The sequence below is a fragment of the Dermacentor silvarum genome, chromosome 9 (genome assembly GCF_013339745.2).
Source record: "Dermacentor silvarum isolate Dsil-2018 chromosome 9, BIME_Dsil_1.4, whole genome shotgun sequence".
Classification (NCBI taxonomy): domain Eukaryota; kingdom Metazoa; phylum Arthropoda; class Arachnida; order Ixodida; family Ixodidae; genus Dermacentor; species Dermacentor silvarum.
Genome location: NC_051162.1, coordinates 67,437,217 through 67,492,245, shown reverse-complemented (window position 1 = coordinate 67,492,245; position 55,029 = coordinate 67,437,217). Strand labels below are relative to the sequence as shown.

General features: G+C 45.4%; 1 protein-coding gene across 1 annotated transcript; it reads right to left on the bottom strand.

Moving 5' to 3' along the window:
• Positions 1-9,222: 9,222 nt before the first annotated feature.
• LOC119463646 (histone-lysine N-methyltransferase PRDM7-like) lies at positions 9,223-54,040 on the bottom strand. The gene is made up of 9 exons (XM_037724470.2): positions 53,880-54,040; positions 46,678-46,752; positions 35,233-35,361; positions 33,697-33,798; positions 30,721-30,819; positions 25,820-25,890; positions 24,992-25,177; positions 18,445-18,695; positions 9,223-9,755 (listed from the first exon to the last, which is right to left on the bottom strand). Exons 1-8 carry the CDS (start codon positions 54,007-54,009, stop codon positions 18,471-18,473), a joined length of 1,017 nt encoding a protein of 338 aa, XP_037580398.2. The 5' UTR covers positions 54,010-54,040; the 3' UTR covers positions 9,223-9,755; positions 18,445-18,470.
• Between the last annotated feature and the right edge of the window lie 989 nt (positions 54,041-55,029).

The following is a 55,029-nucleotide window of genomic DNA, read 5'->3' as shown; positions in this document are numbered from 1 at the left end:
GGCATTCCTGAAATTTTTCCTTTCCTTCCGGTCATGATAAACTGTTGGTTTTCTCAGAGTGCGCGTTTAAGAATTTATGTATAGCGAATTCTGCCATTTTAAACTGAAACAATGTAACTTTTGTGTAACTTCCAAGAACCTATCTAGAAAGCACTTTGTTTTAGTGAGCATTCATGCCAACATATGTCGCTTCAAGTTATCATTATTTTATCCTTCCTCTCCTAATACGAATGGACCTTTAACTCTACTTGCTGGATATCGGGGTTAAATGCCGTATACACTGAATACCAATCTATCGCCGCATGCATATTGCACATTTTCATCAAATGAGGTATATGCTGATCGTGTTTATTCGTGGAAGCCGATGTACGCGTATCTGCAAGGGCAATAACATTATTTAACGCCTGCACTATACATCCTGCGCCGGTGCACGCTGCATGCAGCGAGACATTGCCGATAGCTTCTTCATCTTCTTCCTGGGGTTTTACGTGCCAAAACCAGTTCTGATTATGAGGCACGCCGTAGTGGAGGGCTCCGGATTAATTTTGACCACCGGGGTTCTTTAACGTACACTACAACGCAAGCACACGGGCGTTTTTGCATTTCGCCTCCATCGAAATGCGGTCGCCGGGGCCGGGCCCGGATTCGATCCCGCGACCTCGTGCTCAGCAGCGCAACGCCTTAGCTGACTGAGCCACCCCGGCAGTATAGCATTGCCGACAGTGCACATCATACTTCAATTGCTTTTACGCAAACAAAAACAAATGCTTCTTTCTAGATAATTTCTTCACCACGTCTTATGTGGTGAGGCATTTCATCTAGCCACCTGAGGTTGTTGATTCTTCAGCACATGATTTTACTGAAGTGTACTACAGTTACATTCACCTTTTGAGCAAGCTTATCCCGTTGGCGTAATCTTTAAGGTCCTACCCAGCTTCTTTATGGTCGTATCCAACATGCACAACTGAGTAAGGGTAACGTTCTCAATTATAAGGCAGAAATCTAGCTAGTTTCGCAAAGAGAAAAAAAGATCTAGTATGCTGATTCTATGAGGTCGTCACCGCTGTATTCACAAATTACGTGCAGATCACTTATTTCGTTGTGCTTTGTACAAACCACGACGTTCATCGTTCTTACAATAGATAGCGTATTCCCTGCATTTAACACCGATATAGACTTCAGAAGAGCAAACTTCAATTTGAAGAGGAGAGAAGTTACCACTAAGACGCAAGTTGATTACCAGTAGTTGGACAAAGCATATCTCAAGAACCAAGGTACAGACAAGGATAATTCTCATTGTCAGGACAACATATTTGTACCCTAGTGCAAACGTTGTCCACCGACCCATTTATTATTGTCCCACGGTTTGACGCCGTAATTATGAACATTTTGGTAGTTCGTTGTTTGCCACGCTTATCCCCTTCATATACTATTTTTACCATTTCTGTGCATTGGCTAACAAGAAATAGAGCCCTAAACACTAAGCTCAGGGTAAATGGAACATTCTGTTAAACTATATTTAGTTCCATTCTACTTCTGAGTTATATGTATCGTTACAGAGTACCGCTTTGGTGAAGGCAATACCGTGTTTTACTTGACGTTTGACGCGAGGCATGTCGGTAGCAGCCTCGAAATATTTTTTTTTTGCTGAACTGCTTGTGGCATATAAATTACTCCTGCATTTGATTCGAGCGGTTGATTCAATCCTTTTTATAAAGAAACTTAGCATGACTGGCTTTACAGTATTCAAATATTTACTTACTTTGTAATTGTAGTGACTCGTCATAAAATGCACGAATACTCATTCTACCTGCTTGATTTGCTTTCAGTGGTGTCTCAAGCACCCTGGCATAAAATTATCTATGTTTCACACATATATCGACAGTCGACCATAATTCGTGTCTCAAGGGGTTAAGACCTGTTTCTTTTTTCTGTTTTTTTTTTATATACCTAGCTTTTTTTGCCTACCACCTCACGACCTGGTGTGTCGTCTTCGTCGTCGTGTACGGATGTCTCGTAGATTAGCAGATGTCGAGGTCGGGGACATGATCACTGTCCCGTGACTCAGCGCCGGACGCCGTTGGCTGGTGGCGTTTCCGGCGCTGTTCCACGCTCGCAACCTTCCCACAGTGCCAGGAACGCTTTTGGCAGTCTACTTTGATGGCGTCTGGTGCAGATTCACAGAAAATCCGGCCAAGGTGATAGCTTCGCCGAAAGTGATCGATCGACACATATTTCCCCTTGAATAAAACTGTACGGCACACCCCAATTGCTCAAGACCGTTGTCGAACGCATTCGCCGAAGAAATCCGCTGGGAATTTGTAATTGTTATGCGCCGTTTTGTCTTTCTGGCTCGCTGTGTTTATGTGCCATTCTTCTTTTTTGCGTGTCTAGTCTTTGCGTTTACTGCACGTAGCAGATCGTGAATCACTAACTCGCCTGAGGCACCACTTGCAGCTTGCAGATTTGGTCAAATCGCTGCAGGCTTGACGTATTATTTTTTTCTTTGTGAGCTTGGGTTTGAATAGGCAAATAATTAAGTTGTTCATTACTTTGCCAAAAACAGCCTGCTTTCCTTATAAATTCAGTTACAAACATAAAGGTTTAAGAAGTGTAGCCCTGTATTCTAACAGAGCACTTTTTTTGCAACACAGGCATGTGGCAAGAACCTGCCGGAGGGGCCGTTCCATGATTCGAAGGGGGAGTTCATGTATGCTGGTTCACCGACGGAGAATATTTTGATAACGTATGATACTCGCGAAACCATGCTAAAAAAGGTACGCAGTTCCCTTATAGGCTATGAACAACGGCTTCTCTTAAGACAGCTTAAAGTGCCAAGCGCTGAAGCCAGATGCTTTATTATCGTGACTCACGTACACTTCTTGCGGTATTTATAAACTCTCTAGTCTATTCATTAACGTGCTAGCGGGAAACTACCACGCAAGAGTGCACCCTTAAGCAGCATATTGCTTTCGCAGAACGTCTCAAATAACTGCAGCCGGCCGTTTAGCTATGAATCAATCATTCAATATTAACACGTCGGGAGCTTTGTACGGAACCTTTGAAGCTGATATATTTAAACTAAATTCAATTTTTAACGTTCTGAAACGGCACAGTGGGATATAGCAGCACAGTAGGCAAGAGAACAGTTACATTTATACATACGTACGTACATAGATACATAAGTACACCCATGAGCAAAAGTATACGGACCAGGGATTACGCGATAAAGCCGATTTTTTCAACTGCCTGCGAATGCAACTTGAAATTGAGGACTGTAGTTCAAAGATGGCATTGCGAACATTCCAGTGTACTCATCAATTTAAGTTTACGCATGTTAATTACGTATAAATTATTTTTTTTCGGCATCCCTGTGGTCAGTATACTTTTGCTCACGGGTGTACGTACGTACGTACATACACACACACAACATACATACATACATACATACATCATACATACATACATACATACATACATTCATACATACATACATACATACATACATACACACAGGCACACATAGACACATACATACATACATACATACATATGTACATACATACATACATACATACATACATACATACATACATACATACATACATACATACATACATACATACATACACATACATACATACATACATACATACATACATACATACATACATACATACATACATACATACATTGCCCCGGAAATGCAAGAAGATACCTGAAGAATGCTAACGGCTAAGAATATGAGTTGCTCATTCACCGCAATGTCTGTATTTAAAATGCGTTATCATTCTTAGGGGTACTTCACGAACTTTCTGGGGTCAATCTATCTATCTATATACCTAAGTTTGTGTCTAACCGTTTTCCGGTCAACCTGGGTCACTGTGTAAAACGGTTAGAGCATAGCCCTGTTGTGCTGAATTATCAGTGTTCAAAACCAACGGTCGGAATCAATACGAGTCATTGAGTACGGCAATGTGTAGTGCACATGTGCCGCTTTTCAACGAACCTCTTTTCTGCCGGCATGGCTTACTGAAGAACTGGCTATATATCGCTCTTCAATGAAACTCTTTCACGTAGTCTTAGAGCACCGGGGATGTGACAATCGGCCAGTGCTGATCTCTTTGGCACCAACTTGGGTCACAGGGTATGTGCCATTAGATGTGTGCTGCTCTACAGTGACAAAAAAAAGATCCTTTAAATGTCTCCGATGCCGAACCGAATCGAACCCACGTCACAGGCGTTCCTCGCGAGAGAAACCTGACGCTTCAGCAAACTGCTCCCCAAATTCACTCACGTGCTGCATTACAATGAACGCATTTTACGCCAACGCTTTAGCGAGCTGCGCCATGAATGCACTGGGTATGTGCCGCTCTTCAAGGAATCTCTCGCCCACTTGGGTTACTCAGCATCTGCCACTGAGTATGCGGCAAGAGAGGTAACAATCCTGAGAGCAAGCAGGCACCGGTGCGCCATGTTTCTCGTCTCGGAGTCCACACGCAGACATCTGGGCAGTGTCACTAGATGGCACAACGTGTTCAGAAAGAAGCGCAAGAGACAATCTCGGTTGCCGCCTAACTCGTATCTCAGCATTCGAGATGAGTAAGACACATTTGGAGTATTGGTGGCAACAAAGCAAGGAAGAGATTGATACGACCGGATCGGTTACAAGCATGAGTACAAGGTAAATAGAGAAGGTTTGAAAAAGAGAAAAAAAATTAAGGAGATGTATACGGAAATGCTAAAATGAAAAGCATCTGTAACATACGTGAAAAGCTCAAGCAGGCTAGGTGAATTTTGGCACCGCCCTTTTGAAAGGGGATGCCAATAAAGTATCATCGTCATCATCGAAGTGTGCTGGAGTCTTGCTGGAGTGCATGCGTCAAGCAGGACTCGTTTCGGCAGTGACATTACGTTGTGTCGCTAGGTTGATTCAATGCTAAACGCATTACCGTGTTCTGTCATCCTAAGTTCTGCTGAATGTTTTCTGGTTTCTTTTGTTGCGATAGCAATTATATGGAGACTGCAGGCGGATTTCAACCGTAGTGAGCCCCGTGATGTTACGGAAAGAGCGATAACATCGTCGTGCCACGCCGTATGCTGTATCTGCGAGTGAAAGCGTGCGAGGGTGAGCTGGCGATAGTGGCTCAATCTCGCGCGCGCAAAGGAGCAAAGCCAGGAGGAAGCGCGCCGTCTTCCGTCGTGCGCAAGGCACCAGGGGGGAGGGGGTTCTATTTCGGCGGCGGGTGCGTATGGCGTGCCGCGCGTGGCCTATCTTTAAAGCGATCTGCGATGGTGACAGGGCGCCCCGAGTGCTGATAGCATCGTGTGCGCTCTGCTCTCGTCGCTTAGTTCGCGTTGAAGCGAGAGGCAGCAGGAAGGTCAATGCACTCGCTGCTGCCACCACGCTTTCTCACTCCAGCGTTTTGTCAGCGAGTGTGACGCCATGCTACGCCTTTGAGGCGTAACTGCGATTTTTTTACGTAAAATTGCACTTATCAACCACACCAGTTATTTATAAACCTTGTTTATTTTTATTTACTCAGATCCAGCTGTTTTTCGGCACACTGGGTACCCTTCCCTTCAATTACGGTTGGGCTCTCTACGACGTGGACATGGACGACCATTTCAACAACTGCTCGTTGGGATCTGCCTTTCCGCGCCTGGTGGCTGTCAGCAACTACCTGCGACAGTGAAAACCCGGAATTACTGCTGGTTAAAGCTTCGGTTGCAATGCGTTGGCAGCGAACAGCAAGCACTCTACTGTTATTTTGTTGAAATATTTGAAGAATACAATAACGACTCGTTCAAGAAAGCTGAAATACGGAATTTCGAAGTTTTTATTTTATTTTTTTAGGTCATCCGTTATCAATAAATACTCAAATTTAGATAGAAATATTTCGATTTGACTGCATTCAATGTCCCGAATTGCATTATATTGCAGGGATTTCTATAGTGGAGACGCAGACGCTTTAGATTTCTCGGCAAATATTTCCGCAAACTGTTGGTTCTCTAATCTCCCCACAATTACACGAGCATTTGTAGCAGCCTGTAATCAATATAGGCTATTGAAGCTGTCAATCATATGTACATAGTTAACTTGACAAAAAATTTTGCCAAATTTTGTATATAAAAGTCAACTTTGTTTTATCTATCATTTCGCCTAAGAGTGAAATAGCGCGCACGGTTGCCTGCAGTGTTTAATAAATGTTGCTTGTGATTGCCTTGGTTTAACTGATCATCAAACTCTATGTCATGCCTTCATTGGGGTATTGCAATTTCATATTAGTTACATTTTATTTAAAAGGCGATTCCTTCATCTATGTGTTTTCCCATGGCACGAAATTTCACCAAATAAAGTAATTAGTATCCTCGCGTCTCGAAAGCATTGTAACAACGCGTCTAGAGCTTGAACATTCATTTAGCGCCATTCGACTGTCTTTTTATACCCTGTTTGCGTGTCGTGCTGTCACGAGCAAAACTTTGTATTGCAATTGGTGGCGCAAATCTTTAGATGCGTCAGCATTTCTGCGGTTGCCCAACGACAAAATCCGTCCTTCCGTCACGTAAGACGATCGCTTTCAAGATAGGGCCCACAGCTGCGACCATTTTGACCTTCGTACTGCCTCTCGCTTCTACGGGAATTAAGCGGCGAGAACACACCACACTCGAAGCTATCAGCACTCTGTGCTCTCTGTCCCCACCGCAAATCGCTTTCTAGATAGGGCCGGCGCGGCTACGCCATACGCAGCCGGGGATGGTGTACTGTTGTTCACAGTTCATAATGGTGCGACGTGGATAGTTAAGGTGCTAAAGAACGATAACGGATTTTGATGATCGGAACGTCATCAGTGACCCTGGCGCCGCCAACTGCAGTAGTTTGCTTAAGTTATCATATTACCTTGCGCCGCCGTCCGGCGCAGCGCTGTCGTTTATACTGGTCGGATCAAGTTTCCTAACATTGATTATGACACCAGGCTGCGGGGAGATAAACAAGTGGCGCAATGAATACAAAGACAACTCCCAGAGTTGTTACTGTGAGAATTTTATTTTATTGCAATAGCAATTATATGGACACTCAAACGCAGATTTCTGCCGTCGCCGTGAGGTTCCGTATGACGTCAATGGAGATGAAATCGTCGCCGCGCGCCGAACGCTGCATGTGCGAGTGAAAGGGCGCGAGGGGCGCGCGATTTCACGGGGAGTGAATGCACGGCGGAGAACAAACGCGCGTTCTGCGCCGTGCTCGCTTAAGGGATGATGATAAGTGGTTCTTGAGGGAAAGGGAAAGGCAGGCGCTATCTTCTGCAGCCCTTGAGGGAGCACGGCTCAGCGCCAATCACTTAAGGGCTGCAGAAGTAAGCGTCTCTTTCCTCCTTTACAATCACCATATATGTAGAGCAAACGCGCCTTCTTCCGACGCGTGAGAGGCCGTGGGGGAGGGGGAAGGAAGGGAAGGGAGGCGACGTTTAGCTGCGCCACCAAGTGCCTATTTATATCAGAGGTTCCGGCAACAGTCACCAACGCCGCACGCATTATGAGCGAACGCGGGCAAAACGCCGACGGCGTCGACAATAGTTCTGCGTGTTGCCGGTGCTGCTGCATGTCCAAGTTTATACAGCTGATAAAGCTACTATCATTACTCCGTATAGCTCTCTACAAATTTGCTATCGCAATTGATGCTTCGCCTTTCAGGTGAAACTGCGACAATTTTTTTCTTCATTGCCGGACGGCACGCCGGCTGAAAGCATGTGGTAGAGGCTAAATGCAACTGTTAAATCAATGGAATGTATTGAAGCAATCCCACGCTGTGGAGATGTAATAGAAGAAGCTATTTTTTTCCCTTATGCCGTGGTCTCCATGGGCATTGCCTCGCGAGTGTACAAAACTCTAGAAAACAAAGATAGTAAGCTTTATTTAAAACAAACATGTGCGTGAAACAAAAAAGTCAGGGTAGATTGCACTAGTGGCGCATGGCTAAAGACACAGCGGAGCTGATCGGTATCATTCGTTCTCGGCTTCTTTCACGCCGGGATCTTCTCGGAGCCGACTCTTTCTCTCCCGTTCCCTAGCATTCTCTCGCTGGACGTACTCGGGGTCTCCGGCTCGCCGTCGTAGTTTCGCAGCGGCGTCTTCGGCTAATGGTGGTGGGCCCAATCGGCGTCGACGCTGGCGGTCTCGCTTAGCAGCGCGCCGCGATTCTTGATAAGCGGCATTCTTCCTCGGCAGTGCGAACCTTCCTTGGTCTCCCCATGTCTACGTCTACGCGCGATTGAGCATGTGCAGTCTTTGCGCTCACAAGCAAGAGTATTTGAAAAAATTATATGGCAGACGTTTTGTTTTATTTGTCATTCATTGTGAGCCGAGTCAAATGGTGGCGTGCTGCAGCGATGTCTTCTCGCGCGCACACAAGAGCAAGGCAGGGAAGGTGCGCGTCGACGTTTTTGCCCACGCAAGGGGCGGGGAGTCTACGGAGAGGATAGCGCGCGCCTCTTATCTTGAAGGTAATCTGCCATGTGGTCGAAGGCGTCTTGTGCGCTGTGTTTTAGGACGCCTAATTAGCGTTGAAGCGAGAGGCAGCACGAAGGAGAATTTGCTCGCTCGCCACTACTGCCGCTCTTCATCATGCCAGCGTTCTTCGAGTGAGATGTGTTCATGTTTGCCCTCGCGCACGTGACACCACGCTTGTTGATTTAGTATGTAAGCAAATGTCCACAGTAATTTATGCAGAAGATAAAACTACTAACCTTTCCGCGTATAGCTGTCTAAGAATTTGCTATCACAATCAGTGCTTCGCCTTTCAGACAAAACTGCAGTTTGTTTAATTAAAACAAAAACAACAGCACACGCCATTTTAGGCTCGACTGTAGTCTTTCTCTAGTATTTTACAGGGCTAAGCGAAGAACGTGGTGCATTCTCGGCAAGATGAGACATGAGCTTTGCTCTATCTTTCACACGCCAAACTAAGAATGCGATACTGGTTTCACAGTCCGGTGGCAGCGTAAATCAATCGGGAGAGCAGCAACTTGTGCTACCTAGCCAATTTCGTCACTCGCCACCTTGTCACCGCACGCTGTCTTCATATTTCCAGCGCATCAGGCATAATAATATGCTAGAGAGATGATGGCTTCTGTGTCTGCCATTCTGAGTGGCTGGCTAAAACGTGCTCAACAGTGACACTGCACTTCACCATCGAAGAAAAGCCCCGACATAAGCATTTTCTTTATTCGTACGTTCAATTTGGATCGGCTGCAATTTCGTTTGAGTCACTAAGCGCCAACTGTACGGCGTTTCCTACTTGTACTCGGGAATTGCGATTTGCAATGGACTTCCTCGACGCTGGGACTTGCACCTGCTGAAGTGCAAGGCACAAATCTCATCGTTTGCCATGCATTGTGAGCTCGTGCCTGAGGCAGTGGCACTTTCTGGCGAACGCCCTCTTGCACACTCTGCAGGAGTACGGCTTCGATTGCGAGTGGGAGAGGACATGACACTTGAAGTGTGAGACCATGCTGAACTGCCTGCCGCACTCGGAACACTTGTACATCAGTTCGCCCGTGTGGATCTTCCGGTGGCGCTTCAGGAGCACTGCCTTATTGAAGCCTTCACTGCACTTTTCACATTTGAAGGGTTTCACTGTCACGTGGGATCTAATGTGATGATCGAGCCCCACTTGTGTAGCGAACCCTGCGCCGCAGACATCGCATAAGAAGGACTTCTCAGGTTTTCGGCTTTTTTCGTTCATTCCGTCGTACCTGCGGGGGCGAGAAACGAACAATACGCGAATCGTTCGACTAGAGCATACAGAACTTTCGAATGGGTATCTTCACTGGATTTGTAACACTTTTAGCTTCTAACAAGTTCACGGTTCAACTAAAGCTTTCTAACTGATTGTTTCTCCCAAATGCACCCCATAGTCACAAAATGAGAACCCATCAAATTCAGAACGCTGCTCTTTACCGTCGTCAATAATTTTCAAGTGTTAACGAACATTTCATTTTGCGTAGGGCGTCCATCTCTAGGCTGCAGTGTGTTCCAGAATCCGAGCATGTTTCTATTTGTCGCCCAATACAAAGAATCAGAATGTAGCCGCTGTTGTATCTTGTGTTTTTTTTTAAGTTTGTTTACTAAGGGTATATTACGCAACGGACCTTCTAGGCAAAGTATTGATGACGACGCTTTTGGTAAATGTGATAGTAGTATAACTGGTGATTTCATGTACGCGTATGATACTGGGGATAGCTTGTTAGTCGGACACTCAAATGTAAACTTTAGAAATGTCGGGTAAACATGCAAGCAAAAGATTCCAACATTCACGCAGCTGGTAGCGTTCATACACGAATATTTTTTTACCGTAACACCTAAGGGCAAGTGTGGCGCCGATATCTATGCGAGCTTAACAGCGGGTGCTATACCACCATGAAAAGGTAGAAATATAGCTCGTTCGGCTTGTGACAAACATCACTTGGCTTAAACAGTGTATCATTGCATAAACAAACGTTCCTTGGAATGAAATCTCTATGAAAAATGGCTTTGTTTATCCTAATATACTTTCGTCAATGTTTATTCCCGTGCAGCAAGCTAAGTGAAGAACACGAGAATATACTATTGAAGCCGACCACAGCGATGGCAGACCTTGTCAACTTTCCTCGAGCTACGCGTATACAGCAGCCAATCGGTACTCGTACCGTTCGACATAACTACGTTGTATAACACATGCGTATCTTCATAAAATAGTGTTCCAATATAATACACGGAAAAAAATTATGAATATCCAACGCATGTCATGAAATCTATTTGGGACGAAACTTAAAATAAATATGGGGTTTTACATGCCAAAACCGCGATCAGATTATAAGGCACGCCGTAGTGAGGAACTCCGGAATAATTTGGACCACCTGGAGGTCGTTGCCATGTACCTAAATCAAGTACACGGGCATTTCTGCATGTGGTCCCCATCTAAATGTGGCCGCCATGGCCGGGATTCGATCCCGCGACCTGATGCTTAGCAGCGCAACACTATAGCCACTAAGCAACCACGGCAGGTTGAAGTGAATCTTTCGTGTCACGGTTATTTCTTATTTGACAGCATAGAGATTAGAACGCGGAGACCATCCAAGACGTGACACACGGGACCGCAGACTAGACTGTCTCTGCAATCAGCCCAGTTTTCACTGCACATCTTGCGGGAAAGGCATGTCTCCAGGATGGACCCACCTAGCCCGGCGGAAAAGTGAAGGTGCCGAACCACCGAAACGGTGGCATATATGGAAGGCATTGATTCGTTACAAAGATATTGCTTTTTATGGCGTATATTTGTGGTTGTAAGGATAATTAGCTGACAAGTGCGGCGAGCCTGGCAGGTTGGTAAAGTTGCATAATGGCGGATTGCCAGCGTAAGAAAGACGTGCACTAAGAAACGTAACCAACGTAAGGTGCTTTATTAAGAAGGTAAGAGTTGCCGACTTCAAACTAAAGTTTATTCGGAGGCGTCCAGTGATTATATAGGCGTCTCATGAAGTGATCTGTTATATTGATGTTCTATTTTCTTTCGCTTTTTTGTTTTCATTTCGATAATTGCACACAGAACAGAGCCTGCCACCGGTGCGTCTGTTGGGTTAGTACAGATTAGTTTATATAAAACTACTTGACATAGCATGCTTGCGTGTGAGCATTTTGACAAAACCGCAGCAGTACCCATAAACTGCTGCAGTGAGGAAACGATGCACTTTGAAATACCTTCAAAGACGTATCGGCAAAGTGTTGCGAGTCCATGAGGCAGATGCCCACCTCAAGCTCACACTTTGCGTCATTCGCATGTATAACGCAGCACGGCAGCACCACTTCCATTGAAGGTAATTGAGCTCCACTTCCATTGAGCTCTGGTTTCCGACGTACCGAGCCTCCTGTTGATAGGATGGCTCGTCAACCCCGTGGAAAAAAATAACGTTGTACAATGCATGCGCGGTAGCACTCGCATTGAGTCGATTTTTTAGGTTGGTTCACTAAACAGGTAATCCTATCAAACAAGCTGCTATTGAAAGAAAAAAAATCACTCAACGAGCGCGCTCGTTTTCAGTTAAATTTTTTTATTTATTGCACATACAAAACCATCCTAAACATACAAGTTACGACGCAGTACGCCTCGTAATAATAAAGAAATGACTTCAATAAGGACTGACTTTCGGTCCCAACGAGTGTCGCAGTGCAGTTCTTTTCCTTGTGCCGATTCGCTCAACATGTCTTTCTTCACTCGAACGACGTTACTTAGTTCGTACATAGGATTACATTTTACGTGACGGACTGACGGGTTCATTGATTCTGAGGTTTAAAAGAAAACAACGACGCTTTCATTTTAGTAGACATATCACGATTGCTGTAGTGTATCCCAAATTTACAGACAGGGCCACATCTGTATACACGTGCATTTCTCATTCACCTCCTGTGCTTTATGTAAAAATGTCAGTTGCTAGTCATCCATGTGTGGCATGGCCTTTTTCGTTCTCTCTATAAATATCGGCTGATCGCTACAGTTATTTAGGTATGAGTTTGCCTCAGCAGCTCCTAGCGAAATACACGGGAACGGGAAAACGTTTGTGTGCATTCACAGCGTCAAATTTTAGGAAATTTATGACACGGAAAAAATGGAAATTACCGACTGTAGAGAGCAGGCTTTTATTCAAGCCATACTTTTTGGTAAACTTTATTGAAAACATAACAAAAACTCCAGAATCAGGTTAGCCAATCTTTAACTAAGAAAAAGGAAGTAGTAACAATTTATAAAGCTCACTTATTCAGATAGCAAAAAGAATAAAAGTGATGAGATATATGTTGCTTTAAATTATAGGATTTATGCAATACCCTCATAAACATTGCAAGAACTGTGTATTAGCTGTAAACGCATACATCCATATTTTGCCGCTTCACATGCTCTTACAGGTGAAATTTTATCAACTGCAATATCTGTGCTGGTCCAGAGTTACGGGTTTACAAACAGGGTGCATGGATTTTTTTACACCTAACAAATTTCAGCAATCTCAATTAAAAGACTGAGGCCGTAAATGCAAATTCTGCTTTGTTCAGTTAGTCCTACATAGATTTCTCTCTTTATTTCAATACATATTTACTTTTTATTACCGTTACCAAGAATGGCACCCGTGATACGAAAGGTTCTGTAGGCCTGCTCCAGTCAACTTCCAATAATTTCAGCACAGTACCGGGACTTCACATTCAAAATGGAAAAATCACATAAAATAAACGAGCGTGACAAAAAAAACTATAAAAGAACTTCCCTGAATGCCTGCTTTTGTGCCGTGCCAGCGTCCTTATGGCGCTGGCAACGAATGGTACGTCTTCGAATATATCCATTGTCCTAGTTGGTAAGGAGGGAGTTCTTTTACATCTGTATCGATCAGTATTCTTTCGAGCGTTCATTATGGATAAATTTGCTTTAGCTTGGTCGGGTACATTTTGGTTCCACATTCATTTACTGATGGCTTCTTACGTTAACATCACGCATTATTTCAGACAATGAAAAAGTACTGGCCGAGAAGTTGTATAGTATGCGGGACCTTTATTTCCTGCAATATGGATGACAGAAACAGTGTTACTTCGCTTACTGTGTCGAAGGGTGCGTTGTTTCACGGTGCCTGTCCAACTGCCATTTCGATGAGCAAGAGTAGCCGCAGGTAACGCAGTTAAATGCCGCCCTCCAACTTGATAGCGCGCCCTGCGGCCCTTCGAACAAAGAACGTCCACGGGAAGCCGCAATGAGCCAGCACACGTGACCATCATTATTGAATGTGCAATACACCTTGCCACAAAGCGGTCACAGTTTACCGTATAGACTTGCCTACGGGCCGCACCCCCAACTTGGCAGCCAGCTTGACCACTGATGAAATGTACATCCGGAGCAAGGTCGATCCACATAGGTCGCGAAGCTTCGGGCGAAAAGCGGTTCAGAACCAATTGTCACCGAGATCAGCAAGTGGTTATGGGAGCAGCGATTGAAGCGCGACTATGTTTGGAGGGAATAAACAATGGGAAAGAAAAAAAGCGTTTTTTTTAATTAAAGCGAGACGCAGTTAGATTCATTCAACTAAAATAAAATTCCTAATCCATTTTATATACGCATGGCGAGAAAAGAAGATACCACTCTGTTTTACTTGATCATTATCAATAAATACCTTGTTTCAGCGCCCACCGTGAGAGCGCCCATCGATAGCGGCGGGCGTTGACGCCGCTATCAGTTGCAATGCAATGCAGCTCTTGGAGTGCGTGGAAAGGCGCGCTCGTAAAGTTCACCTGTTACAATAATCCCCCCTCCCATCTGTTGTGTTGCATGTCGACGTTTGTCTGAATTAGGTTACGCGGGTAGTTTTATTGTTTCTTAACCTGTGCAGTCAAAAGTAGTGAGTTGCGACGGTCAGATACTTGTTTACTTTAGTTGCTTTCGTGCAACAGCGCGGGTCGACGGGCTTGGCGTCCGACGAAAGGACGAGCTGTCTACGCAATCTACGCCCAAAGCTTTCGTCGGCCTCCAAAGAAAGTATGTTCTGTGCAGCGATGCGATTTCGACACCCGTACGGCTGATCTTTTCCGGCATCGCTTTTCGCGCTTAAAACTCGGAACGCCCATGAAGTCGAATGGCGGGGCATTTGAATACACAGCTCAATGGCAGGCCTGCGGAAACAAATTTCGCGCCTATGAGAACAAAATGACGTCACTTTTGGTTTTGACGAATATGACGTCAAATTATTTTTTCTTCCGCCGGAAGTGTTCCCTCCTCACAGCCCCATGAACCGCCGGTAAGCAACCATGTTTTGAACGTATGGGCTTCTATGGAAGCTTCGCTACCAGATGTATTTACCTTGTCCGGAGTGTGCACAATTTCGACCAAATGGTTTGGTCCCGCGTAAAGGCCGCACCGCGTCAAAACTGAGAAAAATGTGCGGCCCTTACACGAGTCTATACGGTAAGATAACTCATATGGCACAAGGCTTAACAATGAAATATTCAATCTCTAATTACAGCTAAGAAAGTATAAAAGTTGAGAGGAAAATATTAGAGAAATCCAAGATAACATGCAGTCTACAAGGCAAGAACTAACAAATCTTCGTTGTCCAATGCCATAAATTGCGCGCCACTTTGTCACTAGAACCTAGACGAAGACTCGATTTGACGAGAGTGTGCTCTTCTGTAATTTCGGTGACGCTATGCGCGTCGGAGCACTGTAATGGAGCAATCACGCCTCACTCCGTTTTCTGATGACAGAGAAACAACGAAATCAATGACATTGTATTTTGATCTTAGGCTCCCACGATCCGCGACTGTGATATACTGCGTGCATGCTTCTAAATGCGCGAGTGCTAATAATGCATTTCCTGGGCACAAGCGCCACTGCTGCAAGAGCTGGTGCTGTCGGCGTTCTTGCGTGCAAAGTTGAATCACGTGACAGCACTTCGCCTCCGTCAGTGCTGGGCTGTATCGAAGATGCATGTATCTCAGATACTATCTCAGATACGCTTTCGGTATCTTGTATCTGTATCATGATACGTCTGGCAAGACGTGTATCAGTATCTGTATTTGCGATACATAAATATTGTATCGTGTATCTAAAGATACAAGATGCAAGTATTTGCGCCATCGTACAGAGGCTTCTTCTTTAAGTTCTTTTAACTAGATAGCGACCCGCTAGCTGGTCGGCAAGCAGAGCAGCCCCTCACATCAGTTGCAAAAGCGACAAGCAAAAACCGCTGACAGCGCAACGTATAAAGAGCCTTGATGTTAAGCAGCTAAAGCAACCCCAATAAATTGTTTCGGCATGAAAATGTAAACTTTGAGCAAGAAAGACAAAATGTTTAGATAGTAACAGACATTTCATTAAAATAAAACAAGGTTGGTTGGAGTTAGGAAATTTCCTAGCAGACCTTTTTCTGCGCACGCGTTTACTGCTACAATATATAGATCTATAACGAGAAATTTAGTATTGCGTCGAATAATCTTAAGATACAAATGAAAGTATCGTAATCAAATACAATAATAGCGGTAGTATCTTGTCTATGAATTTCAAATACTTCTTGCCCGAGTATCTTGCATCGTATCATGTTCCAATAGCAAAGTTTATTCGCCCAGCCCAGTGGAGCACGCACAGCTCCAGCTGAGCCGTCCTTATCGCTTGGTGTATGAAGTATCTTTTAGCCTTTTTTTATCCGGGAACGTTGTCCTTTGTTGTTGGCAATCACCACCTCCTTTATTTTCAGCAACAGAGTGGCAGTTTAAACGAAGGAACGCTGCTTTTTACTGCTAGTGTACATCAAGGCAGCTCATCATCCCTGAGCTCCTGAGATATCCCGAGAAGCGCGTTTATTCTGGCCACTGTATCGTGGCGGAAAAAAGCACCGTGTAGTACTAATTATAACCACCATGAAGTTTAACTATGTAGGAGCCACGTATTCACGGTGGCAAACGTTAACGTTTTGTGAAACATTTGCGCTCACTATGCGTGGTCTTTGGAAGTTTTTCGAGGATGTTTGCAGTTGCGAATGAAAACAAATCAATTGACATGATTTCTTTTTTTCTTTTTGAATAGCCACTTGCATAACGAGTACTTCCAGCGCCAGTTACAAGCATTGTATAAAATTATGTCGTTTCTACGACACTACGCAAATAAAAAAACATTACCTACCTATCACAATTTACCTATATATAATTTACTTCATGATGGCTGTAATAAATGCATAAAACTAGATCGAGTTACGCTCACTAGGTCAATCGAGGCTCAAAACATTAACAGCAGACGATTATCAGCTGCCGTTAATTGCCTATCAACAAAAACTGGGCACTCATTTCGAAGGCCAATATAACTTTGCACTATATGACCTCCCTAACATTTGTTGAATTACTTTTGGTGTATCGCTTGGTACCTAACGGTAAGGCTAGTAAAAAGCTGGACGCGTTCATCAATTGGTTATACGGGTAAAAAAGGGCAGTTATTAGTACTCTTCTTAATAGTAGTATACGTCTTGACCGATACTGCCAGACAGTCATGTTCGTGTGGTCAGCGGAAAAATATACCACTGTTGTAATCATTGATGTTGTAATGAATGTAGTACTGCGTACACAGTAAAAACACGCAATGGTTGCTGCACTAAAGTGGCCTGTTGTGTTGCTTTGTTGATTGGTTCGCCAAAAGGTCATGCTTTTTAGTGGATGTAGGAAATTTCAAACGTAGGGCCATTTCAGAACTACGTTTCTGACCACGTTCAAAACAACAGTAAAATAATTGCACTGAAAATAAGACTGCAAAGTGGCCAGTAAGAGCAACGTTCTGATATGCAGAATTTCAAGATAATAATGGCTTGTTTTGAGATAGAATTATTTAGTTACATAGCTACACAAAAAATGTGTCGACATGCATTTACTACTGGGCCCGTGGCGTAGGCAAAATGAAATATAAATCTCTACAATTTATATTCGCCCCTGCAATTCAAATGGTCCGCAGTGGAATTCGGCGAAACGCATGCTCTATACGTTAAATAATCACGGTTATTTAACCACCTCACGCATCTAACTTTTTGGACAAATGGGCACTTCCAAGACTGCATGATTTAGTGCATAATAAATTCTTATCTATATTGAACGCCGCACCCCTCAGTACTCTAGCAATGCTGGCTATTATCCTGCTCTGCTCACTTGAGCGGCGATTGCTTTACACAAGCCTAATTCACATTGGCATTAACGAAGACGAACTAAATGAAGAGCAATCATTTTTATCTTTGCAACGTATAATGTCGTTTGTTATTTTTCAGTCATAAGCAAACGTGCTTTTGAGTGTCCGTCTGTTCGTCTAAATCACCAATTTAATATTTTCACTGTTATTTCGCTCTACGAAGTGACTGTCCTCATAATACAAGGGGTATTTTTTTTACAGCGACAATGCTACTATTGTATATGAGAGTGAATACTTGCCTCTTCTGAATCTGTCTTTTCTACGGATTTTTTTCTTTGCCCCTTACTCTCATATCCAAACTTGCCTTCTGCTGCCACCATTTACGTGTCAGCCTCACGAACTATAGGTGTAGTCGAGAGTTTGTCATATTAGCGTTGGGTCAGGTAACATCACATCTTAGAATGTAGCAAATCTTTGGCAAAATTTGAATTCGAACATTGTTTAGAGATTCGTAGGAACGCATTTTTCACATTCTTGTGGGCCATGCTGATAATCTTGTGCGTAGATCAACATTGTCGATCAAGATAATTCGATAAAATTGTTTGTAGATCAGTCTTGCAAATAGTGAACGAGAGATGCGTGTGAATCTCGAAACGGACTTTTTACTTCGGTCGGTGACCTGCTTCATTCTCAACAAGAAACTAGACAGTCATTCCAGAGCCTGTGGCCATTTCTTTCCACTTTATACATTTTACAAACAAACAACCACTTACCGCGAGTGAAGCCATTCGCTGTATTGCTATCCTTCCCGAATTCCCGAAGCGGTCGGTGGCACGCCGCACCATAACAAGAGCTCCTCGGATGGTTCCACGGGCTGGCACGTCTGGTAGTAGAGGCACCCGGATTCTTCTAGCAGAACGAGGTTACGCCGGGGCTCACTGGGTGCGCAGTTGACGTAGCGAATCCATCTTGCTATTTGAGGGCCGGTCTCGTCAGGCTGCGCAGTTTCCTCCTCACCCAGTTCCTGCGCGATGAAGGCACCAATCAACCTATTTCCTCATATAAGGGAAGATGGCTCTGGTGAAATAAAAGGTCAATTAAACGAAGTGCTCAGCTGAAAAATTTTGTTCGATTCTGCATCCTCTTAAGACTCCTTGAAGAATATACTCTACGTCGCCTTATATCATTTTTAATATGAGGTGATTTATTATGAATTTATGTGTAACTGTATGGAAGACGTATCATTGTATATTTGTCCCCAAGTTTCCGGAAAGCTTACCCTTATCTCATGTAGACCATCATCCGTGGTGTAGTACGACGAAAAGCAACCATGAGGTGCATATGAATACCGAGAGATGACATGGAAATTCCTCATGCAACATCAACGTGGTAACCAATCAAACGGTGGTACATCCTCTTCTTTGAGTTTAGGCAAATGAAAGCAAGCATTTACCAAGACGCGCCTACTATGTTTACGTACATAGAGATACTGCCATTGGCATTTAACTTTCGCATATATGAACAAAAACATACTTTTTTGCGGTTACAGCATACCATTTGACAATTAGCGAAGTTTTGAAAAATTAATGTAATTCCTCAACTGTCTTCGGGTCTCACAAGAATATGCAGAAATTTGCATGTTTAGTCTGAAAGCGGTAGGGCTGATGTTTGCAGACTTGGTGAAAAACACTGTCTTCGTTCACACTGCTGATTTGCTGACTTTACAACCGATTGTATTAAGCAGTATTTTTCACGTAAAAATACTTACCATACAAGTACGGCATGTTCCACATTTGCATACGTCATCTGTCCGCACACAAAAACCCTTCTGTGGTTTGACTTACATCCCCCCAATACTCTGAAGAAAACGAGTAACAACGCTGAGCAACGGCACGTGGCTGAGACAGACAAAGCGCTGACTTTGAAACAATATCTGAGTGTGCACACGGCAATTTGCAAAGGGGCTTGAATAGGCAGGACGAAGAGGAGAACCTATATAGTAGGAATACATTGTCAGGAAGATAGCCACGATGGAGAATGCGAAAACAGCACAACTAAATGGTCGTCATCATCCACGTGCAAGATACGCGAGTTCCTTATGAATCTCGAAACGGAGAACACCCCCGCCCCCCGTACCTTCCCCCCGGGGCCGTTCGCGCGACGGCAGACGGCATGCTTCCTCCCCGCTTTCGTCCATTGCGTGCGCGAGATTGAGCCGCAAGCGCCAGTATACACACTCGCACGCTTTCACTCGCACATAGAGCCTACGGCGCGCGGCGATGATTTTATCGCCCCTGATTTTTTACGGAACCTCACGGTGACGGCGACGGCAGAAATGCGCCTGTAGTGTCCATATAATGGCTAGTTTCTACGAATGAAACAAATAGATGGCGCTTTGACCTATTGTTCACTAGGGTGCCTCGATGCCAGCACCGCCGTTCAGGGTGGTGCCATTCTTTGACCGCACCCGCGCCGCCGCCTTCTCGCTGCGACGCCATCTTGAGTCACAGCGAGCGGTTGCGAGTGCTTGGTGCGGGTGCTTAGTTCGAGACACAGTGCGCGCGGATGCTTCGCTGACGCTTCTACTTCCTGGACAGTGTTCAGCCGCATGAATGACAAGCTTGTCAAGTGCATCGAGTCCACATGACGGGCTGTTGTGTTCCCAAGTGCACCGGATCGACGCGTAAAGGGCTTCGTTGTTTACGCTTCCCCCGGGGCCCAGAGCGAAGGAAGAGATGGGAAGCCCAAGTAAAGCGGTATCACTGGAAGGCAACGGATAGCTCCTACATTTGCGAGGTAAGTGTCAAGAAAGTTTAGACTATCCCATCGTGTTTTTCATTTAAATAAGAAAGCATTCTCTGATCCTCGCTCACCTACCTACGTTCGCTCACGAACTAAGCACTGCACCGATGCTGAGTAGCCTATGGTTTGCGAGCGCGCGTCGCATAGGCTTTTGCCGTTTTGATCGGCGCAGTCTATGCGAGTAGTACCCTTATTTTAAGGACTGACGAAAACGCTTCGCCGCGAAATAGCCTTACATTAGCTACAAATCGTCATGTAAACCACCTATTTTACTTTTCCCCGGGAAGCACACATCGTGTGTCTCTTGTTTCTTTTTTTTTCCTCGGTTTCTTTTTTCGCTACTGGTTATTTGGGACTAAAGAACGCAGTGCTTCTTCTGGGGAGAGCGGCTGTTGTGTACGTGGCAAGCGAAGCATTGTGATTTTCTCTATTCTCAGCAGATATCTTGCGGATATCAGGTTGTTACGTTATATAGCTGATTTTTTAGACAAATATATTTGTAGCGTGGTGCTCGTAAGCCGATGGTCATTCGTGCTCATTCCCGATCGTAGTGGGTACTGTGACGGTCTTTAAATGCCTGTGCACGGTATGCCCAGGTGTAGTAGAGTTAAGGGGCATCATGGGACTAAAATGTTTCGGCGCTTTCTGACATGGTGTCTGTTGTAGCCTGTGCATTTCTTCGAAACGTGTGAAGCGAGGTAATACAGCATTACTTCTGCGAAAATTTATTTTTAAGCACTGTAATGGGTTCTCTGTATTTACAAGGCAACTTTTCATATCAATAATCACTTTTGTTGTTTTACTTGTACTTAGAAACACTTTGAAGAGGACCAGTACGAGGGAAATCGACAGGATGGACGCCGTCTGTTAAAGTCAACAGCCCTACATCATCATGGACTATATTTTCGAAGTGAAAAACATTGCTAATCTGTATTTGACTGTCTGAGTTTCATTTACGGTTTTTGTACGCGATATGTATGCAGTGTTGTTTATTTTTTCAATGTAGTCATCAGTGTTCTAATGGTTATTTATAAAATGTTCTGTACTCGCCATCGATGTGTTTGGCTGATGCGTCGTATTCGATGGTAGCTGATGTATTCTGGCTGGATATCTTGATTAATATTACCCGCGGTTGCGTTTTCTTGTTTGCGTTCTTGTTTTCGATTTATATTGTGTGTAATAAGGTTGACGTACTCACTTGAACCCTCCCCCCTCCCATGTAATGAATAAATTTTAAAAAACTCTCACTATCCCGAATTGTGTGTCGAGCCTACCTCGCGAATTTTTTTTATCTCGTCTTTCAACATAACCTTCAGGCGCCACACAGTACATAAATTTTTCATGTACATATCTCTTTCATGGTGGATTGTACTAGACATTATAAGTAAATGTATTTTGTGCATCGTTTGGTTTCTTGTGTACTACGCAAGATTGACACAGACAAGTTACGTTACATGTTTCTCTACAGCACTAGCTAAACCTTACTTTCACATCGCAGTTATTTTTACACCAGCTTAATCCTGTCAGCACATAGTTTTGTGGGCAAAAAAAAGCTAAATTGCGCGTAGATATCGTCAAATAATTGCAACGAACGCGAAGAGCACGCGCAACGCAAGGGAAACTAACTGCCGTGCGCGAGTGGCCGGCTACGGTAAAGGAGGCGTGACGTGTAAACCAAAATACAACATCGAAAAAGAAAAACTTCCACACACAGGGGGTCGCAAACCTTATATACCAAGCGTCGAAGCACAAAAAAATATTGTGTATTTCAAACATACACACGGCATATTAAATGTAAATTGAATTAGGCAACTTTGGGCATGTTCCTGGCGCCATACATTTACGTCTTGGACCTTCGACGAGTTAACGGCTATTGGTTATAAAGATGTGCAGATGCGATACCGATAAAAAAATCCTCATCAAGGCAAAGCACTTGGAAGTGCGCCGCGAGTAACACTATTTATGAACGCAAGCGTAGCTGAGTCTCAGCTCGTGTGACTCAATATGGCGGCGCCAACGGGGTTGTCTCCCCCCTGGACGGCGGCGCTGGGCATCGAGGCACCCTATTGGTCACGATTCAACAAGTGCAGGCCTTCCATATGTGGGCAGCAAACATACCCACGGCCCTTTAATGTTTTGAAATTTTTCAATCGCGTTTTTTGACGCAGAAATCCAGGAGCCAAGAACGTGCGTGTCCCAACATAAGTCTGAACCACGTGATACGCACAGCAACGCTTCTGGGAAAATCAGCTTCAAGAAAGCTAAGTAGGCGTACGGGCATTTGAAGAGATAATGACGTATATTAGAAGCATCGCAGTGGTTCAGGTGGTTCTCCCGATAACTGATGAATAATACTGGCAGGTTACAGGCATATTACGGCATTCTGTCTAGTAGTATTCGTAACTATCAGCCTTCCTTGTGTCTTATCCACACAAGTTCTTAGCAAAGCGGTCAAGTGTTGCCGGCGGTATAGTCATAACCTAATTTCACCATATAACCCCTTTTCCAACCTACAGTTTCTACAGTCGCAAATTTTTTGGATCCATAAGACACAGCCGTGTTTTGGTATGGCATTTGTCACACTCCGATGACTTTGGTAATTCACTATAGCAAATTTCTACTGCACTCCTTAACCTCGCGTATTGTTTAATTTCAGCGCCGATACGTATATTGTGAAGAGAATGAAAACAAAAAAGCGGCTGCGATTTGACTTTTCTAGAAGATTTGAAGATTTGATTAGTACGTGAACTCACGCTCATGATAACATTTATGCCAATGTGTCCTTTCACCTCATTCCTCCCATTATCATCTCCCATTGTGACCCTCTTTCGTCCCCTCTTCCCCTTCCCTTACGTAGAGTAGCAGGCCAGATGCTTCATTTTCCGGCCGACCTCTCCAGATTTTTCAATCATTAAACTACTTCTTCTTGGTTAGTACATTTCCTTTAACTGGACGTCAGTGGCAGACACATATACGTGACAATAAACATGAACGGATGTGTATATACGTCGCTGAATTTTGAATCTAGCCCTTAAGTGCAAATGTTTCCCTGGATTCTTTGTATATTCATTTTTTAACATTACATGCGGGCCTTAATAATATTTCGGAAACACAAGGGAAAATGTGGTTTGTCTTCATCATCAGCCTATATTTTATGTCCACTGTAGGACGAAGGCCTCTCCCTGCGATCTCCAATTACCCCTGTCTTGCGCTAGCCTATTCCAACTCGCGCCTGCAAATTTCCTAACTTCATCATCCCATCTGGTTTTCTGCCGACCTCGACTGCGCTTCCCTTCTCTTGGTATCCATTCTGTAACTCTAATGGTCTACCGGTTATCCATCCTACGCATTACATGGCCTGCCCAGCTCCATTTCTTCCATTTAATGTCAACTAGAATATCGGCTATCCCCGTTTGTTGGTTTGTCTTACAAACCCATTATTCTCCGAACTATACGCCTGATCGCGTAAACAGCCTATTGGCTAGTTTCGTGCTTTATTTGTTTTGATCGAATTGGCGCGAATTGATACAGGGAATTAATAAAGTAAAAATAAATTACTCGGTGTACAAGGCCCCAAAACAGCATAGGTGCCATGACAGATGCCATATGGGAGTCTCGGGTTTAATTTCGACCTAATGGTTCCATTTAAATGAACAAATTTAAGTACTGCACTCGTTAAAGGAAACACATGTATTTAAAACTAACTAATCGCAAAACTTTGATTTCACGGTTTCTAGTTCCTGTGACATTGGCGCAATCCCGTTTCGCACGCTTAGATCAGAGTCAGTATCGCCATTAGTTACCAGACTCGTAGCCACATACCATGGCGTTCTCTAGTGGTATGTTCACAAAAGCTGTGTTGTACAATAAATTTGCTCTGTCGCGTTTCAGTCCGTAAGTAAAACACACGACTGCGTTGCATTCAGCCATATTGGCATGCGGCTGCTAGGGGCGGGAGTTGAACTCATGAATTTATGTTCATTAGCAGAAGCTTATAGACACCACACCAAGTTTAATGAATGCAGTACTTGCAATCAAGTAAAAATCTATCATGAGTGTTGCATGCGGTGGTCACACAACACTGCTAATTCGTTGCGCTCGTGAGTGTGCCGATTATTTGTTACATCTGGTGCAACTTACACACACGCCCACCCCCATACAATTTAAGTAACGAGCTGTCATAATTCCTACTCACATTTTATATCTGACATCTAACCACTCGTATTCTTCTGAGAAGCCTCATATGCGTAATATATCTGTCTTTCAGAACGAGAACGTAAAAGGGTGAAATAAGTTCCGGCAAATTTCAAAATCTCCAGTTTCTCCAGTCGCGCATTCTTTGGATGCACAAGATAAAGCCGTTTGTCATAACGGCATTTGCAATAATGCGGTTACTTCGCTATTTAAATAGAGTAAATTGCTACTGCGCGCTTTAACCTGGCGTATTGTATATGCTCAATGCAAATACGCATATTCTGCAGAGAATGCATAGTTTTGACGTGCACTGAACAAACATACCTGGTCCGTGGCTTCACCGTCGTCACTGTCCTTAATACTGGAGTGCGCGTAGGGGCCGAAGCGATGACCAGCGGCAAGTGGAACCACAGTGAAGATTCCAAGCTGCGCACCCTTCATCTTCGAACGAAGCACTACGAGGCCTTCAGGTAGACTCTTCTTGGCTCGCTCGAAGTCTTTGAGCGGCACCTGGCATACGAAGCGTCTTGTTCATACTGATACTCTACACAAGCGCTGCACTTACACTGATACCCACGAAAATGGAATAGATTGATAGAAAAAGGATTCACAGAAGACAGACGATATTGTTGACGCTGCGAAATTATGAGACGCTACTTCCTTTGGTTAGAAATACACACCCGTTCTTGCGCAGCAGCGTCACTGATTGAACTAGTTCACGACTTTCTACAATGTTTGGGTACAACGCAAACGCAAGAAAAGACCTCCGGCATATCCACCTATCTAACTAAGACACAAAAAGACGTGACGAGGACAGACGTTGCACCAGAACTTGCGTTGTCTGTGAGCAACGTCCCCATAACCCTTGGACGCCCGGAGAATTGACGAATGTCTGCAATGAACACAGTCGCCAATTTCTTCTGTATTCGCTTGAGCTTTTAGCATTTACAACTTGCTAGCAGAGACAGTGATAAGAAGCTAAAGCTCACGGAGGGCGTGTTTAATACGTTATATTTGTGCCCGATGTCTTGTCTTTGTTGGAGAAACATGAGTGCACTTAAGATGCATTTGCTTGTCTGCAATAGTGAAGAGCACACAAAATGATTCTCCAGCTTAACTTTAATTTAATGGACAAACTTAAGCTTTGCTTACCCTCTTGACGAAAAACGACGGTCCATGCACTGGACATTCACTAGGTTTGTCTCGAGAACAGCCGTCGCGGCCTGCAATATGAATTATAAGGCACAAGGCGCAAGTTCCCCTTATAGAAGTTCGCAACAAACAGGCGCTAATATTACCGATCTGCTTTTGACGTAGTGAAGCGCTAAATTTTCAAGCTAAATAGACTTATCAAAAGAACACTCATCTCGTAATGAAATGGTGCATTATACTTAACGGATTCGTTAATGTACTTTGTTTACTTGCATTTACCCACTTAATATATGCCAGTGGGTGCATGCCCGTACTTGGAACATTCTCTAGAATGGGCATGTCGCACTCCAATTTCACCATACAGCTCATCAAACCACCCCAGCCCAAAGCAGTTAACGACTGGAAAATCAGAAGCACAATTCTTCGCGGTTATTTTAGGTTTATTTACCCAACAGTTTCGGTCGGTGGACCGACCTTCTTCAAGGGAGGTCCACCGACCGCAGGGGCGTAGCCAGAAATTTTTTTCGGGGGGGGTTCATCGGTCGGGGGCCGATGAACCCCCCCCCCCCCCCGAAGCGTCTGCTTTCCTCTACGTGACGTGATCGATAATAAATATCGGTAGTTTAAGCACCCTCTATGTATGTATATCAAAGACATGGGACCCCCCTCCCCCCTCGCGTGTGTGTGTGCTAGAGCACTGCACGGGCTCGGGCTTACCCGAAAGCCCGGGCCCGTGGGCCGGGCCGGGCAGAACTGTTTTTTCACGGGCTCGGGCTGGGCTCGGGCACGGCGTGTGCTTTTTGACCCGGGCCCGGGCCGGGCTCGGGCTTTCTTTCTGGTCGTGTGCATGTAACGTGCAGTGAGTTATTCTCGGGCGACTCAACTCTGAAAAACATTATTTTTCGGTCTCGGGCCGGGTTCGGGCCGGTTTAGAGTCGGGCTCGGGCCGGCCTCGGGCCGGCCTCGGGCCTAAGGTAAAGGGGTGGCGGGCCGGGCCCGGGTCTCGCCATAAAAGTTTTGATCGGGCTCGGGCGGGCCACCCAACGTAATAACGGGCCCGGGCCGGGCCCGGGCTGAAAAAAAATCGGCCCGTGCAGTGCTCTAGTGTGTGCTTGTGAAGAAATTAAGTAAAAAGTAATGTAAGCTCAGTAAAATACAGTAAGTACGACAGGTACAGTGGGCGTTTGGAGCAACCGTCTCTCATCGCGCCACTGAATGGACCAGTCTTCGAAAACGCATCATTGAGACGACCCGCCCGATCGGAGAAGACATCATTAATTGTTAATCTCCGTTAAGCGTAGATGGCGTCGTCCTCGTCGGGGCGAAGTGAGTTTCACAAGTCAAGGACGGCTATACACGTGAAAATGCACGTGTGACCATGCAGGCTATATACCTACTCCCATAGCAATAGCTTGTTCGCTGCGTCTTTGCGCTAGAAAACTGAAATACGCGCAAAAACGAGTAATGCTTTTTTTACGAAACTTTCGTCGCCTTGCATTTCCTGCGGCAAGTGCATGGGCCGCTGTGTCTTCCGCTGTGTGCTAGCGTGCAGCCGTCATTTGCATTTACGTCAACAGATTCAGAATTGTACAGAATATTTCACCGCACTGCATAGTTATGGCATGTGTACGCATTTTAAGTAGTGCGTGCGAGTCATTTCTGCTTCACTTAGGCCGGTGCAAACAGGAAGCGGCCTTGTACCTCACAGAATCTCGACTGATTGGTGTACTAGTGATGCAGGAATGAACTCCGGTCTTGTTCAGTGCATAGTGCACATAATCAATTTCTCAGGACGCGTGAACTCCGACGAGAACTGTCAGCGCCTGCAACAAGAGTTTACTTACGCTGTACTGCGCACATGTAGCTTGTCGGCTGTCTGTTTCGTGCATTCTGTTGCGAGTCGGTGGAATTTCACTGCTGGCATCAACCCTTTGGTCTGTACATTGCTGGTTTAGGATTCCACAACACAACAGCAACTACCAGCCTTTCGTAATTGCTGGTTTGAGATTCAGCAACACAACAGTAACTACCAGCCTTCCGTAGGGGCGCAATCGCAAACGAGAGACGTTTTGCGCTGCAGACTATAACAGGCGGCGAGCCCAATTGGTCTCGGACCGATTTTTTCGCCATGGTGAAGCGGAAACGTGGCGGAAAGTCGTTCTGCTCGACCGGAAGCTACACTAGCATGTAAGCTTCCGGTCGTAACATTGAACATGGCACCAAAAGTGGAGGCTGCAATGCTGATCGACGCGATCAAGAACCACCCCTTGCTCTACGACAAGAGAAATACTAAAACGTACTGTCAGCAATACTCGCGATAGTATTCAACTTCGCGCGACCGGAGGCGCGGCAACGAAGCCAACGGAGTCGCGTGACCCAACTTCTCGCGCTTTTGCAAAGCCAGGCGAACCCACCACCGCCGTTTCCGAGGTTTTCTTGTCTTCCGTTTATTCATTGTCCATTTCTAGAAAACAAGTAGGTAGAAGTATAAAAGCCATTTCTTCTTCCACTTCCATGACAGACAATAGTTAGACAGATTCCTCGTTGGCGCTCCATAATTCTCCTCGCACGTGCACGGTATGTTGCAGAAGTCGCGGGGTGCTTTTCTCGTCGCGACGATAGATTGGGAGCGTAGGTCTCACGTATAGGACGCGCAGGCTTCGGCGAGCCTCAACACAAAGGGCCAGCCCGGGTTTTAGCTTTGGTGTTCCCGTTGCCACTTTCGTGTCCTGGAGGCGCCGAAAATAATACGAAATGATGAAATGTTATTACAACTTGTAAATAAAAGCTATTAAAGAAATATAATCACGCCTAGGCAGCAACCTGTGACACAGCGCCACCGCGCCCGTGTGAGGAGAATTGCAGAACGCCAACGAGGAATTTACCGAAGGTCGCAGATGACACGCGAAATTGCGCAAGATGATCACTTTTGATGACGGGTGGGTCAGTGAATGAACATACCGCTCCAAATAATGCGATAATGAGCGCCACCACGCCGACAAACGTACGCAGACTAGATGGATGTGGACGAAAGCGGCAGCGGCGGCCGCGGTGGTAGCAAAACAAATGTGAACTTGGACATGCGCGGAAAAGATTTTCCGGTCGCTTTGGCCTTTCCGGCCGCTTTGGCCTCTCCACCCGCTTGCCGCTTCCCAAGTGTGAACGTAGCCTTATTCTGCCTGTTTTTCCACCTAGGCGGGCGGATTTTTGCAAGATTTTGCCGCTTCCGCCAGCTTCGAGACCAAGTTCCTACGCGAACGCGGCCTAACCGGCACCTGAAGGGAAGCGGCGGAAATGTATACCGGAAATTTCGACCACCTGGGCACTTTAACCTGCACCTAAATCTAAGTAAACGGGCCTCGAGCATTTTCGCCTTCATCTAAAATGCGGCTGCCGCATTTGTTGCTTCATTTGTTGCGCATTTGTTGTTTCAGAATGCGGCCGCCACATTCGCGCCCAAAACCTCACAGAGTGTCAAGGCCTTGACAAACACCGTGACAGTTTTTTTCCATATGCAGACATGATTCCCTGTAAATTACCAACCCAAACGGAAGCGCCCAGGAATGAAAATGTGAAAGTAGCACCGGTTTCTTGAAATATGTCAGCGCGAAGCGACGAGAGCAAAGGGTGGGTTAGTAAGGGGGGGGGGGGGGGTGCAAAAAATTTCGGGGGGGTTTGAACCCCCCCAACCCCCCCCCCTTGGCTACGCCACTGACCGACCGAAACTGTTTGGTACATAAACCTAAGATAACCGCAAAGTTGTTCTTATTTTTCTATATATATATATATATATATATATATATATAATAAAGTGGGACCAGGGAAAAGATTAGAGTCAAAAATGAACAGCAGACGTGGACATTCAATGTAAGCTATTGTGACAAACAATAAACATGTACATGTATATAAAGGGTGATCATTTTTAATTGTTATGGAATATTTACAAATCGCCTTTGTCAGTTAGAATAATTTTTACCCTTGAGCTGGATTATTCGAAGAGGCGGACATTACAAGCACGACAAATTGCATCACCTAATCAACTAATTAAGTAATGTACTTATCTTGATGCCTTTAGGGCACATATTGCAATTTGCGAATCGTAGCCAGTGAGCTTGCAAGACGTATCCATTTGAAATGAATTTCCAGGATGACACCAGTTTCAAGATATATCCCAAAGTGTGGAACGAAATACACGGGCGTTCCAGTTACTTTTGTGCTTCAATGGATAAAAGAGCGTTTTGTTAAAAAGTAAGTGGAACAACATTCCATTTTTAGGCAAGTTTGATGGCGCATATCTCCAAACTGGCATCATTGTGGAAATTCATTCTATGTGGATACGCCTTGCAAGCTCGCCGGCTACAATTCGCAAATTTCAAGTAAATAATTCAAAATATGATTACTGGATTTTTGTTAATTCGTTGAATATATGTTTCGTTTTCTCGTGCAAGTAGTGTACGCCTTTTCAATATTAAAGTTCAAGGACTACAATTATATTATTTGCAACAGGCTATTTTTAAAAATTTAATAAAACTCAAAAATGATCACCCTGTATGTATTACGTATATTTGTGTCTATGTGTTTGTTTCAACATAAAAGCAATAATGAGGCACGCTTACAAAGCTATCGCTTACACAAATATCAACCCGCCGTTCGTTCTACCGCATTTTTTTTTTACCTGAGAATATTTGGTATCCATTTAAGCGCAACACGTACCCGCTTAGTAGACGTTTATGAATGGTGCAGAAAAAAAACATGAAAACGAAATACACCGGATGCACAAATGCGATGTATGGTGACGCAGAGATCCTCTGTGTGTGTTTCTTGTATTTTTTGGACCATGCAGGATTTTGCATCGCAGCCAGTTCTCACAGTTCTTAATATTAGCACACGATTAGACTTACACTCGTAGTGTTTGTTGCCAGTCGCTTCGCTTTTGTAGCGCTTTGCAGGAGGTCTTCGAGTCGGTTTGGGCGTTCCGCTGGACGTGCTGGCTTTACCTGCTGCAAATCGTCAATGATAACGCTGTTAATGCCTCTTCGGACCTTGAGACAGGTGAATGACAATTAATTTTCGACACGTTTCTTGTCGGCGGCTAGTGCATTAGTAACGTGAAAATAGTTTAATTGCCTAAATATTTCGGTTAAGTTTGGAAAGCACCATATTCGTGAGCACTGAGAAAGTAAACTCTGCTCACGATCCTTGTTGCTAGAAAATTCACCGATGATTACGATACTCCCTAATCCGACGCAGACACAGCTCTTTGCATGTTTTCATTTCGCAATATATTGTGGCATCGCACCGATCACCGCATCGCATCGACTGGCACAGCCGAGACACGCGGCGCTATACTATATAGACCGGCCATACAGTGGCCGCTTCTCCGCAACTGCAGCTTTTGCAAGCGTAACCTTTACCGTGAAAAGCTTACGGCAAACGCTATGCGAGAAGGCGAGCTTTCTGGTTCTTTTTCTTTCCCCCGCTCGGCCGGCGCCGCGCTGCCCCGGATGCGTAGACGGCGTGCTCCTCTGGCGCCATCACGTAGCGGTTATCGCAAGTCTTGCGCGGCACTACGATTTTCTTCTCACGCTGCGCTCTGCGTTCGCTTTCATCTTTCGCTGTGCTCGTTCGCTCGTTACGCCGAGGGAAAATGCCGACGCCGACGCTCGCCACAGGAATGGGCTCGTAAGAGCTGTGCTCTAAAAAGCTTTTATGGGCCTAAGCACAGGCGTGAAAATGTATCGTCACTTGGTAAGTTAGCATACTGCTACCGCATACTATATTTTTTTCTGTTAACTGGCCGTGAAAGAAGGACATTTGACAAATTATTTTTGTCATCTGTGACGACAAAACGGTCTAAGCTGAGCTGGCGAGAATCTTCGTAAAAATAGTAGGCAAATATAACGTATCCACAACTTTCATACTTTTCCTCCGCAACTAGACAGGAAAGGGTACGATGGTTCCAATTACAAGTAAAGGGAAGAAGACAAGGCAAACCTGAACTTAGAACTAACTTATTGGTGTGAAAGCAATCTCCCAAATTGATGCCACGCATGCACAGAAGGAAAGTAACAACGTACAGAAAATTTTAACAGCAGTGAACACGTGCTTAGCGTCGTGTCTGTAGTGTTTTGTTTAAACATTAGAACTTTTTCTTCGGTAAGTCGGGGGGGGGGGGGGGAGAGGGACGGTTGACATACGCCCAAGTCCGTGCCCAATTTCCTGATCTTGAAAGCTTCCCATAGCTCGCTTGCCAATCTACTCCACTCCGCACCTACGATCGACACGTGGATAAAGTCACGGATACAGCTACACGAACCTCTTACACTACTGTGGATTGCTTCCGATATCCCTTGGAAGCAGATTTCGGTGCTCACAGAGCCACCAATTGATACACAGCGGCCTGTCTGGCCAGCGTAGCAGCGGCCTCGCGAAAGGGTAATTGTATAAACAACCGCACAAGCGGATTTTCTGAAAGCTGTTGTGCGCGTTTTAGCAGCGAAGCTGTTTAAGCTGGAGGTAATCCAGTGGCGTACGCAGAGAAACTCCTCCGCCTGGCGATGACGTCGCGGGCGTCGCCTAGCAACGGAACGCCACCTTCTCGCCCCGCCACCACTCCCACCAGAGCGCCACCTAGCGACGCCTTGCCTAACTTCCGCAGCAGCACCTCACACTCCTCCGCCATATGTCTGCCTAGCTTCTCCCCACAACCACGCGGGAGTGAAGCTAGGCAATGACGTCACTCCAGAGTATATAGCTCCGCGTCACCGAGGCGCGGAGACACACTTTGCCTCGTGAGTTTGCGCCGAGCACGTAGGTCGTCCGGAGAGGATCGCCACGGCCGAAGAAGAGGGGGAGCGGCTCTTTTAGGTGCGGCACGAAAAGCGCCGCGCTGTGACTCGAGAGCGACTCCGAAGACTTCGCACCGATCCAGAGTTTCCCCAGCAGCGCCACCTCAAGCCTAGAAAAGCCAAGCTAATAGAAAGGCCAAGTTAAAGCTAATGAAAAGCCAAGTTAAAGCTTGCGAAGGGCTTGCAGCTCTGCTGTTTGCTCAGACTTCTCACCACTATTGTGAAGCTGCCCCCATTTTCTTTCACCACACGCACTGTTCGCTTCTTTCTTTTCCTTTGATATGCGTTTGCACAACTTGGCTACTTTACACGGTGCAGAGGCTACCAAATTTATGGCGTTCCTTGCCGCCACGCACTTTAGTTTCTGAGGCAGGACGTGCAATTATAACATAATTCGGTCTTCTTTGACTTCGAGTTTCCGGTGGTTCCCACTTTCTTCCCACGTTTCTTTTTCTTCACTTTTTTTCGAGCAATGTTCCGCAGCAGCCTTCAATAGTGAGGCAGAGTACCTTGCAGAAAAACTGGCCACCTGCGCGTCAAGACTACCTTGCAATCAGTGTATTCCCCTCTTACCTAAAGGATATGTGTAGCAGAAAGAAACTGTAACTCACTTCACAAGCTTCGAATGGGAGAATCTGTAGGCAAGGAGAGCTCCGCTGCTATTTCTGCCATTTTTCTTCATTTTTTTTACTAAATGGTGTTCTCTCTGTGGAGTGTTGCTTGCCCTTTGAAATGTGCTTTGCAATATAAAATGTATGGACGTCGACGATGTAAAAGTGATGCAAACGTATGCCACATTTCGCGCTCAGTGGTTCCGCAATGTGCATCTCCAAATTATTGTGAACGCAAGAAGTAACGATGCAGCCCGATTTTCATGCAAGTCTCGTTACACACAGTTGTGAGCAACATTGTTGGGTATGTTTTGTGACAGCTGTGATCTAAACTCTAATGCGCCACATTCAAAAGCAAGCTGCCGTTTCACTCCTCAGTGGCAGCGGCGAAACCTTGCAAGCTGTCATCTTTACTTACGCGGAATCTCATCTTCCGAAGCGTCTGTACTCTCCGTGTATTTCATGTCCTTCCGGTTTCGCTTTGGGTAGCGAGGATTGCTCGAGCAGCCGCTTTGTGTATCTGTCGTGCGTAACACAAAGTACTTATAATGGGGTATTCGGTCAAGTGTATAAAATTGTAGTTCAAAATCTCAATCCACAATATTAATGATAGTACATAGCCGTCTTTCAATGCACTGCATAAAACATATCAGGCCTGTCAAAGCCAACAAATATGTTTCAGTGTCGGGGCCCGGCAAAATCAGCGTGCGAAAAAATACTAACAAAAATAGCTGGACATTCGTGACCACAAAAAAGTAACAACATAGTATAATAAATAGCAGGAATCGGACTGGCAAACACAATGCGGGAATGAGTTTGAGAAAGTAAGAACAAAAAGAACAATGAACATCAATTTTCACAAGAGCCTAGCACACTCTTTACACTACGCTTCGTAATTGCAGAAATATCATTATTATTCAGGGTACTGGGAATCGAGACACACTTTCTTGCTTTTCATTATCTGGTTAAACAATGAGTTACTACGCAATTTATTCTAGGAACAACATGCTCGTGTTTAAACTGGGAGTTCAAGAAATTCCGTTCCGTAACAGAGTTAATTGTTTGAATAAATAAGGATTTAAGCGAGCCTGGCGGCACCAAACGACAACAAGAATTTCGCATTGTTAGCGGAGGCCGAACAGTAGGCTATGCATTTCAGCGTACTTATCAGATGGTCACCAATCAGCTTTGCCAAATACCTGAATAAAATAAAGACACCGTAAATGCGTACCTTAGATTAGTGCATGCAAGGCCATGCATGATGAGTAATTTTACAGACTTCGGTAGAACAGATTTATATTGAACAGCAAGCACGTGGCACTACGGAGTATGGTGCAGATGCTTATTAAGTTTATGGTGACACTTCAAATCTTTGTTCACAAGCACTGCTAAATATTTTATATAGTTAATGAATTCTGCAAAGCTGTACTTCCATGAACGACATTTAATCTTATTAATATTATTAAAGGTATTGCTCCTAATGATCGTTTTTTTTAAGTTCAGTGTCACACCTATGCATGTTTGTGGGTGGGAAGAATAGTAGCGCAGCCTTACAAAGAAAAATGAAAACGAAGTCTCATCGAGACACTGCTCAATCATGTGATGCTTAGATATCAGAAGAACATAAACACGATCGACCCTTCGATGTCTTGAGAACGTACTCATAACTCTGTAGAAAAGGTACTTGGTTAAAGTTAAGGCCATATTTGCTTAATTTTTCTCAACAGGGCTCTCAACTCATGACTGTCGACAAAAGAATATATCGGCATATCCTCTTGCAGATATTATAGCGAGTAATAGGTTATCTCCAGGTAAACAAATGAACTTTCACATGTGATGACAGGTACTACGTAGACGTGCTCTTTAACTGCTTTATTTAGCATCGTATGGGGTCGAACATTAAAAATTGAGCAAAGTTGTGTGAATGTGCACTTATTTTCAATCGTTGACTTACCACCTTGTACCGAGGCTTTCTTTCTCGCCTGCGTCCGCGTCGAGCGCCTGACTGGAACTTCCTTCGGGTTTGATGATTCGGGCTGCGAGTTACGAGACGTGCGCTTTGCTTTGTGGCCACTTGAGCCACCTGCATTAAAATATATAGCGGTCAAAGGTCAGTTGGGAATATTTACATTTTGTGCATTCGTCTATAGGCGGATTCATAACAGAATCATGGAAGGCATAATATGGGCCTCTGGCGCTTTAGAATGGCTAGGAAATCTGCAAAACGCGAGTGCGTTTCTCTGTAGACCTTGTCTGCCCTAAGCAACATGGCGCACCCCGGACTAGAATCGTAATTAAGGTGTCAGCATATGAGCCGTACACTCCAAGCGCAGTCCGTACGTTTTGTAAAAGCACGTTTTAACAGCGAAGCTGTTTAAGCCAGCCGTATATGGTGGTTCGGGGTGCGAATCAAGAAACTAACAAGCAATAAAAGAAAATGAACTTTCTTGCTGAAGCGGGATTCAAACCCATGTACCCGCGGACCCAAAGCGAGCGTCGTAACCACTAGGCTACACAGCCACTTTTTTCCTTATTGTAGGATATAGAGCCACGCTTGCAGAACATGCATTTATGCAAACCATATTATTGCGTTCGAGCGTCGTCGTCTTCGTCCACAAAAAAAATTAATGGGGTTTTACGTGCCAAAACCAGTTCTGGTTATGAGGCACGCCGTAGTGGGGGACTCCGGAAATTTGGACCACCTGGGGTTCTTTAACGTGCACCTAAATCTAAGTACACGGGTGTTTTCGCATTTCGCCACCATCGAAATGCGGCCGCCGTGGCCGGGATTCGATCCCCCAACCTCGTGCTCAGGTCTTCGTCCACAGCTGCCGCGTTCACACGCTCGTTCTCTGCGAGGTGAAGAGGTTTTGCGCGCTGTGAGAGACAGAGAGAGAGACGCATTCACTGAGCGGTTCTCCTGGAACGCGTTGTCGGCAAGCAACGTGGTACCGGTGTTGCAAGCTGCGCTATGCAACACCGACACCGAGACGCGCGAAAAGAAAGTATCATCTTCATGAATAGTGAGATGAAAAGTTCGCGCGCACTTCAGGAAAATGCTGGGCTACGAACGCCCAGCTTCGCTCTTTCAAGCGTTGGGCGGCCGAGTGCAAGGTTAATTTTTTTGCGTTACCAAAGCTGCTGGTGGAACCCTGGCCGCTTTAGGTAACGCGTGCTTCAAATATTTTGCAGTCAACCATTAGGAGAAAATTTATATAAGATGATAGAGAGGAGGCGTTCAGTTTTTTAGTGTGTCGTTTCATACCAAGAGTAAAGTCCAAAGGTTCGTCTTGGTTCCACTCCTCTACTTGGGCGTCCGAGACGCACCGCCAGAGCCGGTTTACGCAAGTGAGGAGTTCTGCCACTAACGATAGCCGCGACGGGTTCGCGGGGTTGAAGTAGACACAGAGATGACGAGAAAAAAAACACACTTTCTATTTACAAATATTTACATGAATTTACAAATACAAAACACATACAAGACGAAACTGGTACACATAGGGCGACCCTATATCGACATAGTCGATGGCGCATAGCACCGTAGATTGACCAGAACGCTGGGACGGGGCAACGGGGCCACGTTTTCTACCCCTCGGTGCCCCGCCCCAAGCATTTACCACCCAATCGCCACCGAGTGGCTATGAGTGGTCTGCCGACGCACCAATCACGAATCCTGAGCTAGGATAGTCTTGTTTGCCGGTGCTTCCAGTATTGGGCTTCTTCCAAGCGCCCTTTTCTCTACCACATTTTGTGGTATCTTTCTCCCGGCCTATCCCTCAAAACAACATACAAATAACAACCACGTTCCAAGAAAGGGGGGGGGGGGGGTGACAGATGCATAGCACCTGTGCTCCCAGGCCAAGCCACAGCGCCCAGCACAATAGGTTCAATAAAATCCTAATAAGCAGGCAGTACCTGCAAGCCGAGGTGAGTGACCCCTTCCCCGCTCGCACTTCTTAGAAAACCCGATAGCCTAGTAGCTGCGGGCATACGTCAATGAAACCTGGCGACCAACACTTTGGGCTCACCTACCCCTATTCAGTAAATGCTTGCTCAGAGAAGCTTTTCACAATGGTCAATTGGCCACGGTCTCCGAAAGGGGTTGTCAAAGGCGGTTACCATGCAAAATGTGCACGTGGTGAATAATGCGCACTGCGTTCATGCTCCCGTGCCCATTACCCGCCCGGCACGCGCACATCAGGAGCCAGCGACAGTCATGGACATCGAAGCTTTTGCTGTCAGCCCTTACAAAAATGAGTTTAGACTGTCTGTAGAATGTCTATAGAATACTTGTAGACAACTTTGCCTTTTTATAGATTTGTTCTTTTGTTGATAAATAATCTATCGACTGTCTATAGACAAAAGTTGATAAGATTTTTATTTATTTTTGTCTACTCACTCTATAGAAAAAAGTCGATAAGATGTTTGTTTGTTCTTGTCTACTTCCTCCCTATAGACTATCTATAGAAAAAAGTCCATACAGTCTTTATTTATTCTTGTCTATTCATTGTCTATAGATTGTCTATAAAAAATTGATGATTTTTATTTCTTTTTGTCTACTCACATTCTACAGACAGTCTATAGAAAAAAGTCGATAAGGTGTTTGTTCTTTTTTGTCTACTTCCTCTCTATAGAAAAAAGTTAATACAGTCTCTATTTTTGTCCATTCATTGTCTATAGACTGTCTATAGACAAAAGTTAATAAGATTTTTATTTCTTTTTGTCTACTCCCATTCTATAGTCGGTCTTGAGAAAAAAAATCACAGCATATCCACGAGGTGAATGATGGTGAGGTGGGCGAAGCTCCGGAGGTTATGGGTGATACCGTTAATCCTCCGAGAAGTTCGCCCGATAAAATCATCATGCAAACACGTGAGGTACGGTGAAGAAAAGTTTTATTGAGATTTCAAGTGACCTTTATATATTACGCACTTGTGGTCGGAGAAGTGCACAACTAGGGGTTCGAGTACCGGTTTAAGGGAAATGTTAGCAAACACGATGTCTATGCACGACCCCCGCACGGTAGTAGGTGCAAGGTGGTCTAAGGAGATGCACCTGAGCGAGGAGTATCTGATGGCCATGTGCTGAACGAGCCAATCGTTGGTGGAGCGGTCCGATATGTAGACATTAAAGTCACCCACGAGCACGAACGAGCCGCAGCGGCCATCCGCGCCCGCCGCTGCGCATCGTCCATGCTCCACCGATCCGACACGTACGGCGACGATCCAATAAATGAGAGGCGCTCGCTCCCCGCGCATCCCCGCGCAGCCCGCGCAGCAGCCAATCGGAGAGCAGCGGCACTTCCAGCGCCATCTAGTGTCGATTCACACAAGCGCCATATTGCACAAAATTCTATTGGACCAACGCCATCTAGGAAATGAGACGAGAAATGGTGATGACGACACAGATTGTGTACAGCACCATCTAGAATATCGTCCCTGAACTGCAGTTTGTATGTACTTCTATGAGACAGCGCCATCTATTGCATTATACGGGAGATACTGCCATTTACTGCCGGTAGATACGCCGGACAACGGAGACGTGACAAGGTTAAACTAAGAGGAGCTACGCCCCTAAAAGTCGATAAGAGGTCTGTTTATTTTTGTCTACTTCCTATCTGTAGACTATCTATAGAAAAAAGTCGATACAGTCTTTATTTATTCTTGTTTATTCATTGTCGATAGACTGTCCATAGACAAAAGTTAATAAGAATTTTGTTTCTTTTTGTCTACTCCCATTCTATAGTCTGTCTACAGAAAAAGGTCGATAAGATGTTTGTTTACTTTTGTCTACTTCCTCTCTATAGACAACCTATAAAAAAATTCGATACGGTCTTCATTTATTCGTGTCCATTCATTGTCTATAGACAAAAATTAATAAGATTTTTATTTCTTTTTTGTCTACTTCCATTCTATAGTAAGTCTACAGAAAGAAGTCGATAATTTGTTTCTTATTGTGATCTTCCGCTCTATAGACTACGTATAGACCAAAGTCGATACCGTGTCTATTCTTGTTCATTCTGTGTCTAAGGACTGTCTATAGGCGACAGTCGATAAAGCGTTGATTATTTTTGTATACGCCCGGTTTACAGATTTTCTATAGGCGAAAGTTAATAAGGTGTCTACTTCTTTTATATATTCCCCGTCTTTAAATTTAGTCTTGACAAAAGTCGTTAAATCGTGTTTTTTTGTCTATATTAGCGGTCTATACACCGTTTATACGCAAAAGTTTTTCTGTTTGCTATTTCTTTAGCCGATTGCCAGTTTATAGAATGTCTACAGAGAAAAGCAATAAAGGTCACCATGGCATCTCTGTCATTGAATTACGCAGTTCTTAATTATTATTTTACCAGATAATTAGGTGTTTAAGAGTCTTCTCGCCTAATTTCATTCAGTATTGCACTGGTTTTTAACATGTAACCTCTGGGCCTGGCACCCTAGTTAGTCGGGAATGCATCCCCGACGATAATTTTTCCTTGCGAACCACACGGAGGCGGAATATATACTTTTATGTGATGGAAATTATTCTTTAATGGTTTCCTATATCCTCCCCCGCCGATGAAGGCTATAGAGTGGGACATTACCAAAGATCATGTTAACTCGAGCGAACAGACCGTATACCTATTGCGGTAAGCTGTGAGATGAACTAAAGGACAGCCGATATTGTAAAAGTCTTATTGCTTCAGGTTTACTTGCCGTCTATAGACAAAAGTCGTTAAACTCGGCCCAACCCATGTACGCTGTGACCAAGTGGACGTACAGGCGGATAATAGGAGCTACGTTTCATATAAGCCACTGGGATTTTATATACTGCTGACATTTCTTTAAAGCCTTTTTGTAGAGTTTATTGTAGACATGGTGTATATACTTCCGCATTTGTTCACCACATTATATGACCTCCGTAGTCGCTCTCGGCAATCCCAAGACAGTCTTTACAGTTGTTTTTCATAGCATTACTTTTGCGGCAGTAAAGTAAAGAAAACAAACTGCCAATCCAATCATGTAAATAGAGGTTATGAATGCCAGTTTTAGCAAGAAGCGCATTACAAACAGGCATCATGTTAGCAGCACAGAGACTTGTAATGTGTATAGCTGACAACGCAGAATTTGCTAGTGTGCGATGAACCGATGTCGCGCATGTGTGCGCCTTATGTGTCGTCTGATTCTCAGATACTCTTTAGGCTCTCCCCATATCTAGGCTGCATCACTAATATCGGGTGGTTTTTCGCAGACTGATATCCCGCGCTATAAATTCATTAAAGCTTCTCGTTCACTTCACAATGTAAAAACCGTTAGCACGCACGTCAGGCACTAGCATTATGGCCAACGACGATGAGTAATGCAGTGCATTTCTAGCATAGCTTCCAACGTGGCGCTAAATGGGATACCTGCGCACATGTTAGTGCACATTTGTCTGTTCCGGTGACATGTCTTATTTCTACAAAAGCAGAACTATATAAGCCTATAGACATTTGTCTACAAAAGTAAAATTTCACTAATCTATAGACAGTCTATAGACTCAGACATTTTGTACACTAGTCTACAATTAGTGTATGGCCATAAGTCCATAGACTGTCTGTAGACTAGTCTAAAGAAATGTCTACAGAAAGTCTGTTGACTTCATAGACAAATGTCTACACACTTTATATAGACTTTCTAAAAAATTTTTGTAAGGGAGGTCGCTTGCACGCGATGTACGTGACGAATCCTCGATATTCCCTCTTCTTTAGGTCGCTTTGTGTACTCTCGGGTACTAGTGGCTTCGGTACGCACCTTCTACGTTTGCTCAGTGCCAGCCGGCTCTACTCGCCTCACCACGTGTCAGGTATAATTGGCATGTCATGAGCTGCGCCTCTGCCTAATCTCGGCACCGTCGCCGGGATGGCCACCCACCACTGGCCCTTAATCCTCCTATTGTATTTCGCTGGTCAAGCAACGATCATTGACAAAATGCTAGCCTTTTCGTTCCGTGAGACCAGGTTGAAGAAAAACAACCATCTTAAGCCCTCCGAGCAGCAATTGTGTCGTCTGATTCTCAGATACTCTTTAGGCTCTCCCCATATCTAGGCTGCATCACTTATATCGGGTGGTTTTTCGCAGACTGATATCCCGCGCTATAAATTCATTAAAGCTTCTCGTTCACTTACAATGTGCGCCAGATACTCTGAGCCCACCCAGTCCTTTCCAGGCGCTATATGCCTGTGCGGCCGAGCATATGCGTACGTCATTAGTGTATTGATTGCTTTGACATGTCACCGGAACAGACAAATGTGCACTAACATGTGCGCAGGTATCCCATTTAGCGCCACGTTGGAAGCTATGCTAGAAATGCACTGCATTACTCATCGTCGTTGGCCATAATGCTAGTGCCTGACGTGCGTGCTAACGGTTTTTACAAACACTGCATTCATCCAAGTGTGCGCTCTTGCTCCATGCGATAGCCCACAGTGTTTGTAATACAGCGCGCCAAGGCATTTCCTTCTTCTATGGAAAGAACTGAAAAATGGAAGGTAAAAGCGACCGGCTTCGCGCACATGGAGCGCAGAGACAAAGAGAAGAGAGAGAGCGACAATAAAAAAAAGAAAAAAAAAAGAAAAGGCCAAAGGCGCTCGGGTTTCTCGGAGCACGCACGCCGTCGGCGGCCTCGGCGCCTGCGCATGCGCAGCGGCAGCAACGGCGGCGCGCCATCTCTCCGCGTCGATTTGAATCTCAACGGCTGCGCCAGGCAAGTCAACGCTTGTTGCTGCTGGTGAGCTGCCTGCACCTTTGGGTCTGTGTATTCGTCTCAACTTTGTGGCATCACACGTCAACTACACTGAACGGTAAGTTTTAACGAAGATGTTTTCCGTCACTAGCTCATGACTAGGTGAGCGTATTTCGTAGCGCGAACCGGCTGCATGTAATGTAGGCGACTCGGGTGTAGTGTCCATTTGTCGTTTGGTTTGTAAACGCGCTCGGGTTCTCGATTCTACTATAGGGAATGTTTAACGGCAAGCGATCGCTCGCGCTTGTTCATTTTACCGTCATTGTCAATGTCCGCGAAAAAGGAAATACACCATGTTTAACGTGGATACTGAGCAGAAATAAGCGCGGATTGTGTGTGTTAAGCGGCGTACTGTGGGCAGGTCTCGTTTTGTGGCGCTCGATCGGCGGCCATAAACGCTGCGCTGCCTGTCTAATAAAACTCATCTTAAGCGCTTTATGTATATACCTCGAAATTGTGCTAGAGTGACGAATTGTCTAAAAGAGACGTACAGTTGAATAAATGCTAGCGTACTCAGATGAAAAGCCGTGTTTGCGGGTCATGCATCAGCAGCGTGTGCTGCCGTTTTCGTAAGTCAAAAGTAGGAGTATTTATGGGGCTCCTGGCAACCAGTATAAATATATATAATCGCAAAAGCTTTCAGAGCACGAAACTCGCGATAAGCCCAGTCAATCGCAGCTTCGCAACCGAAAGAATTGGAGAACAATAAATTAGTGGCTCGGGGAAGCACCCTTTACACCTTTGAAACTGAAGCCATTGGTTTGAGGAGAGTTTGAAGACTTTCTGTGCTGTGCTCGTGTTGCCATGAATTACGAACTTGGCCAAGCCCTTGTCAGCTTTATTAAACAAGTGCTTCAATTCAGCTGAATCTAATAGTGCATTTCAAGTGACTGACGTGTTATTCGTTATAATTGCAATTAGGCACTGGCAGTAATTTGGCAAGCATTAAACCACAATATTTTTATTGCCCCTAAACTGCGGGTGTGTGCCACGGAATTTTCTTGAAAACAGCCAGGGAAAGCTTGGAAAAACATCAGGGAAATTGAAAATGTCAACATAGGTATGCTGTCTTCTTATTTCCATACAATGTTTCCAGAGAATCGCTGTCTTAAACATATTTTTGGAGCATTTCACCTCCCAAAAAATAACAAATTGGTACGTATTTCTGAAAAAGAAATGAATGTGAAGCATGCTGACATGGCATTTCTTACTCAATCTTTTGGCATTACGTAAGTGTCCTGAACCTCGAAACTCTAGAAAAAATACTTATGTTATAGAGCGCCTTCAATTATTTACTGTGATAGCATTCATTGTAATGACAGTTTCAGTTTTGTTTCCCAGGAGGTGCATATGTGTCGTGCCACAACACAGAAAGTGCTCACGGGGTATTTCTGGTGCTCATGTGGTATACCTAACTTGCAACCGTGTCAGCATTCCCAAAAGATATGATTATCTATAGGAAACTAAGTGACCATATCGACACAATCAATCCATCTGCCTTCTATTGAAGTTATGGCCAATGATGTATCAGTTAAGAGTAGGAGAAAGACATTTAAATGTGTATTAAGGAAAATAAATTACAATCTTTGGCATGATACGTTCAATACTCCATTCACTCTTCTGAGCATATCATTCCGCGCGGGTATATTTAATTACCAGCCAAAAATGTAAGCAGTCCAACTGGGAAGCCTAGTTTCAGCAATTAATATAGAGGTCATTTGGGTTAAATAAGTACATTAATGTGTCATATGGCCTTGTCATAAAATGTGACATACTGTTGCTGGCACCAGCAGCAATTGTAACAGTTCAATTGTTCATTATACGGTAGAGTGAAACATTATGCGATGGTACAGTTTTGTATTGACAAGCAGCCATTAGGCATAGTTAAACCGTATTAAGGATTGACTTAAGTGGTTTGAGCGAATATATTAAGCTGCTTAATGAACGTACAAAAAATACTAATTTGTTATTTTTGCCTCACATTGTTGTATCTACATATTTGCAGCATGCACCTGCAGCACCTTCGGAACGGCTTACACGAAGGTCAAGGCCAGCCTGGCAACCATGCTTGCCAAGGAGAAGCAGCTGTAAATATGTAAATATTCTCTTTGGATGATAGCATAAGGCATGCATTTTAATAAATTAATGTATTATATCGTTCAATAAAAACAGTTAATTCAATATCGGTGCACTTGTTTTTTTTTTTTTGTTGCACTGCATGAGTCTGCACTAGCGGAATTGCTTGAAATATTTGTTTCTGCAACATATGAGAGTGCAGCTGGTTCAGAATCATTAATAATCGATTAACATGAATGCATAAATGCAGATGGGAAGCAACAGGTTATAATGCATAATATACGTTCAAAATTTTGTTGCTGCCATATGTAAACAAAAAGTTTAACTAACTTGCAGATAGTAGATTTCATTCAAGCGAATGCATTGCATGCGACTAAACTTTCTTCAATGAGCAATTACACAAATGCTCATGCAGCTTTACATAATGATTCACGGCTGCATACATTTTAGATTTTTGACTGCTTCCATCTGCATGCATGCTTTTCTATGTACAGTTCCCTATGTATGTTCCTATATGCATACTGGGTACAATAAATTTTTGTAGACATTTCCTATAAGCTGCTTATTAGCAAACCGCAGCAGCGAGTGTTTATAGAATACATTGCCTGCCGAAACATAGTTGGCAAAATGTGGTGTATTATCTAGTATATATGGTGTCCCAGTAATTTTAGCCAAGCTGGTCAATGAAAATGAAAGGTTAAAAACAACATGGTGCAAGATATATGATCATAAAAAGACCTACAATTCAGACCTCTGAATTCACGGCCGAATGCACGCCATAGGTCTTAAAATCGGATCTTATTGCAGCGCCTTTTCTTAATATTATTTTCCATTGAACAGCTTCACTAAATGTAAGTTAGCTGGGACACCCTGTAAAATTGTAAGACTGAAGTCTATAGATTAGCTATAGACTGATCTACAGGAACTCTCTGTAGGCAGACTGTACCACATTCTACAAAAAGTGTAAGGCCATAAGTCCATATACAGACTATATACTTGTCTATAGGAATAGTTTATAGTCTATAGACATTTCAATTGAGATGTCTACAAAAGTAAAACTATATAAGCCTATAGACTTTTGTCTATAGACACTCTGCAGACATTTGTCTACAAAAGTGAATTTTCATTGATCTATAGACCATCTATAGTCAGTCTATAGACTCAGACATTTTGTAGACTAGTCTACAAAAAGTGTATGGCCATAAGTCCATAGACTGTCTATGGACTGGTCTATAAAAACAGTCTATAGAAAGTCTATAGAGATCTCTCTATAGACATTTTATAGACTTATTTCTACAAAAGCAGAACTATATAAGCCTATAGACATTTGTCTACAAAAGTTAAATTTCACTAATCTATAGTCAGTCTATCGACTCAGACATTTTGTACACTAGTCTACAATTAGTGTATGGCCATAAGTCCATAGACTCTCTGTAGACTAGTCTAAAGAAATGTCTACAGAAAGTCTGTTGACTTCATAGACAAATGTCTACACACTTTATATAGACTTTCTACAAAAATTTTTGTAAGGGAGGTCGCTTGCACGCGATGTACGTGACGAATCCTCGATATTCCCTCTTCTTTAGGTCGCTTTGTGTACTCTCGGGTACTAGTGGCTTCGGTACGCACCTTCTACGTTTGCTCAGTGTCAGCCGGCTCTACTCGCCTCACCACGTGTCAGGTATAATTGGCATGTCATGAGCTGCGCCTCTGCCTAATCTCGGCACCGTCGCCGGGATGGGCACCCACCTCCTATTGTATTTCGCTGGTCAAGCAACGATCATTGACAAAATGCTAGCCTTTTCGTTCCGTGAGACCAGGTTGAAGAAAAACAACCATCTTAAGCCCTCAGAGCAGCAATTAAAGAACTAACTAGCGCTTCTATAGCAGCAGGCTTACAGAAAGGACAATAATAATAAATTATGTATCTTAAGCTACGCCAGACGTACGCACGCAAATTTACTAAAGATACGTAAGACGTATCCAGGTAATCTATTCAAAGATACCATGAATTAATAAAATCCAAGGACACCTAAGCGCGTCTTATGAGTTGTGAATGCGGATGCATTAATGTGCAATTGAACACCGCCGAGCGGTCCTTCGCGTTTTGTGTGGTGGGTAATGTTATCGAGTTTTGCGCGTGGTATGTTATCGAGTTTTCAGATTAAATTATTGCGGCTAATTCTGCTCATTCGGCCCGCCGTTTATAGTGGACGACAATGGTGAATTTTGTTGCACGCCTCTTCGCTCGTTTTGCTGGGTTCTTCCACCCCCTTACGTCCTTAAGGCTTTAAACGATTAACACGTCGTCCCGGAACTCACCCGTTCCGGTCATCAGCCGCGATACGAAGAGCAAAGGTAAGTTGTATTCTAGGCAGTATTATTGAGTGATCCCTTCCGATTATACATCATCTCCAAGAGATAGCGCGTGCATCTATATCGGACGCGTAGAAGAAGGCAGACGAAAGCGTTTGTGCGTTTGTCCGCATACTGCGTTTGTCGACAGCGACAACGCAACGCATAAATTCTGTTTCCGTAATCCGTACACTTGTTTACTTACTGGCCTTTGACTTTGCTGGAACTTTACGAGCTGCAGGCTTGCGATTCAGAAACTCAGGAACTGGTGGCTGAAGACCTGTGGTAGTAGAATAAAAGAAAAAAACGCTTAACCGTGCACTCGGCCACGCACCACTTGAAACAGCGAAGCTGGGTGATCGTAGAACAACATTTACCGCAAGTGCGTGCGAACTTTCAATCTTATTACTCATGATGATGATAATATCTTTTCGCGCGTCTCAGACTTCTGGCCATCACTGCGCGTTGCATACCGCCGCTTGGAACACCGACACCGCATTGCAATGTCGACACCGCATTCAACCGCGATGTAATGCCGACAACACGTCCCAGCAGAGAGGGCGCTACCCTAGCGGGCTGATCGGACGTGCAATGCATCGGCTCCGCCGATTTTCGGCCAGGAGCCGCGAAATAATTTCCGACCCCTGCAACACCGCTTTCATTGGACGCCGCAAGTTCCCTGGAGCGCGTGGACACCACTTTTTTTCAAGGTGGGCCCCAGCAATCTCCTCCTGGAGCAATTTGGCCGGCGACGCCAGCACCGCAGCTAGGCCTAACGGCGGCGCGCCCGCACCTGGCGAGTCGTGGCACACGACCCCAGCCACCGGCGACAGGGTGGCAGGACAGCAAGCTGGAATGTGGTACTACGACCCAGATGCGATGCTTTGGACCACCGTATCGACCCCCGACAACGGTGAACCGGCACCGCCGTCAAACTTCAAGAGCACCGCGCTCGCTGCCGCGGTTGCTCGCCGAACACGGGACCGCGTCCTGACGGCAGCGGTCGCAGACGCGGCCTCCCTGGGCGCTCCCACCACCAGCGTTTGCCATGACAAGCCGCCGCCGCACGCTTCGCGCGCAGCGGGGAACAAGTGGAAGCATTCAGTGGCCTGGAAATCGCTACCCCTGCCCAAACCACCTCCAGAGGACTTTGTTGTCGTCGTGAAACCGAAGACACGAGTCTCCTTCAGCGAAGCCTTTCAAGAGCATGGACTCGGCCGGTCTTTCATCGCCTATCTGGGTCCGACCTCAGCGCAAGTCATCACCATGCTTCCGGTAATGGAGCAAAACATAATCCTCGTTTATACCTCGAAACCAGAGATCACCGACAAGATCATCGGGGACTTCAACCTCAACTGGGCGGATGGCCGCGTCCCCCTCACGGGGCACCTGCAGCAGGACGGTGGCAACGTATATGATACGGCGTTGTTACCGTACGCAACACGGATACGGAGGAGACTCTCCGCTCCAGTCTCCAGTGGCGGCAAGGCGACATACTGGCGATCTGCAAGTTCGGGACGTCTAACAAAGCCCGGCTGACCTTCCCCGAGGTACGTCCCCTATGAGGCAATGCTTATCCAAGTGCGCCCGTACCAATGCACCATCCCGGCATGCGGTCATTGCGGTGCTGTCGGACACCGCATTGACGCCCCGGCCCACGACCCGACAAGTGCGGCGTCACCGCACATGTCGCCGCTGCTCTTGTCGCCGCTGCAATACACCGCTGCTCTTAAGGCAGCCATTGACAAAATTCCGTGCCTCATAGCAGCGCACGTAATCAAACCGACAACTACGACCAGACGGTCCGGGCCACTCAAGCGTATAGTGAGCCCCTAAATCAAAGTCGGCCAACCACAGATGACTCGGGTTGAGAAGGAACCCACCCCGGGTACGCTTATTGTGCAGGCCCTCATGGGCAACGGGACAGCCGGCTCTCCCATTCTCCTCCCGTCATCGAATCAAAATCAAAGTGAACACCATGGCGCGTAGCCCTAAGCCACGCAGAAACTCACGAGGCAAATCACCTTCAGTTTCAATTCTACAGTGGAACTGCAGGGGCTTTAAGGCGTGCGTTAGGCATGCAGACCTGCGTCTCCTCTTAACCCTCCCTGACTTGCCCGCTGTAGTGGCCCTCCTGGAGTCGGGGGAGGGCGCCACGCTTCCCAGTTATTCGGTATATCAACGCCACGCACAGAGTTGCCTATGTGTGCATAAGAACTATAAGGCTTCCCCAGTAGATCTGGATTAGAATGGGACTTTTTCATACGTGATCGTGACGCTCCTTCCTCTTCGGATACAGGCACCCCACTACAAGTATTCAATGTATGCAGTTCCCCGAAACTGCCCAACGTCACTTTCGTCTATCTTTTTAGTCGTGCGCTTAAGGTGGTCAAAAGGGAACCCCTCATAATTGTTGGGGATTTTAATGCCCCGAGCCCGTTATGGGGATATAAGCGTGAAGAGAAACGCGGACGCAAGCTGGTGGAACTTGTGTCAACGTTGGGCCTTACTCTTCATACTGACCCTGCGCAACCTACACGCATAGGTAACTTCGTGGCACGTGACACGTGCCCTGACCTTACCTTCACTAAAAACATTCGTTATGCAGATTGGCACAATATCGAGGAAGCCCTCGGTAGCGACCACTGCATATTAGTAACCACAATCAGAGCCAAACCCCACGCGTTCCTTTCACAAAACAACCCTCCCAGACTGGACTCGTTTTCGGTCCACGTAAGAGAACCCTGCATATATTACTGACCAAGGATCCGCCACCTCGTCGCAGCATCTCATCTCTCAGCCTCATGGCGTTTTTTTGTTCTTTTTTTTTTCGAATACTGTTAGCCCTTCCGGACTGTTGCTGGGAGGGAAGGGTACATTCAATCAATGCAGCATAGTTCCAGCTCTTTTTCAAAAGTTTCTAATGATCAAGTATTATCAAATACGCGTCGGTCAAGGTTATTCCATTCTATAATTGTTTTACTCAGAAACGAATATTTACAGACGTCAACTCTTGGCACGTAGGACATAAATGCAAATGGATGGTTAGTACGTGATGACATCTACCGGGCGGCCGCAAGCATAAGCCGGAATCCAAATTGAATGCATCGTGATAGAGCTGCTAAACATACTTAAGCCTAGCAATTTTTCTGCGAACAGCCAAAGATGGTAGCTCCGCACGTCCAAGTTCTGTTACGGACTGCGTTCTTCGGTAACAGGAAAAAACAAACCCTACTGCCATTCTCTGAATACGCTCAAGCTTGTGAATAAGATATTTCTAATTTGGATCCCAAATTATATTTCCCTATTCCAGAGTTGGCCTTACTATTGGTTTTTTTTTTTTTTTTGCTTTTAGTTTGAGATCCGGTTGTGCATCTTTCAGTTTTCGCCGTAGGAATCCAAGTTTTCGTTGGGCTGTTCCACATATATTTTGTACATGATCACTCCAGTTCATGTCATGAGCAATCGTAATTCCTAAATATGTTCTTTACTGGAACGTTTTATTTCTATGTTGTTAATTATGTACGGTAACACAAATGGCATCTTCTTCTTTGACACCGTCATAGAAGTGGACTTTTCATAATTGATTAGCATGTCCCACTTTACACACCAGTCATATACAACTTTCAAACAGACATGCAACATGGCCTGGCTTCCAGGCTTTTTATGCGACAAGATAACACTATCATCCGCAAACAATCGAACTTCGACGAGAGGATGTATGTCCTTGGCGATATCATTTATATATAATAAAAACAATATAGGAACCAGAACGGACCCTTGCGGAACCCCGGATGAAACTGATGCAGCCGTGGAACAAAAGTTTGAGCTCTCGAAGGCGAACCCGGTGGTGGATACCGCTCGGTTTGCCTCTGGGAAGCCCGGCGTGACCTCTGGGAAGCCCGGCATAGCCTCGTCTGCCAATGGCACTGGCAGAATCATAATCGCAAACTCAAAATTCACATCGCGAACCTTACTTAGCAGGCGGCTGAGTATGCGGACCAACTCGTCGACTCAAACTGGGTAGACCGATGCAACACCACTGCTCGACAAGTGTCGAACCGGAATACGTGGCGCCTTTTCCGCACCCTCATTGGTCCGGCGCAAACTAGCACTGAGACCCAAAAGCCTCCTCAGAGTGCAATTCATGCGTTCGATGGAAACACAGCCAAAATGCCTGAAGTTCTCCGCGCCAAATACCTGTGCACGCACCAGGATTCCCGTGGGTCGGCGTACTCGTATGCAGGCTCCGAGAACACGAAGTTGGATCGGCCGCTCCAACTTCACGACCTCAAAGCTGCGCTGGCAACAATGAAGAGAGTACCCTCCAGTACCCTCCAGGCAGGGATAAGGTGACGGTAAAGCTATTAGCTAACCTCCCTGATCCAGCGTACAGGCAGCTGCTTGAGTATTTTAATACCATCTTGGAGGGAGGTGCGCCTCTCCAGGTGGATTGGAAAAGAGCACTCGTCACCTTCATTCCCAAACCAGGTAAAGCCATTAATATAGACAATCTCCGGCTCATCTTCATGACCTCTTGTATGGGCAAGTTAATCGAGAACATGGTCCGCGACTGATTGTCCACCTACCTCGAAATACAGAACACCTTCCCAGACACCATGTATGGTTTCCGCCCACACCGGTCCGCACAAGACGTTCTGCTCGAACTTCATCGGGAGATCCTGGCTTCGGTCGAACACCCCAGGGACGATAAGGTAGTTCTTGCCTTGGACTTAAACGGGACTTTTGACAACGTGACCCACGAGATCATCCTTACACAGCTGTCCCAAACAGACTGTGGATACAACGCATTTCGATGCATCCGACAATTCCTTACAGATCGGCAATCTTACATTCGTCTGCAAGACTCAGAACATCACCTGTACCAGCTTGGTACGTGAGGGACGCGACAGGGAGCGGTTCTCTCACCACTCCTCTTCAACTTGGCCTTGGTCAGGCTCTCAACCCTACTCAGTGCGATCCCTGGCGTGCAGCACGCTCTATACGCTGACGACATCACTCTGTGGGCAACACATGGTTCGATAGGAGACATCGAGACCAACCTACAGCAAGCGGCGTCTATTGTGGACAAATACGCACGCCGCTGTGGTCTTGAACGCTCCCCGAGCAAATCGGAATAGCATGCACCTTCGGCCCAATTGGAAATGCACAACCAAAATCGCCCTCTCCATGCTTAGCGGTCCAATCCCCGAACACGAAGAGATAAGAGTATTGGGACTCTTTATTCACCGGAACCGCAAGATTGATACAACTCTCCAAACGCTCCGCAAGGGGGGGGGGGGGGGGAGGGACCAGGGGGGCAGCATGACCCGTCGGGTTTCTAACAAACGGGGGGGGGGGGGGGGGGGTTACGATGCTAAGACGCCCTGCGGCTGGCGAATGCGGTCGTGACCAGCCGGATCCTGTATTCGGCACCGTACGTCCACGTGCGCAAATGCCATGAGAACGCACTCGAAGTGATTCTCTGCAAACTCTACAAGAGAGCCCTCGATTTCCCCATCGCTACGTCCAATCAACGTCTTCTCGAGTTAGGAATGACGAACATCTTTGGGGAGCTCCGTGAGGCGCATCTCAACAATCAATACTTGCGGTTAGGCAAGACAGCAGCGGGTTGCCGCCTCCTGACCCGCTTGTATACGCATCGCTTGCACAACTCAACGGGAGGAGCGGGTCTTCTTGCCTGAAGCATGGCGATTTGCACTACAGGTACGACCCCTCCCCAGCAACATGCCCACGATGGCCGCCGCCTTGCGCGCGCGGCGTCCATTTGCGAGCGGTACGGCACCCGGCCGGGGGTATTCTACACCGATGCAACTGGCCCGCACCACGGGGGCTGGTATATGGCAGCTGTCATCCACCAAAACGAACCAGTACAGGGTCTCACTTTCCGTACCCCTAACATAACACACGCGGAGAAGGTCGCCATCGTGCAAGACACCACGGATCCCGCTTCCCGAGTCATCACTGACTCTAGGGGAGCCTATCACAACCTGGAGCAGGGACGCGTTCTGTATCGAGTCTTTAAAATTCTTCACCGATGTGAGTACCTGGGTTACCCTACCCGGCGCATCGTCATCTGGGCCCCAGCACATGCGGAGATCAAGGGAAATGAGGTAGCAGACGCTACCACCCGCGCGCTTAACTACCGGGCATCGCCTCATCCGTCGCATATAGTGGACCAGGATTTCAATCTGGCTATTAATTTCCGGGAAATTTCTATTTTCTACCAAACTTCTAACGGTCGGTATCGTCCCGCGTGTAAAGGCCTCACGAAGGCGGAGGAGCGCTGGCTCCTGCGCCTCTATACCAACACACGACTGTGCCCGGCAGCGCTTTAATTTAGATTTTTCAGGCGAGTGCCCGCACTGAGGGAACGTGTTCGCGAACACCTACCGCATGGTGTGGGCATGCCCCAACAACCGGGCCTAGCCCCCCCCCCCTCTCCCCCGATCCTTGTGCATTTCGGTGTAGGGAATGAAAGTTGCTATTTCAATTTTTTGTGTGTGTGGGGGAGGAGGGTAGCGGGCTCACCCGCAACTGATCCTCAGATCTCATGTGACAACGGCTAATTTCAAGCTCCGTCTAGGTAAAGCGCCGCGACGGAGGCATTTGATGATCATCATGATGACGACGACGATGACGATGATGTTGTGAACGTGGGATCTTCCTTCGCCCATTGATCCTACGCCTTCTCGATCAAGGTGCGCCATTATTCGGCTAGCCGACAACCAGGTAGCGCGGGCACTCGATTTACTTTGCTAGAGCCTTTGCCCGTAAGTGCTTCCCGACATACTGTGGTATACCTTGCCTCAATGAACCCGTCGTTGTCGGCTGCGTGACACTATAGGCTTCATTTCACTGCACCGGAGCACACCGGAACACAAGGGTAGCTTCGGCGGAGTCCGACGCAGTGGAACATCGCCGAACATTTATGTGGCCGTTGCTAGCTTTGTGAGCCTCCCCCGCTCAAGACCATCTCTGCAGTTTACAGGCTATTTATACCAGAGAGCTTGACGAGCTCGTACGTCCTACCGTGTTTCTTACACAAATTACCCGTGAAACAAGAGATGTTAAACATTGCATATAATCATTATTGCAGCCAGTGCACATTGATTTTGATTCAAACCGTCTACACTGCAAGTTGCAATGATCTGGAATTGTGACCTCGTGCTAAAGTCTGTAATGTATGGCAATATTTTTGGAGCGATGCGTAATTTCTTGCGTTTTACAAGATTATTGCCTCAATCACTTCACCCGTAGCACGACATACGATAATAACAGAACTTTCTTGTTCTAAAACTATATAAAAGTCGCTTAAGCTTACGCGTTCACTAAATCAGTGTCTCGTCTCTCGTAAGTTATAGATTACAGTTAGAATTAACTTACCCAGTTCTACCATCTTGTCGTAGTTTTCCTTGATGTTGGCGTAGCGAACTTTCGAGTACACGGGAAGGTTGGTCCACTCCCGGTCCGTGAAGTACGGGCGCACGCGTTCCGTGCGGCTGTTGCTCTCCATCTTAACCCCCGAAAACCCGCAGCACCACCAGCTAAAAGTGCGCACAGTAGTTGTCCCGAACCCACCCCGCCTACCACCGTCCGCACTGCAATGACCTTCGAAATGATGATGATGATGATGATGTCCTCAGCACATGGCTCGTACCCACTTCGGATTGGCCAAGAATTGAGCATCTGAACTTTTATATATGCATTCTGAAACTACAGTTATTGTGCATTTTAGTAATCAGAACAACAGACAGATTAATTTTTCTGAACTGCATAATTTATAATACTAATGCCATAAATTAAAACTGAAATATCTCTCAGAGAATTGTAAAAGTGGGAATTTAAAATTTTATTCGTTTTGTTGATTGAATGAAACCACAAACGGCATCAAATACGTCCCTGTGGCTAAAGCCCAATACCGAGGCACCGAAAGTGAGTACTGATTCTGATATTAAATTTAACCCTAATTTAGCAAGCGGTATTTCAAGAAGTCTTTTTCTTTGTAATTTATACTGACGACAGATTAAAAAATAGTGTTCTATGGTTTCTATTTCTAGGCAGAATTGGCACAGCGGCGATATCGCCAGACCAGCCCTGTGTAAATATAAATTTAATGGTGGGACACGGCAACGTAATTTTGTAAGGATGACTTCCGATTGTCTTGATGGACACCAATTAATTTTCCACGGAAATTTTAGGTGCTGAAATTCAGTCCATGATGTTATTGTTTCCATGATATCTCTACGAATTGCATATTTCCGATATCTGATCGCTGTTATTTGTGCCACCACTGGAAGGACCGATAGTATCGGTCCATTCAGGGATGCTCTCGCTAATGAATCGGTCATTTCACTTAAATGTAATCCGCAGTGTCCTGTTACCCATAATAATTTTATAAGATTCATCTGGGGGGGGGGGGGGAACTAATGTTAGAAACGTCTTTAGAGCCGGTGAATTTGTTGAAGCTGTAAGCGCAGTACAGACAGAAAGGGAATCTGTTAGAATTAACGCGCTGATTTCATATAAAGGGAGT

What these genes read in the sequence shown, in the direction of transcription:
- LOC119463646 (XM_037724470.2), bottom strand. Translation starts at nt 54,009, where the DNA reads ATGGAGAGCAACAGCCGCACGGAACGCGTGCGCCCGTACTTCACGGAC. An exon ending in GAAAGCCTCGGTACAAGGTG is followed by an intron (nt 33,799 to 35,232) that starts GTAAGTCAACGA and finishes TACGCACGACAG; the next exon opens with ATACACAAAGCGGCTGCTCG. An exon ending in TTCGGAAGATGAGATTCCGC is followed by an intron (nt 30,820 to 33,696) that starts GTAAGTAAAGAT and finishes GACGATTTGCAG; the next exon opens with CAGGTAAAGCCAGCACGTCC.